The sequence below is a fragment of the Salmo salar genome, chromosome 01, assembly GCF_965601325.2.
Source record: "Salmo salar chromosome 01, fSalSal1, whole genome shotgun sequence".
NCBI lineage: Eukaryota > Metazoa > Chordata > Actinopteri > Salmoniformes > Salmonidae > Salmo > Salmo salar.
The window spans coordinates 97026773-97089886 of NC_138291.1; the positions used below are offsets into that span (position 1 = coordinate 97026773).

At 43.8% G+C, this 63114-nt stretch overlaps 3 protein-coding genes and 2 pseudogenes across 5 annotated transcripts in view; 2 read left to right on the top strand and 3 right to left on the bottom strand.

The window, feature by feature from the left end:
* The window catches only part of LOC106610715 (ras-related protein Rab-4A), a 7925-nt gene extending 4629 nt beyond the window's left edge, over positions 1–3296 (top strand). For both annotated transcript variants that reach the window (XM_014210224.3, XM_045724625.2), the window contains 2 exons: positions 60–204; positions 1431–3296. In XM_014210224.3, coding sequence (XP_014065699.1) covers positions 60–175 — 116 coding nt within the window. In that variant the 3' untranslated portion in view covers positions 176–204; positions 1431–3296. The remainder of the gene's footprint in view (positions 1–59; positions 205–1430) is intronic.
* A 2770-nt stretch (positions 3297–6066) lies between these two features.
* On the bottom strand, positions 6067–13559 carry ccsapb (centriole, cilia and spindle-associated protein b). Of its 2 annotated transcripts, XM_014210246.3 has the most exons (4): positions 12849–13559; positions 11826–12182; positions 11199–11473; positions 6067–10969 (listed from the first exon to the last, which is right to left on the bottom strand). In XM_014210246.3, the coding sequence occupies exons 1-4, from the start codon at positions 12919–12921 to the stop codon at positions 10799–10801; spliced, it is 876 nt and encodes a 291-aa protein (XP_014065721.1). In that variant the 5' UTR covers positions 12922–13559; the 3' UTR covers positions 6067–10798. The 2 variants fall into 2 exon arrangements, with proteins under 2 accessions (XP_014065721.1, XP_014065730.1); XM_014210255.3 differs by lacking the exon at positions 12849–13559 and having other exon boundaries at positions 11826–12809.
* Positions 13560–13820: 261 nt separating this feature from the next.
* Positions 13821–17086, bottom strand: LOC106610721 (actin, alpha skeletal muscle 2). Its single transcript, XM_014210238.3, has 7 exons — positions 16940–17086; positions 15735–15871; positions 15253–15577; positions 14963–15124; positions 14621–14812; positions 14341–14522; positions 13821–14181 (listed from the first exon to the last, which is right to left on the bottom strand). Exons 2-7 carry the CDS (start codon positions 15861–15863, stop codon positions 14038–14040), a joined length of 1134 nt encoding a protein of 377 aa, XP_014065713.1. The 5' UTR covers positions 15864–15871; positions 16940–17086; the 3' UTR covers positions 13821–14037.
* A 150-nt stretch (positions 17087–17236) lies between these two features.
* Positions 17237–59042, top strand: LOC106610625 (unhealthy ribosome biogenesis protein 2 homolog; annotated as a pseudogene).
* Positions 22079–25085, bottom strand: LOC106610619 (ATP-binding cassette sub-family B member 10, mitochondrial-like; annotated as a pseudogene).
* Positions 59043–63114: the final 4072 nt, after the last annotated feature.

Here is a 63114-nt window from a genome sequence, read left to right on the forward strand (position 1 = left end):
ATTTATTTCAACCTTCCTCTCTCTCCCTCTTTGAATCTCTCTCTGTCTCTCTCTTCCAGGAGAGTTGGACCCGGAGCGGATGGGATCAGGGATCCAGTACGGAGACGCGGCGCTGCGACAGCTGCGCTCCCCTCGCAGGGGACAGGCCGAGAGCGCCCAGGAATGTGGCTGTTAGTGAACAAGCTCAGTGTGCCCAGATCCAAGGTGAGAGACTGCTGCCTATTGCAAAGGATTCTGGTCTGGGACTTGCCCTGGCATTATTACACTAGTAACTCAATTAATAGCTCAGTTTAGTGACATCCAAACTGCCGCCTCTCAAAATAGCAGGCACAGATAAAGTTGTAATCGTAGATGTTGCTTTTCACATGTTATATAAGAGGCCATTCAAAAGTCTTCTCTATTTCACAGTTTAGGCTGTTTCAATGCATGGAGCATTTTGAGATGCAAATCCATGAGCTTTAAAGATTGGTCCATAATTCACCAAATGCTGAAACACTGCTAGTTTGATCGCCATTATTGTTGTCAGTTTCGTCTGTTAATTCAAGCTCATCACATGCCCCCTCGGAGACGTGTTCGAGCCCTTAACTACTTCATGTACCCCTTCATGTACCCCTCTCTGTATCTGTCCGTACATTAAAATGGGAATCAGAACTCAAATAAAATAAAACATCATCAGAATGCTGATACATGTTCTTTTCAAATGGTTTCCCTGAATGCTTTGCAATGTTTTATTTTCTGTTGCTCCAAGGTGATCTCTAAAACTACTCCAGGGCTAAGTGTAAGTCTGTGTCCCAAATGTAACTCCTTAAGTCTAGAGTCTCTTTATGGTACTGTGTCGCCCCCCGTGGTAATGGGGGGTTGGATTGAGGCCAGGGGGCTGTTTTTAGGTATCTCACAGAGGGAGGAGCCATCTATCTATTTCGGTCCTCCAGCTCCCAAGTGGCTAATGTGTCAGTGATACCGAACCATAGCCACCCAAATCGACTCTACCTCTTTTGGTAGAGGGGAGGGTAAAGGTCATGAGAATGACGAGCCTCCCTACTAAGAAGCTGTCTGGATGCGGCTTCACACAACTGGGGTTGATACAGTGTTCCCTCTGGGCAGATATATATTTAACCCGAGATTCTCCTGACTCCTGTTGGGTCAAGGCTCTCTGAAGTGCCTTATTTGGGTGTTGTAGTGTTTCACAAAAAATGCCAGGCATAAATAGAGGGGTACAATGTCTGCAGACAGGAATCATCAATTAGCTTGTTAATTACAGAGCGTAGAGTTGAGTAACTGCCAAATATTGCCAGCCCACAGTTGTAATGAATTGTAACTCTGTTGATTGCACATTGACACAGAGGTGTCTTGGCTAAAGGGGCTAATTTACAAGATCCCTGTGTGCCTGGGTGTGTATTGGATTCAAAGCTCTCTGTCCTTGTTTCCAGGCAGGTTGGTGAAGACTCAGATGACAGATGTAGGGAACATGATACAGGGCTCATCATGGCGGAGCGACTCTTCCCTGACCTTCTAACTTCCCAACTTCCGGATGTTCCATCAGTGATCCATAGAGAGTCCCGGATTTTTGGCCCCAATCTGGAATGCTGAGCTTGTTCCTGGACCCCTCAGACACAGGCAGAGATGCCCATGTTCCAATCTCCTCTAAGAGTGGACCAAGCCCTTCAATCATCTAGGCCGTATTCATACTGCGTCTCTCAGTTGGAGTGCTGATATTATTTATTTTTCCTCTTAGATCATAATGAATAAGACAACATGGACAAGGGGACCTGATCCTCGATCAGCACACTTAATCAGAGACGCTAAATGATTACGGCCCTGGCATTTTACTTACACCCCTGTACTGCTGCCCTATCCCTACCAACAGCATCTTGCATTATGTACAGTACTATCTGTATAAAGAATAGATAATTTAAGTACCTCAAAGCATGTTTTATGGACTGAATATCACAGTATTTCATTATTAGCTGAAGAATAATCTATCAATTATGACATCACATTTTCCTTTCATGTTACGGTGAGAATTATCAATCAGCACTGTCTCACGCCTGCTGGTTTCATCGACCTGTTGTTTGTCATGTTACGGTGAGAATTATCAATCAGCACTGTCTCACGCCTGCTGGTTTCATCGACCTGTTGTTTGTCATGTTACGGTGAGAATTATCAATCAGCATTGTCTCACGCCTGCTGGTTTCATCGACCTGTTGTTTGTCATGTTACGGTGAGAATTATCAATCAGCACTGTCTCACGCCTGCTGGTTTCATCGACCTGTTGTTTGTCATGTTACGGTGAGAATTATCAATCAGCACTGTCTCACGCCTGCTGGTTTCATCGACCTGTTGTTTGTCATGTTACGGTGAGAATTATCAATCAGCACTGTCTCACGCCTGCTGGTTTCATCGACCTGTTGTTTGTCATGTTACGGTGAGAATTATCAATCAGCACTGGCTCACGCCTGCTGGTTTCATCGACCTGTTGTTTGTCATGTTACGGTGAGAATTATCAATCAGCACTGTCTCACGCCTGCTGGTTTCATCGACCTGTTGTTTGTCATGTTACGGTGAGAATTATCAATCAGCACTGTCTCACGCCTGCTGGTTTCATCGACCTGTTGTTTGTCATGTTACGGTGAGAATTATCAATCAGCACTGTCTCACGCCTGCTGGTTTCATCGACCTGTTGTTTGTCATGTTACGGTGAGAATTATCAATCAGCACTGGCTCACGCCTGCTGGTTTCATCGACCTGTTGTTTGTCATGTTACAGTGAGAATTATCAATCAGCACTGTCTCACGCCTGCTGGTTTCATCGACCTGTTGTTTGTCATGTTACGGTGAGAATTATCAATCAGCACTGTCTCACGCCTGCTGGTTTCATCGACCTGTTGTTTGTCATGTTACGGTGAGAATTATCAATCAGCACTGTCTCACGCCTGCTGGTTTCATCGACCTGTTGTTTGTCATGTTACGGTGAGAATTATCAATCAGCACTGTCTCACGCCTGCTGGTTTCATCGACCTGTTGTTTGTCATGTTACGGTGAGAATTATCAATCAGCACTGTCTCACGCCTGCTGGTTTCATCGACCTGTTGTTTGTCATGTTACGGTGAGAATTATCAATCAGCACTGTCTGACGCCTGCTGGTTTCATTGACCCGTTTGTCATGTTCTTTGTGTTGATATTATTAGTTGTTTTCCCTAATTGTTATGACTCATGCTTTTTAAAATGTATTCTCAATAATATAGCTACTCTTTTTTTTTTAAATAAAGTATAACAAAATTGTATAAATTGTGACAAGGTGACTCCTCTTACTTTATTAAGTGTGTCTGTAATATCCATTTTTGAATACTTGGTAACACTACAAATGAAGTTGCTGTTCTACTTGTAATTACTATAGTAAGTCTACCTGTGCAACACTAATTACTATAGTAAAATTCTACCTGTGTAATAACACAAATTACTATAGTAAAATTCTACCTGTGTAATAACACTTCCTATAGTAATATTCTACCTGTGTAATAACACTTCCTATAGTAATATTCTACCTGTTTAATAACACTAATTACTATAGTAACATTCTACCTGTGTAATAACACTTCCTATAGTAATATTCTACCTGTGTAATAACACTAATTACTATAGAAATATTCTACCTGTGTAATAACACTAATTACTATAGAAATATTATACCTGTGTAATAACACTAATTACTATAGTAATATTCTACCTGTGTAATAACACTAATTACTATAGTAATATTCTACCTGTGTAATAACACTAATTACTATAGAAATATTATACCTGTGTAATAACACTAATTACAGTAGTAACATTCTACCTGTGTAATAACACTTCCTATAGTAATATTCTACCTGTGTATTAACACGAATTACTATAGTAATATTCTACCTGTGTAATAACACTAATTACTACAGTAATATTCTACCCGTGTAATAACACTAATTACAATAGTAACATTCTACCTGTGTAATAACACTTCCTATAGTAATATTCTACCTGTGTAATAACACGAATTACTATAGTAATATTCTACCTGTGTAATAACACTAATTACTATAGTAATATACTACCTGTGTAATAACACTAATTACTACAGAAATATTCTACCCGTGTAATAACACTAATTACTATAGTAATATTCTACCTGTGTAATAACACTAATTACTATAGTAATATACTACCTGTGTAATAACACTAATTACTACAGAAATATTCTACCCATGTAATAACACTAATTACTATAGTAATATTCTACCTGTGTAATAACACTAGTTACTAAAGTAATATTCTACCTGTATAATAACACTTCCTATATATAGTAATATTCTACCTGGGTAATAACACTAATTACTGTAGTAATATTCTACCTGTGTAATAACACTAATTACTATAGTAATATTATACCTGTGTAATAACACTAATTACTAAAGTAATATTCTTCCTGTATAATAACACTTATAGTAATATTCTACATGTGTAATAACACTTACTATACACATTCTACCTGTGTTATAACACTTACTATACACATTCGACCTGTGTAATAACACTTACTATAGTAATTAATTACAGGTAGAATGTTATAGTAAGTCTACCTGTGTAGATCATCAAGGACAATAACCACCCGAGCCACTGCCTGTTCACCCCGCTATCATCCAGAAGGCGAGGTCAGTACAGGTGCATCAAAGCGGGGACCGAGAGACTGAAAAACAGCTTCTATCTCAAGGCCAGTAGACTGTTAAACAGCCATCACTAACATTGAGTGACTGCTGTCTCAAATCTCTAGCCACTTTAATAATAAAAAATTGGAAACAATACCACTTTATATAATGTTTACATACCCTAAATTACTCATCTCATATGTATATAGTGTACTCTATACCATCTACTGCATCTTGCCTATGCCATTCGGCCATAACTCATCCATATATTTATATGTACATATTCTTATTCATTCCTTTACACTTGTGTGTAAAAGGTAGTTGTTGTGAAATTGTTAGATTACTTGTTAGATATTACTGCATGGTCGGAACTAGAAGCACAAGCATTTCACTACACTCGCATTAACATCTTTATTTTTATTTATTTAACTAGGCAAGTCAGTTAAGAACAAATTCTTATTTTCAATGACGGCCTAGGAACAGTGGGTTAACTGCCTTTTTCAGGCGCCGCCGCAGCTCAGGGATTCGATCTTGCAGCCTTCCGGTTACTAGTCCAACGCTCTAACCACTAGGCTATCTGCCGCCCCAACATCTGCTAACCATGTGTATGTGACAAATAAAATTTGATTTGATTTAATAAAACTATAGTAACAGTCTAATTAGTAATAGCTGTGTAATCGTATAGTTATGGACTTTGTGCAGGTTTTGTTATTACATAGGTGGATAAGCTGGCTCACAGACAGGGAGCTAATGCACAGTGATCTACTTACCTTTTGACACCTTGCACCAAATATTGACGCCAGTCATTTCATTCAATGATCATTTTCCCAATGCATATCGGGACTTTTCAGTTCCCTGTGTGAAATGGCAGGCTCCAGAATGTCATTGTGTCTCTGCTTAGATTGACCGTTTAATGGAGCAAGATCGCTATATGTTAATATGGTTCCAGAGGCATGTAACACTTCTCCAGGCTCGACGTGACTGCAGAAATGACAACCTGCAATGCCACTATTGTATTGAGATGAATGACATGAAAATCAACTGATTCCCCCCTCCCCCTCAGGGTAGAACCGATCTACTAGTTTTTGAAGATTATGACATTCATCATGAGAGAAGGCACTGCCAGTGACAGTACAGGAAATGCCCATCACTACTACATGATGGTATGTCCTCTCCCCACCTTCCCTCTTGTCCCCTTAATGTAACACATGAGCATAGTAATGGATGGCATTGTCCATATTTTTGTTAATTGACATTCCAACAGATATAATTTGAGGCATATTTGTGGTTGTGCTGATAAATTGATGAGTATCCAGGTGAAATATGCCTTTCAATCTCATTACTGTAATAAATATTTTCTGGTGGATGTTTTCCAAGTCAAACAATTCAGTAAAAAAAGTGGTTTATTCATTATTTTAGGCATAGCACACAATATCAAAATGCAATCTGATCTCAGTATCGGTACCATTAAATGTGTAAAAGCGTAAACATTTAAGTTTGATCATACAAAATAACACTAAAAAAAGAAAATAGTGGTGCCATTTTTAATCTGCTGGAGCTGGACATTAGCTCCCTCCTTACAGGTTGTCTGTGATCTAGACTCACTAGTCCTACTGGCTTTATTCCAAGTAATGTAGCCTCACATAAACATATTCACTTTAGCACCGACAAGTCATTATACGGACAGGAAGATGTCCCAAAGCTTTGAGTAAATCAAGACCTCAATGTAATGGCTGCAGTAAATTGTTATTGTTCTATACTTCACAACATCGACATTGACATTTTGTGTACTGCAGCTTACTCACACAGATATCAGTGAATCAATTGTTATCTGGTGCTGGTAGATTATTACATTTCATGCATCCTGTGGTTATGATCACTGTAATCGAAAGCATTGGCCCTGTTGTAGCTATTTGAAACATAATATTAGTTATTTACAACTTATTGCATCTATTTATTGCTCATTATTTCATCCAAATTAGTTCTAAACGTTGTCTTATGGTCTTTTACATGGAAATAAAACCTGTGGTGTTAAAACATAATACTGACAAATAAAATGAATATATGATAACAGAAGACCATAACATAATACTGAACCACCCAAAAAATAGATTAGACCATGAGAACATCCACATAAACTAAATTTTGACCTTCATTATCTACAGTATGTACAGAACGTTGTCACTGAGGTCAATGTGCAATTGAGGTCACTTTTGGGAGGATTTTATCAATGACATCTATGCGGTGTCCAGATTTTCATACCTTCACACGCTTCCTGTACCATACTGGGGTATACGGTATTACTTGCAGTGCACACAAGGAGCGCTATTTCTTTCCAAACTTAAAAAATAACACAAAAAGCTCATTTAGGCAGCAGTAATCTTGATACAGGAGGGAATTGATGGTTTCAGTTGTAACCAATAAGCTTGATCTTGCAGGTCAGCAAACCAAATGCATAGCTGGAGTCCTGAGCTGGAAATAATTTATTTGGCACGTTAGATAGTTAACTTTTAGTTATAAGAAGTGGCCTAGCACGTGCCCTCTGCTAGATGGTGTTGAAAGTCCTACTGTCTGTATTTCAAAATACCCCGGTATACCGCCTAAGCCTAATGTCTCCTGAGAGTAACCCTTGGCTGGGGGCTGGGGCCTGGCGGTGCAATAAGCTGAGAACAGGACTATCTAGTGTCATTCTGTGTATAAATAACTTTGGACGGTGATATTGGGATTTCACAAACGGAGGACTATTTACTGCACATTGTTACTGCAAGATAAATAATTCCATCATTCAGAGGATTTTGTGCATGACCGTTGTGAAACTTGAATTAAGTTAATGCATGATTTGGATGCAATACTTTGTAGGGACTAAGGAATATACAGTACCAGTCAAAAGTTTGGACACATCTACTCATTCATGGGTTCTTCTTTATTTGTACTATTTTCTACATTGTAGAATAATAGGGAAGACATCAAAACTATGAAATAACACATATGGAATTATGTAGTAACCCAATTATTTTTTTACAAATCATAATATATTTTATATTTCAGATTCTTCAAAGTAGCCACCATTTGCCAAGAGTGTGCAAAGCTGTCATCAAGCCATTCTTTCAACCAGCTTCACCTGGAATGTTTTCCAACTGTCTTGAATGAGTTCCCACATATGCTGAGCACTTGTTGGCTGCTTTTCCATCACTCTGCGGTCCAACTCATCCCAAACCATCTCAATTGGGTTGAGGTCGGGTCATTGTGGAGGCCAGGTCATCTGATGCAGCACTCCATCACTCTCCTTCTTGGTGAGAGTGACAGAGTGATACACAGCCTGGAGGTGTGTTGGGTCATTGTCCTGTTGAAAATGATAGTCCCACTAAGCCCAAACCACATGGGATGGTGTATTGCTGCAGAATGCTGTGGTAGCCATGCTGGTTAAGTGTGCCTTGAATTCTAAATAAATCACTGGCAGTGTCACCAGCAAAGCACCATCACACCTCCTCCTCCATTCTTCACGGTAGGAACCAAACATGCAGAGATCATCCAGTCACCTACACTGTGTCTCACAAAGACACAGCGGTTGGAACCAAAAATCTAAAATTTGGACTCATCAGACCAAAGGACAGATTTCCACCAGTCTAATGTCCATTGCTCGTGTTTCTTGGCAGAAACAAGTCTCTTCTTCTTATTGGTGTCCTTTAATAGTGGTTTCTTTGCAGCAATTTGACCATGAAGGCCTGATTCACGCATTCTCCTCTGAACACATGATGTTGATGTCTTACTTGAACTCTGGGAAGCATTTATTTGGGCTGCAATTTCTGAGGCTGGTAACTCTAATGAACATATCCTCTGCAACAGAGGTAATTCTGGGTCTTCCTTTCCTGTGGCGGTCCTCGTGAGAGCCAGTTTCATCAGAGCGCTTGATGGTTTTTGCGATTTTACGTGAAGAAACTTTCAAAGTTCTTGAAATGTTCCAGATTGACTGACCTTCATGTCTTAAAGTAATGATGGACTGTCGTTTCTCTTTGCTTATTTTAGCTGTTCTTGACATAATATGGACTTGGTCTTTTACCAAATAGGGCTATCTTCTGTATAGCAACCCTACCTAGTCACAACACAACTGATTGGCTCAAACGCATTAAGAAGGAAAGAAATTACACAAATGAACTTTTAAGAACGTACACCTGTTAATTTAAATGCCTTCCAAGTAACTACCTCATGAAGCTGGTTGAGAGAATGCCAAGTGTGCAAAGCTGTCAAGGCAACGGGTGACTACTTTGAAGAATCTCAAAAATAAAATATATTTTGATTTGTTTTACACTTTTTTGGTTACTACATGATTCCATGTGTGTTATTTCAGTTTTGAAGTCTTCACTATTATTCTACAATGTAGAAAATAGTAACTGGTGTTTTACTGGTGTACAGTCAAGTTTTGAGAATGACACAAATATTAATTTTCACAAAGTTTGCTGCTTCAGTGACTTTAGATATTTTTGTCAGATGTTACTATGGAATACTGAAGTATAATTACATGCATTTCATAAGTGTAAAAGGCTTTTATTGACAATTACATGAAGTTGATGCAGAGTCAATATTTGCAATGTTGACCCTTGTTTTTCAAGACCTCTGCAATCCGCCCTGGCATGCTGTCAATTAATTTCTGGGCCACATCCTGACTGATACCAGCCCATTCTTGCATAATCAATGCTTTGAGTTTGTCAGAATTTGTGGGTTTTTGTTTGTCCACCCGCCTCTTGAGGATTGACCCCAAATTCTCAATGGGATTAAGGTCTGAGGAGTTTCCTGGCCATGGACCCAAAATATTGATGCTTTGTTCCCCGAGCCACTTAGTTATCACTTTTGCCTTATGGCAAGGTGCTCCATCATGCTGGAAAAGGCATTGTTCGTCACCAAACTGTTCCTGGAAAGTTGAGAGAAGTTGCTCTCGGAGGATGTGTTGGTACCATTCTTTATTCATGGCTGAGTTCTTAGACAAAATTGTGAGTGAGCCCACTCCCTTGGCTGAGAAGCAACCCCACACATGAATGGTCTCAGGATGCTTTACTGTTGGCATGACACAGGACTGATGGTAGCGCTCACCTTGTCTTCTCCGGACAAGCTTTTTTCCGGATGCCCCAAACAATTGGAAAGGGGATTCATCAGAGAAAATGACTTTACCCCAGTCCTCAGCAGTCCAATCCCTGTACCTTTTGCAGAATATCAGTCTGTCCCTGATGTTTTTCCTGGAGAGAAGTGGCTTCTTTGCTGCCCTTCTTGACACCAGGCCATCCTCCAAAAGTCTTTGCCTCACTGTGTGTGCAGATGCCCTCACACCTGCCTGCTGCCATTCCTGAGCAAGGTCTGTACTGGTGGTGCCCCGATCACGCAGCTGAATCAACTTTAGGAGATGGTCCTGGCACTTGCTGGACTTTCTTGGGCGCCTTGAAGCCTTCTTCACAACAATTGAACCACTCTCCTTGAAGTTCTTGATGATCCGATAAATAGTTGATTTAGGTACAATCTTACTGGCAGCAATATCGTTGCCTGTGAAGCCCTTTTTGTGCAAAGCAATAATGACTGCACGTGTTTCCTTGCAGGTAACCATCGTTGACAGAGGAAGAAGAATGATTCCAAGCACCACCCTCCTTTTGAAGCTTCCAGTCTGTTATTCGAACTCAATCAGCATGACAGAGTGATCTCCAGCCTTGTCCTTGTCAACACTCATACCTGTGTTAACGAGAGAATCACTGACATGATGTCAGCTGGTCCTTTTGTGGCAGGGCTGAAATGCAGTGGAAATGTTTTTGGGGGATTCAGTTCATTTGCATGGCAAAGAGGGACTTTGCAATTAATTGCAATTCATCTGATCACTCTTCATAACATTCTGGAGTATATGCAAATTGCCATCATACAAACTGAGGCAGCAGACTGTGAAAATTAATATTTGGGTCATTCTCAAAACTTTTGGCCACGACTGTACTGTATGAACATTAAAACGTTTTAAAAGCTGTGAGAAAAGCATGGTGAATGCAAACTTTGGAAACAAAATAATTCTTGATGTTTTCTATTTGATAACAAATACCATATTCCCCATCCTATGTTTATCACAAGTATTGCACTCTATATCCATCAGCACCTGGCAGAAAAGCAGCGCATGTACTCTGTCATCCAGGGGTCAAAGTCAGGTTTGGTCATGGTCACTTTCTCCAGCTCTGCAGACCGCACTCTCCACTTGTCCACTTTCTGCACCTGCTTCTCAACCTCCCGTCTGGTTTTGGCCCGTAATGCAGACTGGTGGATCTGAGGACCACAACAAGAGTTAATGCAGACTGGTGGATCTGAGGACCACAAGAGTTAGTGAAATGAAGTAAAGGAATACTATGGGCCAGTTACCGGAGATTCTCAATTGAACATTCTTTTTAGTTCAGGACTAGGCTTAATCTGGGTCTGAGAAACCGCCCCATTGACCTACTACACTTAAACACTTGACAGACCTTTTGGAATTTGCATTGGCTGAGTGAGTAATCACCTCCTTGGTTGATGCAGCTGGACCCACATTGTGAGTCTTCTTCCTAGCCATCTCAGCTGGCTTATCACCCCCTCCATACAGGGCAAATGGGTGTCTGTTTTTCTTGTCAGTCTCTTTGGGCTTCCGTAGCTGGCTCCATGCCCTGAGGGGCTTTCTGGACTGTTTGGCTTTAGTTTGGGCCTCTGGCTTCTTCCCTGACTCAGAGGCAATTAATCCTTGTCCCAGCTTGACTTCCTCTGTCTCTCTACAACCTCTGTCCACAGCACCCTGTACATCTAGGAAGAGAAGAGATAAGATTTACTTATGAGTTCAATAATTTTTTTTGTATACCTTAGTTTTTAATATGTGCAAGTGTTGTAGGAAGAAACAGTTAACAGACAGAGGCTGTGATAAATATTTTGTATCTTTCCATGTTAACTTATCAGTATGAGAGTCCTATTGTTTCATTATTTATTTGTTTTATTTTAACATTATTTGACCAGGCAGGGACCATGTACAACAACAACACGCGTCTTTGGTAGCTGTTAGCTGCTAGATTTAGCTAACAGCTAATTCCCATCTGCATAAACATCTGAAATATATACGTGAAATAATAAAACTGTAAACATTGACCTTAAAAATGTTTACCAATGGGTGGCGAGGTCTCTGGATAAGCAACTTCTTGCAATTCTTCTGAAATGGGGATCTTCTGTTCCAATGGTTCTTTAGGTGGAATCTTTCTCTCACGTTCTCGTTGTGATTCTTCTTTTAGGACCAATGGCTCAACTTTATTCTTTTGAGGAGTGGACCTGCTGGATTCCGAGTCACTGTCACTGTTCCAAAACCACGGATTATGAGTTTGTTCCAAAAGCCTTCTCGTCAGTCTGTACTTTATCATCTCCTCATAACACTTGGCGTAGGTTTCCCATTCCGGGTCCTTGAATCTCTTCATATACTCCGTTCGGATCCTCTTTGTAACCATTCTTAATTTCCGTTTGTTAGACCCTTATCAAAAAGAAAATGTGTTTGAATTAATTCCTCGCTTGTTACATTGTAAAACTGTTACATAGTAGCGAGCAATACCAGACTATACCTAGCCTACTCATCCAGCGCCAGACATTTAAACCAAAACATAGGGACTACGAATCCTAGAGAAAAGACGCCAATGGCTGAACAGCTGTGGGGGTGTGACGCTGTGTTGACGCGCCCGCCCTCTCAAAAAACGTCTTCATACAGAGGACGTTCTTCAAACGACTCTTCTAGATTTTATGCCATAATATTTTCAGTGTAGAGAAATGTGTGTTTTTTATCATTAATTCTTATTTGAAGCTATAGTCAATCAGCCATAAAGCTTGTTGTAATGTAATCGTTATTGCATTGCACTCACTATTTAATGTATTATTAAACTGGTATGACATGATTATTATTGTAAGATTAAGCTGATAATAGCATATCCATCTCCATATTCTATTGTCAGAATACACTAAGTAGGAAAATCAAACGACTTTATAATGTAGGTAATGTAGTTTACACTGCAACGAATGCAAAATGTGCAAGATAACTAGATTATGCACGCTTTAGCCTATGCGATTTGATTCTGCACAGAACTATTGAATGTCTGAAAATGTATTGCAAATCGTAGGTTTGAACATTCTAATGTATTATACTTACAGCATATAGATTTACTGGCTCGGATTTCACGGAAGCAAAACACAACAGATGGTGTTTCGTGTGCTGTAATCATAGGCTGGCTACGTCTAAGCCCCGCCCGTAGTTGAGATCCATTTACAATGCCATTTCCTCCCAACAGGTGGCCGAATATATGACAATTGGGTGAGAATGCACAGACCAAATGTAACTTGGTATAACATGAGTCTGATCAGATACTTTTAAATAGGTGGTAAATGTTGCCTACAATACAGGAATGTTGTCGCTAAAATTAATGTCTGCAGAACTTCCGGAGAGTTGGTGCGCAGGGTTTTGCTCCAGCCCTACTATAACATGGTCCTGATGAGCAACTGATTAGTAACCTGCAATCAGTGTGCTAGATAGCTAGAGCAATGTTTGGTCAAAATCGTGGGTAGGCCTACCTGTCTTTTCAAAAGGATGGATGGGGCGGGCGCTTTGAAGAGTTTGAAATGTGTGAGAGATTTGCTCTAAAACTGTGTTCAATTATTTGCCCATGTATTCTAAATGAAGAATATGTCCTTGGAATATGAGATTAGTGTCAAATCTGTGTTGCTGCGAAGTTGAAAGTACAAGGCCCGGAAGGAGCAAGCATAGCACATTCAAGCGAAGGAATTGCCGAGAGTCACCTTTCACTCTCTCCAAGCCAAATCAAGAGTCAAATCTCTTAGACTCCACGCAAGTCAGTTTAGACTCCACTCAAGTCAGTTTGCATGCAGTTTTATTGCGTGCGTAAACGTCCGAATGTGTGAAATTTGATAACAATTAATGTCGTTGACCTTGGTATTTCCAATAGCCTATTATCTCACAGTGCCATTGCATTCAGAATGAAAATCCTAAATTTGTCATGCATTCTACCTGTGCATGTGCACGAGTAGGCAAGCCTATTGGTTCATTGCATGATGATCATGTTATGTATTTTCTAACATTGGCTGATGATTACAAAACAGAAATGTATGAAAATACCAAATAATGGACTTTAATAACTTAGTATTTATGTACATTCACGTTCACATGTTGAATAATAACATGGCATGTTTCGTTCTTGTTGATGTTGGTTGACATTTGCAGATTTTTCCCCCCGGGTAACATAGTTACAAAATAAAAGTCCAGTAACAACATGTTGTTTCTCTTCGCGATCCAGAGAACGCACACACTGGAGATGATGATAGGTTTAGAAGCACTTGCGGTGGACAATGCTGGGGCCTGCCTCGTCGTATTCCTGCTTGGTGATCCACATGGCCTGGAAAGTGGACAGGGAGGCCAGGATGGAGCCACCGATCCAGACGGAGTATTTACGCTCAGGGGGGGCGATGATCTATAGAGAATTAAGTTGAGTATTAGTAAAAAAATAAAATGTTTTAAAAACATGACATATTAAGATTGTATTGTTAAGATCTAAATGTTTATTTTATTTTTCCCAAAAGTTATTTTAAATGTCAGAATATTGTAATTGGGTTGCCGATTATATAATTACCTTGATTTTCATGGTGCTGGGGGCCAGGGCAGTGATCTCCTTCTGCATACGGTCAGCAATACCAGGGTACATGGTGGTACCGCCGGAGAGCACGTTGTTGGCGTACAGGTCCTTACGGATGTCAATGTCGCACTTCATGATGCTGTTGTAGGCGGTCTCGTGAATACCGGCAGACTCCATACCTGTTCAGATCATATCGTATTAGAAACATAATCTCTTTAATTCGACCAACATAGCAGGCATATATATTAGCCCTACTCGTTATACGATGATTACGTACCAATGAAGGAAGGCTGGAAGAGGGTCTCTGGGCAACGGAAACGCTCGTTACCGATGGTGATGACCTGACCGTCGGGAAGCTCGTAGCTCTTCTCCAGGGAGGAGGAGGAAGCGGCAGTGGCCATCTCGTTCTCGAAGTCCAGAGCCACATAGCACAGCTTCTCCTTGATGTCACGCACGATCTCACGCTCGGCTGTAATGAAGAAGTATTTTTGCTCAGAAAATGGAACAAATTATTGCAATTATGCACAGCCAAATGCGCACGTCTTGTGCGTCTTTTCTCATTTGACAGATTACGCATGGCATTCTCATGGTGAGTAAAACAAGGCAAACGAAATCTCACCAGTTGTGACGAAGGAGTAGCCACGCTCAGTGAGGATCTTCATGAGGTAGTCAGTCAGATCGCGACCAGCCAGATCCAGACGCATGATGGCGTGGGGAAGAGCATAACCCTCATAGATGGGCACGTTGTGGGTCACACCATCACCGGAGTCCAGCACAATACCTTGAACATAAACCAAAACGTCAATATTCATCTGAATGAACTCATATTAAAGAGACATGGTTGGCTACACGTAGCCGATATGTTGTTTTAGGTGAATTATTTAGATGCGTAAACTCTGCATTCCTTACCAGTGGTACGACCGGAGGCGTACAGGGACAGCACAGCCTGGATGGCAACATACATGGCGGGGACGTTGAAGGTCTCAAACATGATCTGGGTCATCTTTTCACGGTTAGCCTTGGGGTTCAGGGGGGCCTCAGTGAGCAGGGTGGGGTGCTCCTCGGGGGCTACACGCAGCTCGTTGTAGAAGGTGTGGTGCCAGATCTTCTCCATATCGTCCCAGTTAGTAATGATACCGTGCTCGATGGGGTACTTCAGAGTCAGGATACCTCTCTTGCTCTGAGCTTCATCTCCTACGTAGGAGTCCTTCTGACCCATACCGACCATGACACCCTGGAGGAAAGAGGAGACTCGTTGGTTTATATGGGGACGTAGCCTAATCCCAGTCAAAACATTAAGTGTGAACTCATAGATGGACAATACAGGATTTACTGGGGGGAAAATGCGTAATATGGGCCTGTTGCAAACGTCATTGGAGAGCAGATCTTACCTGGTGACGAGGGCGACCAACGATGGAGGGGAAGACAGCCCTGGGTGCGTCATCACCGGCGAAGCCAGCCTTCACAAGGCCGGAGCCGTTGTCGCACACAAGAGCAGTAGTCTCGTCGTCGTCACACATCTTGGGTTCTTAATAATACAAGTAAAAAAGTTTGTTAATTTTTCTGCATGGCTCACGCGCAACACATCACAGAACAAGATAACGCACGATGCACACCGAAACTGTATGTCCAACTTATTATGTATTGTACAAGCCACAAATGATAGCTAACACACAGAACTTATTAAGATAATCATATGTCGATATTATTGTAATGAAACAGGCAGGGAGCAGGTCTCGATCCCTCGACCTTCTAAGCCCAGCGCGATATCGACTGTGCCACAAGAGCATGCTCAAGCGGGAGAGGCGATATCCGCGCTTATAAAGCCAGGGTCGTTACACTACTCCCACCTTTCAAAGAGCGCGTTCTCTCGCTAGCTTGCGACTCTAAATCTTACAGGAACGCGCTCACCGGTCAAGCACCTGCACTGTCGTGGATACAAGGTCCGATCATTTCTGACACCAATGTAATGAAACAAGTAGGAAGCAGGTCTCGAACCCTCGAACTTCTAAGCCTTTAGTCCAGCGCGCTATCGACTGTGCCACAAGAGCATGCTCAAGCGGGAGAGGCGATATCCGCGCTTATAAACCCAGGGTTGTTACACTATGTTGAATTGAGTTTGGCACAAGTCATTTGAGTTGTGTCAACATTAGATGATGTCGCCCGCTGAATAGCCTACTGGACATGTTCTCCTTATTGTATACCCATGTTATAGGCCAACAATAAGTTGTTCTATGAGTGAAATTATTTCTCCAATTATTGTTTCTCAACTCCATGAAACTCCTCTAATTTATTTCACAACACAAAATCAAGGTAGCCAAGTCTATTAAGCTTCTACAAACAAGGGTTTACCAAGTAATCTGATAGAAAGGAAAATGTGTATTTTATCGCCGTTCTACCCTTCCCCATGTTGTAGCCTATACAATTCCATTAGTCATTTCTTCAGGTGAAGAGCCTGTGACATCACTATCAGTATCTTGTGTAATATTAATTGGTCCCGAAGATGTACAATTAAAAAAATAGAGTATTTCCATTGAAATCAATCCATAAATAGTAGATCCAGTCTTTGAGGTTTGGGTTGATTCCAGGTTCTTACCTTGTCTGTCTCAAATGAAGCTCAGAACACGGAAAACTGCTGCTGCTGGGTCGAGCTACAGTGGCGCTTCCATCCTTATATACTCACCGCGTTCGGCCTATTTCCCTTACCCACCACTGAGAATGTCTACGTGTTCCATTGGACATTTACCCAGCCGTCATCCATATTAGGTTCTTCGGGGTGACAGGGGGAGACTTCGAAGGCAGGTTACAGGGCTCCCCGGTTTCAAAGTGAGCAGCAGGGCTCTCCATGTATGGGACTGCTGTCCTGATTCCAAGCCACGGTGCCAGAGCCGTATATGGAGAGCCTGTGATTTGTAAGACACCCTCATGGCATAGCAAACTATAACTGCAAACAGGATCCCGGTTGGAAAGCCCTTCCCTTATCAAGGACCGCAACCTTATAGCCATATAGGAATGACAACACCAAGGAAGGAAGGTAGTTTACGTTCTTGTTCTGTCAAAGTACCGCAGGCTGATTACAAAAATGTGAATGTTCCTTTGAGAATGGAATTCCTTTCATATAATTTTATTGCAATTGCACAGCCGTTTTAACAATGGGTTGATCTGTAATTTTGGTAGTTTGATCTTTGGGATTTTACTCGGTTTAGAGCTCTAGACCACAGTGGGTTATCCAAACAATAACAGATGCCCCATTGACTCAGGCCTGTAGTAGCATACGTTTAATGAAACTATTTCCATGATGCTATTTGCTAGTTGCATGCATACAAAGTTATCCTTTTTTGAAATGTTGATTTTGTTAGAAGACCAAATAAAGATATTATTATTCCATCAGTGTGCAGCTGTAGCCTGACCTATTTATGGCTAGTGCCAGACGGATTCTCTGAAACATCATAACAGCTATACTATGCTAACTAAGCATGTTATGGTAAGCATCATAGTAGGTTATTTATTGGCTACTTAACATTAGGGTTGTAAAAAATTTCCAGTAGGTCTAATACATTTATTATACAATATATATATATATATATATATATTATATATATTATATATATATATATATATATATATATATATATATTTGAAGAAATAGTCCAGGTCATCTGCTCACAGCAACACCCCAGTCAAATAATTAGTTGACAGAGACCACAGGAGGCCAGGGTTAATTCATGACGACCCTGTCTAATCCGTTAGCAGTGTAGCCAGACCACATGACACAATAAGCTATCCAAGAATCTCATATCCAACCTTAGAATGCTGTGTTTAATGAAAATGAATAGCTGCTGAGCATTATTTTCTATTGAAATTCTGTGAAAATCAGTCCTTCCATTCACTTGATCTTATGTATTGTGTTGTACAAAATAAATAAAGTGTTTTTTTAGTAGCTCTACATCTGAGGCTGGTTTGGTTTTAAAGGGTCTGCGATCCCAGCTGCTGCCACTCAGCTGTCTGCCCCAGCAGGTGATGCCCCAGTTTAGCCACTCAGAAGACCACTCCAGCCTGGGCTAGAGAACCTTACACTCTTAGAAAAAAAGTTCTAAATAAAATCAAAAAGGGTTCTATTGCTTGTTAGTATATTATGTATTATGGCACCCCTAAAGGTTTTAATACAGAAGCCCAATTAACCCATTTTCTTGAATTGCATAGAACCTTTAGGGGTGCCATATATGAAGCAGTGATAGAAACTTTTCTATAACCTTTTTTATAAGAGTGTAATAGGGCAAGGATAGACTAGGGCTGGGATTCAATCCAATCGCCTCATGAGCTTAGTTCAACTGCCGTACCCCATCAAAACCCCAAATATAAGATTTGTGTACCCCACAGCTAGTAAACAATGTAAATGTCAACAAAAAGCCTCAAAGATGATTAAACTATAGTGTTGATGTCATGGATAGCCAGTCTTTGCATCCATAGCTCTGTCTATGAATTTGTGAGTGGTTACATTTCTCCAGGCCCATCCCTCAGATTGTTACCAAAACAGAGACGGGGGTGTCTGCTTTATTGTTTCAATTAAGGATTCTAGCTTTAATGAGGTTCAGAGGTCTCTTCTAGTCACATTAATTTGGCGCCTCTGTTTTCATGATAGATAGGCTGCACGTCATGGGCTCTAAACTGACCTACATTACATGGCCAAAAGTATGTGGACATCCCTTCAAATTAGTGGATTTGGTTATTACAGCCACACCCGTTGCTGACAGGTGTATACAATTGAGCATACAGCCATACAATCCTCATAGACAAACATTGGCAGTAGAAAGGCCTGTACTGAAGAGCTCAGTGTCTTTCAATGTGGCACTGTCATAGGATGCCACCTTTCCAACAAGTCAGTATCACATTTCTGCCCTGCTAGAGCTGCCCCAGTCAACTGTAAGTGCTTTTATTGTGAAGTAGAAATGTCTAGGAGCAACAACGGCTAAGCCGCAAAGTGATAGGCCACACAAGCTCACAGAACGAGACCGCAGAGTGCTGAAGCGCGTAGGGCATACACATCGTCTGTCCTCGGTTGCAACACTCACTACCGACTTCCAAGCTGCCTGTGGAAGCAACATCAGCACAAGAACTGTTCGTCGGGAGCTTCATGAAATGGGTTTCCATGACCAAGTAGCAACACACAAGCCTAAGATCACCATGCGCAATGCCAAGCATCGGCTGGAGTGGTGTAAAGCTCACCTCCATTGGACTCTGGAGCAGTGGAACGCATTCTCTGGAGTGATAAATCACGCTTCACCATCTGGCAGTCCGAGAGACAAATCTGGGTTTGGCGGATGCCAGGAGAACGCTACCTGCCCCACAGCATTGTGCCAACTGTAAAGTTTGGTGGAGATGGAATAATGGTCTGGGGCTGTTTTTCATGGTTCCAGCGAAGGGAAAACTTAACGATATAGCATCCAATAACATTCTAGACGATTCTATGCTTCCAACTTTGTGACAACAGTTTGGGGAAGGCCCTTTCCTGTTTCAGCACGACAATGCCCCCATGCACAAAGTAAGGTCCATACAGAAATAGTTTGTCGAGATCATTGTGGAAGAACTTGACTGGCCTGCACAGAGCCCTGACCTCAACCCCATTGAACACCTTTGGGATGAATTGGAGCCAGGCGTAATCGGCCAACTTCAGTGCCCGACCTCACTAATGCTCATGTGGATGAATGGAAGCAAGTCCCCGCAGCAATGTTCCAACATCTAGTGGAAAGCCTTCCCAGAATAGTGGAGGCTGTTATAGCAGCAAAGGGGGACCAATTCCATATTAATGCTCATAATTTTGGAATGAGATGTTCGACCAGCAGGTGTCCACATACCTTTTATCATGTAGTGTATTTGATCATTGAAAGGGGTCACAAAGGTATATGAGTAGAATGGATTAGGCAAAAATCCAAGGAATTGTTTTGGATAGCCCAGATGTCTGAACTGAATTTTTTTTTATTATGCTGAACAAAAATATAAACGCAACATGCAACAATTTCAAAGATCTTACTGAGTAACAGTTCATATAAGGAAATCAGTAATTTTAAATAATTTAATTAGGCCCTAGTCTATGGATTTTGCATGACTGGGCAGGGGCGCAGCCATGGGTGGGGCCTGGGAGGGCATAGGCCCACCCACTATGGAGCCAGGCCCAGCCAATCAGAATGCGCTTTTCCCCACAAAAGAGCTTTAATGCAGACAGAAATACTCCTCTGATGTGGAGGTCTGCGGTTGTCAGCAGGCTAATTGCATGCTCCTGCATCACTTGAGACATCTGTAGCATTGTCTTGTGTGACAAAACTGCATATGGCCTTTTATTGTCCCCAGCACAAGGTGCACCTGTGTAATGATCACACTGTTTAATCAGCTTCTTGATATGCCACACCTGTCAGGTGGATGGATTATCTTGGCAAAGGAGAAATGCTCACCAATTAGGATGTAAACAAATTTGTGCCAAAAAATTGAGAAAAATACAATTTGTGTGCATATGGAACATTTCTGGGAATTTTTCATTTGAGCTCATGAATCATGGGACCAATACGTTACATATTGCGTTTATATTTTTGTTCAGTGTAGTTCAGGTAAAATTCTAACTTTTTTAAACACACTTTACACACACGGATTGGAGAGAAAAAAATCAATAGGGTAATAGCACCCTCTTTTGGTATGAGGAAATATTTTTAGAGAATATGTGACGACTGAGTATGATATAAACCTGTCATGTAATGTCAGTACTGCATTTGCTGTATTAGTAGGGCTATTAGTGGGGGTTACTTTGAAAAAGTATTCAGAGAATACCAATTAGATTTTATTTTTCACAGATGCCTAATAATTTAGAGCACAAAATCATCAAAATATAATATTTGATAACATTATTACAACATACTGATTTTACCCAAGAGCCTTCTGTAGAGAAAATTTATATAGGACTTATGCCCCAAAACATCTGAATACAATAGTGATATAGGCGTAGGGTCATCTGTAGATATGAGTAAAAGTGATGTAGGGACGGGCAACTCCAGTCCTCGGGGGGCCGGAGTGGTGTCACACTTTTTTACCCCATCCTTAGCAAAACACAGCTGATTAAATTAATTACATTCTAAACTGAATATCATGATTAGTTGATTATTGGAGTCAGGTGTGTTAGCTAGGGCAATACATAGATTTGAATAAAATGTTACCTACTGAATGTTAGATTGTTCAGACATGTTGCCCAAACTGGTAGCAAAGACCCAAAAGCACCTTTGAATAGCAGAATATTTTCATGGATATGCACATCATTTTCAGAACTGATCAGTGGCGGTTCATTCATTGCTTTATCATCTGGAATGTAAGATGTTATTTGATTATCATCTACATTTATGACAATTTAGCTTGTATTTCAGTTCTCTGTATGTTTACCGTGTCTTGGAAATAGGCCCGTCTAATTGACAATATTTACGTGACTTACTTCAGAGTTTTAATGTCCTTCATATTTTCAGGAAACACTAACCTCTTGAGGATCCTCAATGAGTTGGGTGTCCTCAAGAAGAGAAGCCATCTCAAAATGAATCCCAGCAGTTATATGAGATATCTGCAGTACTCAAATTTAACACGTCCAAAATCATCCATGTCCCATTTGATATGTACGTGCAGCTTCATCTGATTCACATACTGACGTACTGAGGAGTGTAGCAGAGCACGTCACCACTCAGCTACTGTAAAGGCACTTTCTCTACATTTTAAGAGCTCCCCTGTCCTCTGCTCTTTTCAATGCTTGCTTTTGCTCCTCTTGGAAGAAGGTTTGTTTCTCCATCAGCTTTCTGAAGAGGCCTTGGCGGTTGCCCAGGAGCTGTGCGTGCTGACCACACTCCACCACACACCGCTGGCCCAGCACCGCCACGGCGTCAGCGTTCTGGATGGTGGTGAGGCGGTGGGCGATGATCAGCACCATGCGCCCATCCATGAGCCGCTCCAGAGCCTCCTGGACCAGGAACTCATTCTCTGCATCGTGGGCACTGAAGAATAGGGGGGGAAATGCTTAACTGTCCAAAATGAAGAGGAAGAGGCTGAAATAAAACATGTGATGTGATTATGCATATCTCTTACCTTGTAGCCTCATCAAGTAGAAGTATCTTGGGGTTCTGAAGGAAGGGAGGAAAGTAAACATTATTACTTTAGCTCATATAACTAAAAACATCCATTGTTGACACATGCAATCGGGTGTAATTAAATTACCTTGAGCAGAGCCCTTGCGATAGCAATTCTCTTTTTTTGACCACCTGTTGGTTCAAGTAAAATAAGTAATTCCATTCCAGCTGTTAAAACCTCTTACATCTAGATGTTCCGCTAGCGGAACGCCTCGCCAATATCCAATGATAGGGCGTGGCGCGAATTACAATCTCCTCAAAAATCCCAAAACTTCAATTTTTCAAACATATGACTCTTTTACACCATTTTAAAGACAAGACTCTCCTTTATCTAACCACATTGTCCGATTTCAAAAAGGCTTTACAACGAAAGCAAAACATTAGATTATGTCAGGAGAGTACCCAGCCAGAAATAATCAGACACCCGTTTTTCAAGCTAGAATATAATGTCACAAAAACCAAAACCACAGCTAAATGCAGCACTAACCTTTGATGATCTTCATCAGATGAAACTCCTAGGACATTATTTTATACAATACAAGCATGTTTTGTTCAATCAAGTTCATATTTATATCAAAAACCAGCTTTTTACATTAGCATGTGACGTTCAGAACTAGCATACCCACCGAAAACTTCCGGTGAATTTACTAAATTACTCACGATAAACGTTCACAAAAAACACAACAATTATTGTAAGAATTATAGATACAGAACTCCTTTATGCAATCGCGGTGTCCGATTTTAAAATAGCTTTTCGGTGAAAGCACATTTTGCAATATTCTGAGTAGATAGCCCGGCCATCACAGGCTAGCTATTTTGACACCCACCAAGTTTGGCACTCACCAAACTCAGATTTACTATAAGAAAAATTGGATTACCTTTGCTGTTCTTTGTCAGAATGCACTCCCAGGACTTCTACTTTACACCCAATGTTGTTTTGGTTCCAAATAATCCATAGTTATATCCAAATAGCGGCGTTTTGTTCTTGCGTTCAAGACACTATCCGCAGGGTGACGCGCCGGCGCATATCGTGACAAAAAAATTCAAAATATTCCATTACCGTACTTCGAAGCATGTCAAACGCTGTTTAAAATCAATTTTTATGCGATTTTTCTCGTAAAATAGCAATAATATTCACGTTGTTTTCGTTCAAAGACTGAAAGAAGAAAATGGTGTCTTCACGTGCACGCGCGGGCCCGTGTCATTGTTCTCAGATCGACCACTATCCAAATGCGCTACTGTTTTCCGCCCAGGGACTGCAGAGTCATCATTCCGCGTTCTGGCGCCTTCTGAGAGCCTATGGGAGCCTTAGAAAATGTCACGTTACAGATCCTCTGTTTTTGATAAAGAGGCTATAGAAGGCCAAGAAATGGTCAGAGAGGGCACTTCCTGTATAGAATCTTCTCAGGTTTTGGCCTGCCATATGAGTTCTGTTATACTCACAGACACCATTCAAACAGTTTTAGAAACTTTAGGGTGTTTTCTATCCAAATCAAACAATTATATGCATATTCTAGTTTCTGGGCAGGAGTAATAACCAGATTAAATCGGGTACGTTTTTTTATCCGGCCGTGAAAATACTGCCCCCTATCCTAAATAGGTTAAAGAAGCTACGATGAAGAACTTCATAACAAAACCCATATCTGTCTGTAGTCAGATCATTCAGGCTTGAGAATGTCCAGTGAAGTCCAACACCATCATCAGGAAATCTATGTATTTGTCTCACCTGACAGTAGAACACCTTTCTCTCCCACCACTGTGTCAAAGCCTTCGGGGGAAACCTCGGACAAACTCGTAGGCGTTGGCGATCTGTGCAGCCCGGTGGATTTCCTGAACTGTGACCGTGTCAGAGTTGGGCGCTCCATAGACAATGTTCTCAGCGATGGAACAGGAGAAGAGGACAGGCTCCTGCAGACCCACAGAGTACAGGGACAGACCACACCTCACAACACCAGCTGAGCCACAACAATGGGAACATGTGGTCAACTAATAATGTCATCATGTGACCAATTACCTGACTAACAGTTCCAATGTGACTCCTCAGCCAATAAGGATTCAAATCTCTCACATCATGCCCGTCAATAGTGATCACACCTACAGAGCAAAACAGGGATCTCAAAATCAGAAGACTTGATGAAATGGAAGACACATGCACACAGTGACATCAAATCAAATTGCGAAATGCGAGCAGCTTCATGCTCTTACAGTATGATTTGCCCGATCCGCTGGGGCCTACCACGGCCATGACAGAGCCGGAAGGCACGGAGAGACTAAGGTCCTGGAAGATAGGGGCATCTTTGCGGGTCGGGTAGGCAAAGGAGACATTCTGGAACTCCAGATTACCCTTCAGTTGCTCCGGCCTCAGCACAATACCCTCTATAGAGAAATGAGGAGGAAAAAGGACATGCCAGTTTAGATGCAGAGGAGTGTGAAGTGCTATGGTGTTTTGCACAATGCTGTCTCAGTGTGGTCTAGAATTACAGGGCAATGATGCTGACCATTAAGGGGGAAATCAGGCTTCCTGTCCAGTAGCTCCCACAGCCGTGGCCCTGCTCCACAACCCTTCATCAGCTCAAAGTAGAACAAGCTCATCCCTATTCAACAAAACAGACAATTAAACAGATGTTTAGATGAGCTAAGCGATTGAGAATCATTTTTTTTATTTAAGTGTGATTTGTTCATTTAGTAATGAGCTGGGGTTGAGCTATTTCCGGGTTTTCAAACGTAAATGAACCATGTGTATATGTGTTTCCAATTCAACAAAATAACTTAATTCATTAAAGTCAAAATAGTGGTTATGAAATGGTGTGTGCTTTATTTGCATTATTTAAAACATTTTGGTGAATGGATGAAGGTCGTTCATAACTAAAAACTCTGCTAATGCGATTTCCTCTTCCGAGGGGTATTCCAGAAAAATGGTTTAACAAATTCAGTATTTGGGTGATTCTGCAACTTCGGGCACTTTGGCCCGGCAAGCTTTCAGAAATTAAAATGTTTTGAAACACCATTTTACCAGTATTATAATCATCTTTGATTTGTCTGGAAATAATATCCGATAATGGCTGCGATCGTACTATTCAGGAATTGATATATTTTCGTCATTTTTCTCAGACAGCCATAGACAAATGTAATTTCCATCACATCATTAAACATCCATTTTAGTTGAAAATGAAATATCATACAATTATTTTATAACACATTTCTTATACATTTGTACATGAACTTGCACTGAATATTATTTTAAGTGCTTTTTAAGGTTTTCCTAAAATTAATAATTCACCATAATGCCTGAATGTATAAACTTTCCTTTGTGACTGCTGAAAATATGTATTTATCATTAAAAAAAAGATATTTCCACCCAACCTTTTAGTGAGATTATGATAACAACCATATGATTTCCCTATCTAAAAAAAATCAATCAATGTAAATTATACATAATATACTAATTTACCCAAAAAATATGGGTGTGGTGGAAATGACAAGGTGTGGTGGAAAAGACATCTATGTAAAAATAACTTATGAAAACAATATTTTATTGCAAACATTTTGAACAACAACCATTGTAAAACATGTAATTAATTTAAGAAAAAGTAAGATTCCAAAAGTGGGCAGAGCTCAAGGACGTAGGCCAGTGTTTTTCAAAGATGAGCCCAGATTGCAGAGCTCAGTGAGCAAAGTGAAACGGTATCATTTGTGGTATATCAAACACTGGTGTGGAGGGTCACCTGCATGTGAGAATCACCAAAGTGAACTGCCTGGATTTCACTGGTGTATTTACACAGGTAGTTCTCTCAGTGGCACAACTTTGGTTTTAGAAGGGGGGGGGGGAATAATTATTAGTCGGATAAACATTCCAAACAGCCTACCCGACCGCTTGGAGGTGTCTGCATGGTCCTAAAGCACACCGTTGCCTCATTTTGTATCACATTCAAATGATAAAACTGGAGGGGACAAAAATGCAATTTCAGAATGTGAGGGGGACATGTCCCCCCCGTCCTCATCCCCAGTGAAAGTTGCGCCCCTGAGTTCTTTGCAAAGTCAGTATGCACAATGATCTCCTCTTTCCACAGGTTCTCTTAATTCTCTCAGTTTGGAGTATTGGTGTCGAATGTTGTACATATCTTCCCCAACTTCTGTTTCAATCCTTTGAAGAAGTCCTCCAGTAGAATATGCAGTGTGCTACACACCTTTTGTTATTCTGTCAAATGTACAGTGAACTTCTCCATGTTTCCCTCTTTGTTTTTCCTTCTCTCTCTCAGCTTTGTTTTTCCACTCAAACCACCATGTCTGCTCACCAGCATCAAAGTCAGATGTTTTAAGCTCTTTGGCTTGGCAAAGGGAGCACTCTCTATACATACATTCTTACTTCAGGTTCTCACAGCACAAAGACTCAATAAGGTTCTCATTGTTGCTGCAGCTGATCACTTTGTGATACTGTAGTTTGTCCGCCATGAACTGGACATTGGCGTGGGTTTGGCATGTGGCATGTGTCCCTATCCTGGACTGTTGACTTGACAACCCAAAAATACGTCTTTTAAAGAATTAATGGTAGGACATTTTAATATCTGAATATTCCCTCTTAAAATCCTGATAAAGGTTCTGAATTGTGCCATTCAAGAAGCACTTCTGCTTTATTTTCTTGTTCCTCGTTAGTGTGTCCTTTTTCCCTGTTGTTGCTCTACTGTTGACATCACGTTCATAGAATCTAGTGATTTTCTCTTCTGTGGCTGTGCTAATTATGTAACACTGCTTTTTTCCTGGAGGATTGAAGACTGGTTGGCCTGTTTTCATTTGCCCTCAATGCTTTTGCTGAAAAAATAAATTCTTTGTTTATGGCTTTGACCAGGCCATACTTTCTCAGGATGTTGCCTCTGAGCATTTTTGAAGCCACTTGTTTGTCCTTGGCACTGCACATTTTTTGATACTTTTGCTTTAACTCTGCAATGATGGCATTTTGAAACAATAAAATCCTTCTCAAGTTCTTCGGAGTTCCCTTCATTTTCTGTTTTATCTATGTCTTTGGGGAATCTTGTCTCTCCATTTTCTTCATCAGTTGATCAAACCTTTTTTTGTATTTCTCAGTTTACCGTTAAGCTTTTATCAAGTTTGCCATTTGTCATGCAAAGATCTCTATGTTTTTGAGCGACCTCTTCCAACCTTTTTCCTTCCAGCAAGTATTAGACTTCTCATTCCTGTTGCAGACGATGAGGAAGGGGTATCAGGGCGTGCATCAGGGCAGGTAAATTATGGGCAGGTATGATGGCCTCGTGTTCTGGCTGCAGGTCGTCTGGTGACTGAGGTGGTGTGTTGCCTGATAGGTAGGTCTCCATCTGGTGACTGAGGTGTTGTGTTGTCTGATAGGTAGGTCTCCATCTGGTGACTGAGGAGGTGTGTTGCCTGATAGGTAGGTCTCCATCTGGTGACTGAGGTGTTGTGTTGTCTGATAAGTAGGTCTCCATCTGGTGACTGAGGAGGTGTGTTGTCTGATAGGTAGGTCTCCATCTGGTGACTGAGGAGGTGTGTTGCCTGATAGGTAGGTCTCCATCTGGTGACTGAGGTGTTGTGTTGTCTGATAGGTAGGTCTCCATCTGGTGACTGAGGAGGCGTGTTGCCTGATAGGTAGGTCTCCATCTGGTGACTGAGGAGGTGTGTTGTCTGATAGGTAGGTCTCCATCTGGTGACTGAGGTGTTGTGTTGTCTGATAGGTAGGTCTCCATCTGGTGACTGAGGTGTTGTGTTGTCTGATAGGTAGGTCTCCATCTGGTGACTGAGGAGGCGTGTTGCCTGATAAGTAGGTCTCCATCTGGTGACTGAGGAGGTGTGTTGTCTGATAGGTAGGTCTCCATCTGGTGACTGAGGTGTTGTGTTGTCTGATAAGTAGGTCTCCATTGCAATTGTTCTCTTTAAAGTCTGTCTTCTATTCTGTTGGTTGCATTTCTATAACCATCTCTTGCTTCTTTGTTCTCGTTTTGTAAGCTCGAAGATAGATATCACTTCTCCCTTCTTTTTTTTCTTCCAGTATCTCTTCCTGTCTTTTTGCAGATGTTCCTGGTATCGTATAGGATCATTTTTTATTTTGTTTCTATGTCTGTGACCTCTTTGCTGTTTTATGTGGCATCTTCTAAAAACAAAGAAAAATACTCAAGTTTTCCAATTGCGCACACCTTGGAGCATTTTCTAGATTAAAGTAATTTAAAACATGACTAAATAAGCCTAAAGTTTAAAAAAGTAAAAAGTAATAACACAATGGATTTTTGTTATTTCCACCATGTTCTGTCATTTCCATCACAGTTAAGTTTGTGATGGAAATGAATGTGATGGAAATGATGCTTCTGCTGTTTTTGGAGAAAAATGACAGACTGCTTAGCATGCTTTGGGCAACCACAGGAACTTCAATGTCCTCAGGGTCAATTTTGTGGATTTTATAAAAAAAATATATTTTTATTCTTTATATGTTAAGTTCAAACTACAATCACCCCATATGTTTTTCAACACCTCACTATCAAGTATTTTAGCTTCTTTTCAGATGCATTTTATACCTAAATTTTACTGTTTTGCCCTCGTCCCTGACCCAGACTTTTGAGCTACTATGTTTTTCTATGAGAAAACATGAATAATTACACATGATGTAATGTTATCTTCTAGAGAAAGACTCAATCAAATAAAATCTATATCAATAGATATTATTTCCACAAAATATACCTGTCCTTTGGTAGTGGTGTCATTTCCACCACTGAGGGCAAATTCCTTCTTTCTTCTTTCTTTCTTCCTTCTTTGACCTGACAGGTCATTTTGACAGATGTCAGCATTGCAGCAACAATCGTATACCTTAGTTATAGTTATATAGTAGCTCATCAGGTAGTAGCCTATGTTTTCTCTCAGGTTGATACAGAGAGACTCATCCATGCTTTTATTACAAACAGGCTTGACTACTGCAATGCTCTCCTGTCTGGTCTACCTAAAAACTACTGCCTGTGAGATTTAAAATTCATTTTAAGATTCTTCTATTGGTTTTTAAATCAATCCACGATTGTGCACCCCTATACATGTCAGACATTCTTTTAAGTTATGTACCCAGTAGGTCCCTCAGGTCCTCTGGCACTGGACTTTTAACTATCCCAAGGTCTAGAACCATTACAAAAAAAGATTGCAGTATTTGCATGAGGTAGACACTGCTTCCGAAATAACAGTTTTATTTGCTGCAGTAAGTTTGCAATGTAAGAGTGCAGCAAAACTGCTGTTCAACTGCAGTACACTACATTTATTATTAAAACACACCTTAAAGCACACCTTTTTAGCTTTTCTTTTCCTTAAGGGGCTTTTTAGTCATTCCATTTGTGTTATTCTTTAGTTTTTATCCTCGTGTTTGTTGTGTAGTAAATGTTTCAGTTTTTAATTTTCATTGTCATTATTTTCTTTTTCCTGTGAAGCTCATTGTGTTGCATTCCATGTCTGAAATGTGCTGTAGAAATAAGGCTTGATTTGATTTGATTTGGTATTGGCTACGTTTTATTTACAAAAAAAATCTGATTACAAGTTTATTTGACCAGTACACTCCAGGCATGGTACATTTATATTTCACAATCATGAAGATACTTCCTATTTCAAGTCCATTCACCAGCTCCATTATTCACCAGCTCCATTATTCACCAGCTCCATCATTCACCAGCTCCATTATTCACCAGCTCCATTATTCACCAGCTCCATCATTCACCAGCTCCATTATTCACCAGCTCCATTATTCACCAGCTCCATCATTCACCAGCTCCATTATTCACCAGCTCCATCATTCACCAGCTCCATTATTCACCAGCTCCATCATTCACCAGCTCCATTATTGTCATAATGTAACTTTAAGGAAACGACTCCCTCTGCTGGCCAAATAAGATAACATTCCTTTAGTCTCAGAACTGTATTGACTCAGGTCAATCTCTCCCTTTCCACAGGCCTTGTTTCATGTACAGTATGGCTTCCATTTACTCTGGTATTCACATTATGCTGAAAAACCCCAAGACACCCCGGGTAGAAAAACTGAACCATGCCCATTTTACACTGATGATACAAGTGTTTTATTAAATGTCATGATTTCTAACATTTTTTTCTCTCCAGGTTATAATTGAAAGGATTCAGGAGTTGCCTCAGAGACCTCCTCAGCGTCTGTCTCCACTGTGCTGAGCTTCTGTAAGGGCATCCTGTCCTCCCCAGTCCTCTCTGTCACATTCAGGGACCTACTGACCATCAGGGCCTGGATGGCCGAGGATGACCCACGTGTTGGCTAGCACCTGAGTAGGGACATCCGTGGTAAGGTGGACACCATCCGGCAGTCTGCCCTCTTCCTGCCAGACCACCTCCAGGTGTATAAGGAGGAGCCAGGGATGAAGAAAAGGCTGGCAGGGAAGGGCCTACTCTGCCCAATCCACTCAATACTTACAAAGCTCTGTGACACTGCTCTCCATTATGCGGTCAGGTTGAGTTCCCTCCCGCTGTTCTTCAGGTTCTCACTGGACGCCTACTGTAAAGGAGAGGATAATAAAGAACACAGTTAATCACCGCGGTGGATTTCATTAACGTGGTGACTCTCAAAGACATGTTTGACGGTGAAAACTGCAGCTTAGCTCTGCTGGCTTTGGAGAACCTCTTGAATTTATGCTTGACGGCAGACATTTACAATGTGTCGGCTGACAGGATAAAGCACAAGGAGGTTCAGTTGTTTTTCTATAGGAAGGTGGTTAGGATGTTGTTTGACAATGCCCAATCCCATTATATCAGCATGGTACCGCTGTCTAAAAGCCCTGCTCAGTCTCAACCACCTGATCACAGAGCCGGACGTGGACGAGCTGCTGTCAGCAGGATGGATCGACTCCGACTGCACAGAGCCACGGATTAGGAAGGCACACGAGGCCTTCATCTCCTCTGTTCTCCTGACCTACGCCAAGCTGAGGAGCTCCTGGCTGTCATCTGCCACCCAGCAGTGGATGAGTTCCGACAGCCTGTTCTTCCAGAGTCAGTGCAAAGGACGCTTAGCAGTGGATTTCTTTTTCTTTTCTTTTTTTTCCCACCTTTATTTAACCAGGCTAGTTGAGAACAAGTTCTCATTTACAACTGCGACCTGGCCAAGATAAAGCAAAGCAGTGCGACACAAATAACAACACTGTCACGTCCTGACCAATATTTAGGTATTATTTCTATTATATTTGGTCAGGACGTGGCAGAGGTATATTTGTTTTGTATTATGGGGTTTTGTGTGTGGTGTAGTGGGGTGTATTAGTTTGGTATAGGTTCTAGGTTTGTTTTTCTATGTGTAGTTTTGGGTGCTGGACTCTCAATTGGAGGCAGGTGTTTCTAGTTGCCTCTGATTGGGAGTCCCATAAGTAGGTGTGTGTTTGTTTGGTTTTCGTGGGTAGTTGTTTTTGCACTGCGTGTTGTGTGCCTGCAAAACTGTTCCTGTCGTGTATATTGTTTTCCAGTGGATGCGTTACTCCTTTTTTGAATTAAAACATGAGCATCCATATTCCCGCTGCAGTTTGGTCTATTCAACACGGCTCTTTTTGTGACAGAACTACCCACCACCAAAGGACCAAGCAGCGGAGAAGAGGACAGAGGCAAGTGAGGGAGGAATGTTGGAGGCAGCCCCAATAATTTTTTAGGGGGGGGCACAAGGGCTATTTGGCGGGGCGAGATTACAGCCCCAGGCCAGCTCCCCGTACCCTTGTAGGGCAGACTGGACAGGTCCCGTGCTTTGGGGTTGGGGCTGTGGTGAGGCCTGGGATTTTCAGGCCGGTAGGCAAGGTACCAGCGCCCCGCATGTGCCAGGGCGAAGTAGGCATCGAGCCGGAAGGGGTGATGCCAACCCTGCGCTCAAGACCGCCAGTGCGCCCTTTCGGTCCGGTGTTTCCCGCTAGATGCACTAGCATGGAGGTGCGTGTCTCCAGGCCGGCACGTCCAGTACCAGCCCCACGCATCAGGAGTCTAGTGCGTCAGCCCAGCACCGCCAGTCAACAGTCGTCGGAGCTGCCCGCCAGTCAACAGTCGTCGGAGCTGCCCGCCAGTCAACAGTCGTCGGAGCTGCCCGCCAGTCAACAGTCGTCGGAGCTGCCCGCCAGTCAACAGTTGTCGGAGCTGCCCGCCAGTCAACAGTCGTCGGAGCTGCCCGCCAGTCAACAGTCGTGGGAGCTGCCCGCCAGTCAACAGTCGTCAGAGCTGCCCGCCAGTCAACAGTCGCCGGAGTGGCCAGACTGCGCTGAACTGCCGGAGTGGCCAGACTGCGCTGAACTGCCGGAGTGGCCAGACTGCGCTGAACTGCCGGAGTGGCCAGACTGCGCTGAACTGCCGGAGTGGCCAGACTGCGCTGAACTGTCGGAGTGGCCAGACTGTTCCCCGGCCCAGCCCGAGGGGCCCTCCTGTCCCCCGGCCCAGCCCGAGGGGCCCTCCTGTCCCCCGGCCCAGCCGAGGGGCCCTCCTGTCCCCCGGCCCAGCCCGAGGGGCCCTCCTGTCCCCCGGCCCAGCCCGAGGGGCCCTCCTGTTCTCCGGCCCAGCCCGAGGGGTCCGTCTGCCTGGCGCAGCTATCGGCTCCACCGAAGTGGGCGACGCCGAGGGTGGAGCAGGGTCCACGTCCTGCACCGGAGCCACCTCCAGGATAGGTGGGTTGGGGAGGGAGGGTGTAGCACAGTGCCGTCGTTGACGGCAGCCACCCTCCCTTCCCTCCCTTATTGTTTAGGGGGTATTGCTTTTTGGTTTTGTTGGGGTAATGGGGATTTTTTTGTGTTTTCTTTTAAGGTGCATTCCGGGGTCTGCACCTTTAGGGGGGGTAATGTCACGTCCTGACCAATATTTAGGTATTATTTCTATTATATTTGGTCAGGACGTGGCAGAGGTATATTTGTTTTGTATTATGGGGTTTTGTGTGTGGTGTAGTGGGGTGTATTAGTTTGGTATAGGTTCTAGGTTTGTTTTTCTATGTGTAGTTTTGGGTGCTGGACTCTCAATTGGAGGCAGGTGTTTCTAGTTGCCTCTGATTGGGAGTCCCATAAGTAGGTGTGTGTTTGTTTGGTTTTCGTGGGTAGTTGTTTTTGCACTGCGTGTTGTGTGCCTGCAAAACTGTTCCTGTCGTGTATATTGTTTTCCAGTGGATGCGTTACTCCTTTTTTGAATTAAAACATGAGCATCCATATTCCCGCTGCAGTTTGGTCTATTCAACACGGCTCTTTTTGTGACAAACAGAGTTACACATGGAATAAACAAACATACAGTCAATAACACAATAGAGAAAAAGTCTATGTACAGTGTGTGCAAATTAGGAAAGATAAGAGAGGTAAGGCAATAAATAGGCCTTTGTGGCGAAATAATTACAATTTAGCAAATAAACACTGGAGTGATACATGTGTAGAAGATGAATGTGCAAGTGGAGATACTGGGGTGCAAAGGAGCAAAAAAATAAATAACAATAGGGGGATGAGGTAGTTGGATGGGCTATTTACAGATGGGCTATGAACTGGAAGGAAAGGCGGCCAAAGGAGGAATTGGCTTTGGGGGTGACCAGTGAAATATACCTGCTAGAGCGCGTGCTACGGATGGGTGCTGCTATGGTGACCAGCGAGCTGAGATAAGGCGGGGCTTTACCTTGCAAAGACGTATAGATGATCTGGAGCCAGTGGGTTTGGTGACGAATATGAAGTGAGGACCAGCCAATGAGAGCATACAGGTCGCAGTGGTGGGAAGTATATGGGGCTTTGGTGACAAAACGGATGGCACTGTGATAGACTGCATCCAATTTGCTGAGCAGAGTGTTGTAGGCTATTTTGTAAATGACATCGCCGAAGTCAAGGATCGGCAGGATGGTCAGTTTTACGAGGGTATGTTTGGCGGCATGAGTGAAGGAGGCTTTGTTGCGAAATAGGAAGCCAATTCTAGATTTAATTTTGGATTGGAGATGCTTAATGTGAGTCTGGAAGGAGAGTTTACAGTCTAACCAGACACCTAGGTATTTGTAGTTGTCAACGTATTCTAAGTCAGAACCGTCCAGAGTAGTGATACTGGATGGGCGGGCAGGTGCGGGCAGCGATCGGTTGAATTTAAAAGCAGTTGGAGGCCACGGAAGGAGAGTTGTATGGCATTGAAACTCGTCTGGAGGTTAGTTAACAGTGTCCAAAGAAGGGCCAGAAGTATACAGAATGGTGTCGTCTGTGTAGAGGTGGATCAGAGAATCACCAGCAGCAAGTGCGACATCATTGATGTATACAGAAAAAACGAGTCGGCCTGAGAATTGAACCCTGTGGCACCCCATAGGTGCAGACAACAGGCCCTCCGATTTGACACACTGAACTCTGTCTGCGAAGTAGTTGGTGAACCAGGTGAGGCAGTCATTTGAGAAACCAAGGCTGTTGAGTCTAAGAATGTGGTGATTGACGGAGTCGAAAGCCTTGGCTAGTTCGATGAATACAGCTGCACAGTATTGTCTCATTGATGGCGGTTATGATATCGTTTGAGCGTGGCTGATTTGCACCCATGACCAGCTCGGAAACCAGATTGCATAGTGGAGAAGGTACGGTGGGATTCGAAATGGTCGGTGATCTGTTTATTAACTTGTCTTTCGAAGACCTTAGAAAGGCAGGGTAGGATAGATATAGGTCTGTAGCAGTTTGGGTCTAGAGTGTCTCCACTTTGAAGAGGGGGATGACCGTGGCAGCTTTCCAATCTTTGGGGATCTCAGACGATACGAAAGAGAGTTTGAATAGGCTAGTAATAGGGGTTGCAACAATTTCGGCTGATCATTATAGAAAGAGAGGGTCCAGATTGTCTAGCCTTGCTGATTTGTAGGGGTCCAGATTTTGCAGCTCTTTCAGAACATCAGCTATCTGGATTTGGGTGAAGGAGAAATGGGGGAGGCTTGGGCAAGATGCTGTGGGGGATGCAGGGCTGTTGACCAGGGTAGGGGTGGCCAGGTGGAAATCATGGCCAGCCGTAGAAAAATGCTTATTAAAATTCTCAATTGTTGTGGATTTATCGGTGGTGACAGTGTTTCCTAGCCTCAGTGCAGTGGGCAGCTGGGAGGAAGTGCTCTTATTCTCCATGAACTTTACAGTGTCCCAGAACATTTTGGAGTTTGTGCTGCAGGATGCAAATTTCTGTTTGAAAAAGCTAGCCTTTGCTTTCCCAACTGCCTGTGAATATTGGTTCCAAACTTTCCTGAAAAGTTGCATATCGCGGGGGCTATTCGATGCTAATGCCGTATGCCACAGGATGTTTTTGTGCTGGTCAAGGGCAGTCAGGTCTGGAGTGAACCACGGGCTATATCTGTTCCTGGTTAAAAAAAAATTGAATGAGGCATGCTTATTTAAGATTGTGAGGAATGCACTTTTAAAGAATAACCAGGCATCTTCTATTGATGGAATGAGATCAATATCCTTCCAGGATACCCAGGCCAGGTCGATTAGAAAGGCCTGATCGCTGAAGTGTTTTAAGGAGCGTTTGACAGTGATGAGGGGTGGTCGTTTGATCGCATACCCATTACAGACGCAAGCAATGAGGCAGTGATCGCTGAGATCCTGGTTGAAGACAGCAGAAGTGTATTTGGAGGGCAGGTTGGTTAGGATGATATCTATGAGGGTGCCTGAGCACTGACAGCCTGTTCTCCATAGGACGCTCAGCAGTGGATGAGCCCCCCGACAGCCTGTTCTCCATAGGACGCTCAGCAGTGGATGAGCTCCGACAGCCTGTTCTCCATAGGACGCTCAGCAGTGGATGAGCTCCGACAGCCTGTTCTCCATAGGACGCTCAGCAGTGGATGAGCTCCGATAGCCTGTTCTCCATAGGACGCTTACAGTGGATGAGCTCCGACAGCCTGTTCTCCATAGGACGCTCAGCAGTGGATGAGCTCCGACAGCCTGTTCTCCATAGGACGCTTACAGTGGATGAGCTCCGACAGCCTGTTTTCCATAGGATGCTCAGCAGTGGGTGAGCTCCGACAGCCTGTTTTCCATAGGACGCTCAGCAGTGGATGAGCTCCGACAGCCTGTTCTCCATAGGACCCACCTCTTGCAAAAACTGCTCACTCTCCAACAAATTAAGAAAGTTATCCTAAGCATGAGCTATAGGACAGACTAGAGCTTCAGATGTCCTCCGCAGAGCAGTCCAGCACATTGTGGGGAGAGAAGATCCTCAACTTGGCCAGCAGAGTGACCAGCTATGGGACTGCCAGGTCAGTAGTATGGATGCCAGCATCTACCCAGTTACCACAAACCTACCAATGATCTCGCTATACTTCTCAGAGGACGAAGTGCTTCATGTAGCTGAAGTTCTCCTCAGCTCCCTACTTCAGAAGACACCAGACTACGCCACTGAGAAGCTGTCTGTCTCTCTCATTTCCAAACATCTGCTTGAGAGCCTCATTCTAGTCGAGTTACCCATGACTTACTCTGCTATGGTCAGATGTGTCACTCAAAGGATTGTGGGGATTCTCAGCAGCACCCCAGACATGACCCCAGGCCATCCAGCACTCATGAAGTTAAGTGAAGTCAGTTGTTCAACAGCTGAAGATAAAGTAAGTGCAGTAACTCAGTCAGACGGTGATGTCACTGAAGCCCCCTCTGCTTTGAAGAGACTGGAGGCCATAGCCCAACACATACTGAGCTCTAGTACAACTGGAGCCTCTATAACCCTATCTCAAAGTCAAGCCGATAACCTTTTAAGCTTACTTCAAGTCACCGATGCTCTTAACCCAGATCGAATGTCATCTGAAGACTTTTCAGGGCTCTTTTTGTTCTTATTCCTCATGGTCACAGACACACAGCTACATAAGGACGTGAAGCCTGCAGTGACAATACATCTGCCGAATCAGCTCTTCAGTCTCATGGGGTCACTTCTGGCAGGGAATAATTCCCATCATGTTTTAAAGATTGTGCATGGGAGTAGCCTCTTGGAGGCAGCTTTGGCAGCTCTCCTTTCACACTGCAATAAGGGCCTCTCAAACTGTGGACAGCTCTGCTTGGCTGACTTTCCTAAAAACCATCCATGATTTCATCCAGTCCCTGATCCTATTGATAATCCACAGAATGAGCAGTGTCTGTCTCAACCAAGAGAAATGCCCCACCTACTTGGTCAATAGCAAGGTGGCTGTTATGGCTTTGTCTACTGTCCCAGGAAACACTGTTCTCCGTACAGCTCCTGCTTGCGTCTTTGAACACGCTGTGCAAGGCCATGACCTCCAGCCTCAGCAAAACCAAGCAGCTAGATGAGACCCTGAGCCACTTGCTGGGGAAGAGCACTGCTGTTATGGGCCCTGCCATCCAGGCCAGCCTGCTAGTCTGCTAGGCCAGACCTTCTCTGTGGATGCGATGACCGGGATGGTGAGGAGCGAGCTGGCCTGCGCTTGCCTACAGGATGAGCCTAGCGAGGGCATCACCCAGGAGAGTCTAAGTCACGTGGGTCTCTATAGGAACTTCAGCCAGCAGATCCTACGAGAGCTGTGCCCATCCTAGCACCCCATGGACTTCCTGGTCTCATCGCTCCACTTCTTTTCACTCTCTCATTCCACAACAATGTACGTTTCTTTTTCATTTTTAGATTGACATTGACATTTTAGTCATTTAGCAGACACTCTTATACAGAGCCACTTACAGTTAGTGCATTCATCTTAAGATAGCTAGGTGGGACAACCACATATCACAATCATAGTAAGCACTCTTTTCCTCAACAACGTAGCTATCAGCAAAGTCAGAGCTAGTAAAAGAAAAAGAGATCAGACTTGGTAGTGTGTTCTGAGATGGTAGTGTGTTCTGAGATGGTAGCGTGTTCTGAGATGGTAGTGTGTTCTGAGATGGTAGCGTGTTCTGAGATGGTAGGGTGTTCTGAGATGGTAGCGTGTTCTGAGAAGGTAGAGTGTTCTGAGATGGTAGAGTGTTATGAGATGGTAGCGTGTTCTGAGATGGTAGCGTGTTCTGAGATGGTAGAGTGTTCTGAGATGGTAGCGTGTTCTGAGATGGTAGAGTGTTCTGAGATGGTAGGGTGTTCTGAGATGGTAGCGTGTTCTGAGATGGTAGCGTGTTCTGAGATGGTAGGGTGTTCTGAGATGGTAGCGTGTTCTGAGATGGTAGCGTGTTCTGAGATGGTAGCGTGTTCTGAAATGGTAGAGTGTTCTGAGATGGTAGCGTGTTCTGAGGTGGTAGTGTGTTCTGAGATGGTAGAGTGTTCTGAGATGGTAGAGTGTTCTGAGATGGTAGAGTGTTCTGAGATGGTAGGGTGTTCTGAGATGGTAGAGTGTTCTGAGATGATAGCGTGTTCTGAGATGGTAGCGTGTTCTGAGATGGTAGAGTGTTCTGAGATGGTAGCGTGTTCTGAGATGGTAGCGTGTTCTGAGATGGTAGCGTGTTCTGAGATGGTAGAGTGTTCTGAGATGGTGGAGTGTTCTGAGATGGTAGAGGGTTCTGAGATGGTAGAGTGTTCTGAGATGGTAGTGTGTTCTGAGGTGGTAGTGTGTTCTGAGATGGTAGAGTGTTCTGAGATGGTAGAGTGTTCTGAGATGGTAGCGTGTTCTGAGATGGTAGGGTGTTCTGAGATGGTAGAGTGTTCTGAGATGATAGTGTGTTCTGAGATGGTAGCGTGTTCTGAGATGGTAGCGTGTGTCACGTCCTGACCAGCAGAGGGAGCAATTGTATTAGTTTTGGTCAGGACGTGGCAGAGATTTTGTGTTACGTGTAAGTTGATTGTTGGACTCCCAATTGAAGGCAGGTGTGTTGAGTTGCCTTGATTGGGAGTCCTATATAGTAGTGTGTGTTTTTCCTTGGGGTTGTGGGTAGTTGTTTTTGCACTGCGTTTGTTAGCCTGCAAAACTGTTTATGTCGTGAGTATTGTTTATTGTTTTCCCTGTGGATGCTTTGCGTGTTTTTATTAAAGAAATATGAGTATCCACATTCCCGCTGCGCCTTGGTCCATTCCTGACAACAGACCTTACAGAACTACCCACCACCAAAGGACCAAGCAGTGGAGGAGGAAGGAGCATCGGGTTGATGAATGGACTTGGCAGAGTGAACGACGATTCTGGGAGGACAAACTAAGGGAGCTAAGGGAACCCGAGAGGCAGCCCCAATAATTTTTTTGGGGGGGGCACAAGGGCTGTTTGGCGGGGCGAGATTGGAGCCCCAGGCCAGCTCCCCGTACCCTTGTAGGGCAGAGACAGACTGGACAGGTCCCGTGCTTTGGGGTTGGGGCTGTGGTGAGGCCTGGGATTTTCAGGCCGGTAGGCACAGTACCAGCGCCCCGCATGTGCCAGGGCGAAGTGAGCATCGAGCCTGAAGGGGTGATGCCAACCCTGCGCTCAAGACCGCCAGTGCGCTTCTACGGTCCGGTGTTTCCCGCTATACGCACTAGCATTGAGGTGCGTGTCTCCAGGCTGGCACGTCCAGTACCAGCCCCACGCATCAGGCGTCTAGTGCGTCAGCCCAGCCTCGCCAGTCAGGAGCTGCCAGAGCTGCCCGCCAGTCAAGAGTCACCAGAGCTGCCCACCAGTCAAGAGTTGCCAGAGCTGCCCGCCAGTCAAGAGTCGCCAGAGCTGCCCGCCAGTCAAGAGTCGCCAGAGCTGCCCGCCAGTCAAGAGTCGCCAGAGCTGCCCGCCAGTCAAGAGTCGCCAGAGCTGCCCGCCAGTCAAGAGTCGCCAGAGCTGCCCGCCAGTCAGGAGTCGCCAGAGCTGCCCGCCAGTCAGGAGTCGCCAGAGTGGCCCATCTGCCCGGAGATGCCCGAGTGGCCCGACTGCCCGGATCAGCCAGAGTGGCCCGACTGCCCGGATCAGCCAGAGTGGCCCGACTGCCCGGATCAGCCAGAGTGGCCCGACTGCCCGGATCAGCCAGAGTGGCCCGACTGCCCGGATCAGCCAGAGTGGCCCGCCTGCCCGGATCAGCCCGAGTGGCCCGACTGCCCGGATCAGCCCGAGTGGCCCGACTGCCCGGATCAGCCCGAGTGGCCCGACTGCCCGGATCAGCCCGAGTGGCCCGACTGCCCGGATCAGCCCCAGTGGCCCGACTGCCCGGCTCAGCCCGAGTGGCCCGACTGTCCGGAGCTGCCAGAGTGGCCCGACTGTCCGGAGCTGCCAGAGTGGCCCGCCTGTCCGGGTCTGCCAGAGTGGCCCGCCTGCCCGGATCTGCCAGAGTGGCCCGCCTGCCCGGATCTGCCCGAGTGGCCCGACTGCCCGGATCAGCCCGAGTGGCCCGACTGTCCGGAGCTGCCAGAGTGGCCCGACTGTCCGGATCAGCCAGAGTGGCCCAACTGCCCGGATCAGCCAGAGTGGCCCGACTGCCCGGATCAGCCAGAGTGGCCCGACTGCCCGGATCAGCCAGAGTGGCCCGCCTGCCCGGATCAGCCCGAGTGGCCCGACTGCCCGGATCAGCCCGAGTGGCCCGACTGCCCGGATCAGCCCGAGTGGCCCGACTGCCCGGATCAGCCCGAGTGGCCCGACTGCCCGGATCAGCCCGAGTGGCCCGACTGCCCGGCTCAGCCCGAGTGGCCCGACTGTCCGGAGCTGCCAGAGTGGCCCGACTGTCCGGAGCTGCCAGAGTGGCCCGCCTGTCCGGGTCTGCCAGAGTGGCCCGCCTGCCCGGATCTGCCAGAGTGGCCCGCCTGCCCGGATCTGCCCGAGTGGCCCGACTGCCCGGATCAGCCCGAGTGGCCCGACTGTCCGGAGCTGCCAGAGTGGCCCGACTGTCCGGAGCTGCCAGAGTGGCCCGCCTGTCCAGATCTGCCAGAGTGGCCCGCCTGTCCGGGTTTGCCAGAGTGGCCCGCCTGCCCGGATCTGCCAGAGTGGCCCGACTGCCCGGATCAGCCCGAGTGGCCCGACTGTCCAGAGCTGCCAGAGTGGCCCGACTGTCCGGAGCTGCCAGAGTGGCCCGCCTGTCCGGATCTGCCAGAGTGGCCCGCCTGTCCGGGTCTGCCAGAGTGGCCCGCCTGCCCGGATCTGCCAGAGTGGCCCGCCTGCCCAGATCGGCCAGGGTGCCCCGCCTGTCCTCCGGTCCAGCCCGAGTGGCCCGCCTGTCCTCCGGTCCAGCCCGAGTGGCCCGCCTGTCCTCCGGCCCAGCCCGAGTGGCCCGCCTGTCCTCCGGCCCAGCCCGAGTGGCCCGCCTGTCCTCCGGCCCAGCCCGAGTGGTCCGTCTGCCAGGGTCAGCCCGAGTGGCCCGTCTGTCCGGCGCAGCTATCGGCGCCACCGAAGTGGGCGACGCCGAAGGTGGAGCGAGGTTCACGTCCCGCACCTGAGCCACCTCCAGGATAGGTGGGTTGGGGAGGGAGGGTGTAGCACAGTGCCGTTGTTGACGGCAGCCACCCTCCCTTCCCTCCCTTATTGTTTAGGGGGTATTGTTTTTTGGTTTTGTTGGGGTATTGGGGATTTTTTGTGTTTTCTTTTTTAAGGTGCATTCTGGGGTCTGCACCTTTAGGGGGGGGGGGGGGGGGGTACTGTCACGTCTTGACCAGCAGAGGGAGCAATTGTATTCGTTTTGGTCAGGACGTGGCAGAGATTTTGTGTTACGTGTAAGTTGATTGTTGGACTCCCAATTGAAGGCAGGTGTGTTGAGTTGCCTTTGATTGGGAGTCCTATATAGTAGTGTGTGTTTTTCCTTGGGGTTGTGGGTAGTTGTTTTTGCACTGTGTTTGTTAGCCTGCAAAACTGTTCGTGTTGTGAGTATTGTTTATTGTTTTCCCTGTGGATGCTTTGCGTGTTTTTATTAAAGAAATATGAGTATCCACATTCCCGCTGCGCCTTGGTCCATTCCTGACGACAGACCTTACAGCGTGTTCTGAGATGGTAGCGTGTTCTGAGATGGTAGAGTGTTCTGAGATGGTAGCGTGTTCTGAGATGCTCACCTGTACATTGTGGGATTTCCTGCTGCTGATAATAGCTGTAATAACCCTCCAGTAAATGTCCAAGTTAACTTCCTGTACCATCACTGACAAACATGGGTGACTAAAACAGACATCATTCAGAATTTCACAGAATTTCTCTTGAAAACAAATTAATAATAAAATACAACGAATAACGAAGTTTCTTGCCAGCTGCCTGATTCCAGAAACCTGCTTAAAACCTGTTGGGGATAGGGGGCAGTATTTGCACGGCCGGATAAAAAAGTACCCGATTTAATCTGGTTACTACTCCTGCCCAGTAACTAGAATATGCATATAATTTGGATAGAAAACACCCTAAAGTTTCTAAAACTGTTTGAATGGTGTCTGTGAGTATAACAGAACTCATATGGCAGTCAAAACCCTGAGACAAATCTGAGACAAATCCTGACAGGAAACTGAAATCTGATGTGTGGATATCACTTCAAACATTTGCCATTGAAACACACAGGGGCTTGTGAATCATTTAGCACTTCCTATGGCTTCCACTAGATGTCCCCAGTCTTTACAAAGTGGTTTGAGTCTCCTACTATCAATATTGACTGAAAGAGAGGCCGTGGAACTTGGTCACAGGGGATGGGCCATTACCATTGTGACGTCGGCGCCCATGGGTACTCTCCCTTTTCGAAACGTTTTGAAAAACAATGCAACCGTCCCAATGGAATATTATTGAAGCCCTGGTTGAAAAAGCCCCTAAAGATTTATGTTATACAACGTTTGACATGTTTGAACGAACTTAAATATATATTTTTTTGCTCATTCCTGACGACAAGTCAGACGCACACGGTACATTTTCACTAGCCTTCGGAGCGCGCTAACACTATTTGGACATAAATGATTAACTTTTTTGAACAAAACTACATTTGTTATGGACCTGGGATTCCTAAAAGTGCCTTCTGATAAAGATATTCAAAGGTAAGGGATTATTTACAATAGTATTTTTGATGGTTGATCGTTCCAAGATGTCTCCAACATTTATAGCCTAGACTTTTTTTCTGGGCATACCACGTCGTTTATTGCAAAGTGTGATTTCCCAGTAAAGTTATTTTTAAATCTGGCAAAGCGATGGCATTCAAGACATGTTAATCTATAAGTCTTTGAATGACAATATTACATTTTAACAATGTTTTCGAATAGTAATTTTGTAAATTGTAGCGCTAATTCACCGGAAGCATTTGAGGGAAAAGATTTTCTGAACGTCATGCGCCGATGTAAAATGCTGTTTTTATATATAAATATGAACTTTATCGAACAAAAAATGCATGTGTTGTGTAACATGATGTCCTAGGAGTGTCATCTGATGAAGGTTGTCAAAGGTTAGTGCTGCATTTAGCTGTGTTTTGGGTATTTGTGATGCATGCTAGTTGCTTTGAAAATGGCTGTGTGATTATTTCTGGCTGGGTCCTCTGCTGACATAATCTAATGTTTTGCTTTTGCTGTAAAGCCTTTTTGAAATCGGACAATGTGGTTCGATTCAGGAGAGGTGTATCTATAAAACGGTGTAAAATAGTCATATGTTTGAGAAATTGAAGTTATAACATTTATGAGGTTTTGCATTTAGCGCAACGCGATTCCACTGGCTGTTGATTAGGGTGGCACTGGCCCAGACAGGTTAAAAGTGTTCTGACTCATTGCATCTCAGATGATGTCTGCCTTGGTAGTAAGTATTCACTGTGACTTTTGATGTGCTGTGCTTTATTGAGGACTGTTCATCCAAATAAATGAATGCCGCTGAAAAATATTATTTGAGGTAGAATCATGCAAAATCTAGTTATGGTTAAGGTAGAATGTGTCCTCACTTACAAACCTGCTTCCATGCTTCAAGAGGGACAAAACAAAGCATTGGATTGGCTTTGGCATTGACTTAACATGGAATTGAAGGGTAAATGTGTTTCCTATTTAGCGTAGAAACCTCCTTAGGGCATTGCAGAAAGAAACAGTCTGGCAGTCCGTTACAAAGCATGTCACGCTTCTCCTGCTCTGCACTGTCTCCCGTGTCTTGGATGTGATTTGGGGGAAGAATTGGTTTAGCTGTGGAAAGCCAATGTTGGGCTGCAGCAGTAAGTGTCTCCCTCCCTGTCTCAGTCTCAATCTGCAGCAGGGAGAGTGACTCCCTGTCCCATTTAATCAAACTGAATCTGATTTCATTTATCAATATGGCTCCCTCTCACCTCACTGCAACTCTGCAGGAATAACTAACGTTAGGTGTTACCATACACAACTACAATCCCTCACTGGGTGTCCACAAGACTTACAAACAGGAATGTTGTCTCACTCCAATTGGTGTTCCAGTATTTCTGTTTTTCTCTGTTCTCTCTCTGGGTTACACTTAGTACATTGAGAACCCACACAGGATGTAGTATTTCTCTCTCTTTCTGTCCTTTGTCTCTGGTTCAACTCCCACTGTCCTCTCTTCTCTCAGTTTCTAGTGAAGGAGTCTGGCAAGCAGACAACCCTGACCGCTGCTCTGACCATGCCAGCGCTGGACACTCTGCTCCGTCATGGGGAGGGGATGCTCTCCAACCCCCACGACGTGACCCTGGTGCTGGGGGCCCTGCAGTTTGTCCCCCTTGAACATCTGATCATGGAGGTTGCCACACTACCTTTGAGTCCATCCACGAGGCTCTGTTTGCAGTCATCCAGTGTCACCCGCAGGTTAGTGGCCTAGGTTCGATACATGTCACTTCATGCATCTTTTTATGTTTTTACCCAATCCTTGGGCATAAGAATGGTTCTTTCTGGGAATGCTTTTAGTTGATGTCATTGTGATTATGAAACTTTGATTAATTTATTTTATCTCTCAATATTCCCTTTGTCCATGGAGTTCTTTGATGTATTTTGGAGCGCGTCTTGTGCTCAATAACACTACAGCAGAGCACATTTTGCCTGGGGTTTGATAACACTACAGCAGAGCACATTTTGCCTGGGGTTTGATAACACTACAACAGAGGACATTTTGCCTGGGGTTTGATAACACTACAGCAGAGGACATTTTGCCTGGGGTTTGATAACACTACAACAGAGGACATTTTGCCTGTGGTTTGATAACACTACAGCACAGCTGGTTTGCCTGGGGTTTGATAACACTACAGCAGAGCTGGTTTGCCTGGGGTTTGATAACACTACAGCAGAGGACATTTTGCCTGGGGTTTGATAACACCACAGCAGATGACATTTTGCCTGGGGTTTGATAACACTACAGCAGAGGACATTTTGCCTGGGATTTGATAACACTACAACAGATAACATTTTGCCTGGGGTTTGATAACACTATGGCAGAGCACATTTTGCCTGGGGTTTGATAACACTACAGCAGAGGACATTTTGCCTGAGGTTTGATAACACTACAGCAGAGCTGGTTTGCCTGGGGTTTGATAACACTACAACAGATAACATTTTGCCTGGGGTTTGATAACACTATGGCAGAGCACATTTTGCCTGGGGTTTGATAACACTACAGCAGAGGACATTTTGCCTGAGGTTTGATAACACTACAGCAGAGCTGGTTTGCCTGGGGTTTGATAACACTACAGCAGAGCTGGTTTGCCTGGGGTTTGATAACACTACAGCAGATGACATTTTGCCTGGGGTTTGATAACACTATGGCAGAGCACATTTTGCCTGGGGTTTGATAACACTACAACAGATAACATTTTGCCTGGGGTTTGATAACACTATGGCAGAGCACATTTTGCCTGGGGTTTGATACCAGTACAGCAGAGGACATTTTGCCTGGGGTTTGATACCAGTACAGCAGAGGACATTTTGCCTGGGATTTGATAACACTACAACAGATAACATTTTGCCTGGGGTTTGATAACACTATGGCAGAGCACATTTTGCCTGGGGTTTGATACCAGTACAGCAGAGGACATTTTGCCTGGGATTTGAAAACAATACAGCAGAGCACATTTTGCCTGAGGTTTGATAACACTACAACAGAGCTGGTTTGCCTGGTGTTTGATAACACTACAGCAGAGCACATTTTGCCTGGGGTTTGATAACACAACAGCAGAGCTGGTTTGCCTGGGGTTTGAAAACACTACAGCAGAGCACATTTTGCCTGGGGTTTGATAACACAACAGCAGAGCTGGTTTGCCAGGGGTTTGAAAACACTACAGCAGAGCACATTTTGCCTGGGGTTTGATAACACAACAGCAGAGCTGGTTTGCCTGGGGTTTGATAACACTACAGCAGTGCACATTTTACCTGGGGTTTGATAACACTACAGCAGAGCACATTTTGGGGTTTGCATCACTTCTCTGAAGTACAACACAAGGAGCCTTGTTTTGTGCTCTTCTAATCTCTGGTCGGGGATTAGTTTCATATTCACAAGTAGGTTCTTCTGATTTTCCTTTTACCCAGACACCCTCAGGGTGTGAGGATCAATCATTGTCAGTGCTGTGGATTCCTTCTTCTCCCTCCTTCCCCTGAACCACAACTCAAGCCATGCTTCTCGGTAATCGAAAGCCCTAGGACTTGAATATGTCCATGTATAAGAGTGTCTGATTTGTGTTTAATTTGCTGTTCACGATAGAAAAAACAGTACTTCCTTTAATGTGTCATAAACAATGGAATGCAAGGCTTAGACGGGTAGATGGAAACAGTGGTTGCTTGTAAAGGTGCTAGCACAGACATTGTGCACTGCAGCAAAGGGAATATTAGAGTTGCTCTCTTGGCAAGTGAAACGGTTGGCATGCCTAGTGTTTTATCCTGCAGCCAGGAAATCTATTTTAATGTAATTTGGTGCAAACATCAGTGTCCACTGATCCACGGTGCGGACTGACCCTTAGAAATATTTAGTCTTGTTCATAATAATAGTTCTCGCTGAAGCAAAATTTGAATCATACCTTTTCACTACCAAATCACATTAACTTTATTCAATTTACAATACTTTGACAATAGCAAGCAACTCTATGCTATATGGTTTTTCATTCTCAATCCCCTGTAATGATGCGTCTCCTGAAGGCTTCCCTTCTCCCTGTAATGATGCGTCTCCTGAAGGCTTCCCTTCTCCCTGTAATGATGCGTCTCCTGAAGGCTTCCCTTCTCCCTGTAATGATGCGTCTCCTGAAGGCTTCCCTTCTCCCTGTAATGATGCGTCTCCTGAAGGCTTCCCTTCTCCCTGTAATGATGCGTCTCCTGAAGGCTTCCCTTCTCCCTGTAATGATGCGTCTCCTGAAGGCTTCCCTTCTCCCTGTAATGATGCGTCTCCTGAAGGCTTCCCTTCTCCCTGTAATGATGCGTCTCCTGAAGGCTTCCCTTCTCCCTGTAATGATGCGTCTCCTGAAGGCTTCCCTTCTCCCTGTAATGATGCGTCTCCTGAAGGCTTCCCTTCTCCCTGTAATGATGCGTCTCCTGAAGGCTTTTGACACTGTGTAGGTGCTGCCTTGGGAGGCCTTATACTTGCATGGACAAATAACATCTGTCTACACACCTGTCACACAGGTTTACCTAAATGTTCATACAGAATCTTCCTTGGCAGCTGCTGCTCCGATTTCCCTAGCTTGATTCAGCCTATCACACAAGCACCCAAGGGAGTGACTAGCTTACCCCATGACTATTATACTCAGTCAACCTTGGATCCAGGCCAGCACCTAAGTTAGCCCGTTTCCACTTGACATTGAACATATTTTGGGGGTGCTAAGCAAAGAAAACATCCCACTGCCTCCCACTGTAGGCAATAAAACAGAATAACTTCAGAATCAATTTCTGAAAAGGGCTGTTGGTCTGTGCCAGATGCGTGCTTAAGTGGAGGCAGATGTGCTCTGGAGAAGGGCACGTCTTTGGCGTGAACACTGGAGGATGTGTGGAAATGATTACCTCGCCAACTGATGACTCATAGGAACATGGTAGCTCCTGAGCCTGAGAATTGAGGGCATTTTTTTCTCTTTCTCTCATTGGGAGATAGCACATGGCACCTTCCTCTCCTCGGCCCATACCAAAACAATTACAGACCTCCAAGAACAGGGTCTAACAACCGTCTGACAAATATAGACCCATACAAATGCTTCAGTTTGATTATGTATTTGATTTTTTTCTTCGCAAATGTAAAATGCTTTAAAAGCATTTTATAGCTAAATGTAATACAATCTAAATGTCTTTCAAATGTAATTTTGTCGAAGTTGAACTTTTTGTAACGTGGCCCTTTTTTGGAATGTGCCCAGGTGAAAGCGGTGCAGTCTTACCTCAAGTGTTTGGACCGCCTGGAGGTCTCCTCATGCACGAGGGGAGACAGAAGGGTGAGGCTGAGCGAGGGGAGACAGAAGGGTGAGGCTGAGAGAGGTAAGGCCATCGGTTCATGTAATCATTTATTCACTCACTCAGCCACTACTTCATACGTTAATCCAAATATTCACCCATTAACTCATAATCTCAATTGATAGGAATGACATTGGCATTTACAGGAATTGTGTGCATCCTATATATTATTCAGCAGTTTCTATTTTCCTGCTGGTTCCCATTGAAGAACAGCGACCAACCATCTTCATGTGTACTAAATGTCTTCATGTGCACTAAATGTCTTAATGTGTACTAAATGTCTTCATGTGCACTAAATATCTTAATGTGGACTAAGTGTCTTCATGTGGACTAAATGTCTTCATGTGGACTAAGTGTCTTAATGTGTACTAAGTGTCTTAATGTGTACTAAGTGTCTTAATGTGTACTAAGTGTCTTTATGTGTACTAAGTGTCTTTATGTGTACTAAGTGTCTTTATGTGTACTAAGTGTCTTCATGTGTACTAAATGTCTTCATGTGTACTAAATGTCTTCATGTGTACTAAGTGTCTTCATGTGACTAAATGTCTTCATGTGACTAAATGTCTTCATGTGACTAAATATCTTAATGTGGACTAAATGTCTTAATGTGGACTAAATGTCTTCATGTGGACTAAATGTCTTAATGTGGACTAAGTGTCTTAATGTGTACTAAGTGTCTTTATGTGTACTAAGTGTCTTTATGTGTACTAAGTGTCTTCATGTGACTAAGTGTCTTCATGTGACTAAGTGTCTTCATGTGACTAAGTGTCTTCATGTGACTAAATGTCTTCATGTGGACTAAAGTCTTTATGTGGACTAAATGTCTTCATCTGGACTAAATGTCTTCATGTGGACTAAATGTCTTCATGTGGACTAAATGTCTTCATGTGAACTAAGTGTCTTCATGTGCACTAAATATCTTCATGTGGACTAAATGTCTTCATGTGGACTAAATGTCTTCATGTGGACTAAGTGTCTTTATGTGGACTAAGTGTCTTTATGTGGACTAAGTGTCTTCATGTGACTAAGTGTCTTCATGTGACTAAGTGTCTTCATGTGACTAAGTGTCTTCATGTGGACTAAGTGTCTTCATGTGGACTAAGTGTCTTCATGTGGACTAAGTGTCCTCATGTGGACTAAGTGTCTTCATGTGGACTAAATGCCTTCATGTGGACTAAATGCCTTCATGTGGACTAAATGCCTTCATGTGTACTAAATGCCTTCATGTGCACTAAGTGTCTTCATGTGCACTAAATGTCTTCATGTGGACTAAATGTCTTCATGTGGACTAAATGTCTTCATGTGGACTAAATGTCTTCATGTGGACTGAATGTCTTAATGTGGACTAAATGCCTTCATGTGTACTATATGTGTTTTTCAGCCTAAAGGGCACCCTTAATCATCACACCGCTTGACAAATATACTGTATGACACAGACAGCCTGTTGTTTTAGAAGTTGACATGATATTTAGCCTGGGTTCTTCCCAAGGGACTCCTCTGTATAAATGTGCTGTCAGTGTCAAACAACTCCAGCATGCTTAGGGGATGTGATTTTGGGAAAGAGGTCATCATAATGGGAGATTTTAACATCAATTATGAAGACAAGTCTTGTAGGAAAATCCTCAAACAGATCACTAATACCTTTGACCTTATACAGCTAGATTTTAAAGGGCCAACCAGGGTGGCTTGTTGTTCTAAAACACAGATTGATCTGGTGTTCAGTAATAAACCAGAGAGAGTGACTAAATCATTCAATATGGTTACTGGGCTATCTGATCATAATCTGACACTTGAAGCCAGAAAGCTTTCTAAGAGCAGGTTTAACCTCTCTACTGTTAGAAAGCCGGATCAACTAAGAATACCTAAGAGTGAATTAAATTATTTTGAAAATGCAATTAAGGGAATTAACTAGAATGATCTCTAGTCCTATACAGATGTGGAAGCTGATTATCAGGTTTTTATATCCACAATCCAGACTACAATAAATGGCTTCCTAAAGAAAATCAAATCCAAACCTGGCAAAAATAATACTCTTCCTTGGCTACATGGAGAAATCTGGAAACTGACAATTAAAGATCATGCTCTAAAAACAGCCCTGATGTCCAAATTAGAGCATGACAGACATAGGTTTACCATGTTAAGAAATAAGGTGATGAAAGAAATCAGACAGGCCAAGGCAAACTTTTTGATCAACATAATTGGTGAAGCAAGGGGAATTCTAAATTGATCTGAGAGAATCTAAAAAAGTCAACAGGGAAAACCATAGTAACACTGCACCCCCCCACTGGGTTCCTGGGTTCAGCGCTAGTGAAGGACACTCACCGAGTCTTCATCATAAGGGAGGTTTCTGAGTCAGAGGGGAACAAGGTGATTATCTCACTAAAGAACTCTAAAGCCAAAGATGTTTTTGGGCTGGACTCTACCTTTCTTAAAAACTACAAAGAGTCACTCATTGGCCCCATTACTAAGGTCACCAACACATCTATTGGTCAGGGGGTGTTTCCAAGGGTCTGGAAGTCGGCCATAATAACGGCCATCATTAAATCAGGCAACCCTGCTGACGTAAGAACTACAGGCCCATTAGTGTATTACCTGTGGTGTCCAAGGTTGCTGAAAAGTGTGTAGCAGAGCAACTGATTGCCCACCTCAACAACGGCCCCTACACATTACTCTCCATGCAGTTTTGCTTCAGAGCAAAACACTCCACAGAAACGGCCAACTGCTTTCTTCTGGAAAATGTGAAGTCCAAGATGGACAAAGGGGGCGTTGTTGGGGCTGTGTTTCTAGACCTAAGGAAAGCTTTTGATACTGTTAACCATGAGGTTCTCATCACAAAACTGTCCAAGTTCAACTTTTCCCCCGATGCCTTGAGATGGATGAAATCATACCTAGAAGGCAGAACTCAGTGTGTCAGAGTGATGATGTGGGCGTGCCCCAAGGGTCAATACTGGGGCCCCTCCTGTTCAGCCTGTACATTAATGATCTGCCTTCTGTCTGTACTGGGTCTGAAGTTAAAATGTATACAGATGATACAATGATATATGTGCATGCAAAGAGCAAACAACAAGCTGCACAAGAACTCACTACTGTAATGGTCCAGGTGACAAAGTGGCTCAGTGACTCATGTTTGCATCTCAATGTGAAAAAAACTGTCTGCATGTTCTTCACAAAGAGGGTAACTGATGCTACTGAGCCAGATATCTATGTGTCAGGGGAGAAGCTCCAGGTGGTATCTGATATTCAGTACCTTGGCATCATACTTGATTCCAACCTCTCTTTTAAAAAAAGGTAACTAAAAGTTAAACCTAGCTCATTTCTGATTCATGCGAAATTGTTTGACTACAGAAGTAACAAAACTGTACTTCAATGCTATGATACTCCCCCACTTAACATATTGCTTGACTAGTTGGGCCCAAGCTTGCTGTACAACATTAAAAGCCATTCAGTCTGTCTGCATGCTACGTGATTCTTGAGTTTCTCTGTCTGCATGCTACGTGTTGCTTGTTCTATGTTACTCTGTCTGCATGCTATGTGATGCTTGAGTTTCTCTGTCTGCATGCTACGTGTTGCTTGTTCTATGTTACTCTGTCTGCATGCTATGTGAGGCTTGAGTTTCTCTGTCTGCATGCTACGTGTTGCTTGTTCTATGTTACTCTGTCTGCATGCTATGTGTTGCTTGTTCTGTTTCTCTGCATGCTACGTGTCGCTTGTTCTGTTTCTCTGTCTGCATGCTACGTGTCGCTTGTTCTATATCCTCTGTCTGCATGCTACGTGTTGCATGTTCTATATTTCTCTGTCTGCATGCTACATGACGCTTGAGTTCCTCTGTCTGCATGCTACGTGTTGCTTGTTCTATGTTTTTCTGTCTGCACGCTACGTGTTGCATGTTCTATATTTCTCTGTCTGCATGCTACGTGTTGCTTGTTCTATGTCACTATGTCTGCATGCTATGTGTTGCTTGTTCTATGTTACTCTGTCTGCATGCTATGTGTTGCTTGTTCTATGTTACTCTGTCTGCATGCTCCATGTTGCTTGTTCTATGTTTCTCTGTCTGCATGCTACGTGTTGCATGTTCTATACTGCTCAAAAAAATAAAGGGAACACTTAAACAACACAATGTAACTCCAAGTCAATCACACTTCTGTGAAATAAAACTGTCCAGTTAGGAAGCAACACTGATTGACAATAAATTTCACATGCTGTTGTGCAAATGGAATAGACAACAGGTGGAAATTATAGGCAATTAGCAAGACACCCCCAATAAAGGAGTGGTTCTGCAGGTGGTAACCACAGACCACTTCTCAGTTCCTATGCTTCCTGGCTGATGTTTTGGTCACTTTTGAATGCTGGCGGTGCTTTCACTCTAGTGGTAACATGAGACGGAGTCTACAACCCACACAAGTGGCTCAGGTAGTGCAGCTCATCCAGGATGGCACATCAATGCGAGCTGTGGCAAGAAGGTTTGCTGTGTCTGTCAGCGTAGTGTCCAGAGCATGGAGGCGCTACCAGGAGACAGGCCAGTACATCAGGAGACGTGGAGGAGGCCGTAGGAGGGCAACAACCCAGCAGCAGGACCGCTACCTCCGCCTTTGTGCAAGGAGGAGCAGGAGGAGCACTGCCAGAGCCCTGCAAAATGACCTCCAGCAGGCCACAAATGTGCATGTGTCTGCTCAAACGGTCAGAAACAGACTCCATGAGGGTGGTATGAGGGCCCGACGTCCACAGGTGGGGGTTGTGCTTACAGCCCAACACCGTGCAGGACGTTTGGCATTTGCCAGAGAACACCAAGATTGTCAAATTCGCCACTGGCGCCCTGTGCTCTTCACAGATGAAAGCAGGTTCACACTGAGCACATGTGACAGTCTGGAGACGCCGTGGAGAACGTTCTGCTGCCTGCAACATCCTCCAGCATGACCGGTTTGGCGGTGGGTCAGTCATGATGTGGGGTGGCATTTCTTTGGGGGGCCGCACAGCCCTCCATGTGCTCGCCAGAGGTAGCCTGACTGCCATTAGGTACCGAGATGAGATCCTCAGACCCCTTGTGAGACCATATGCTGGTGCGGTTGGCCCTGGGTTCCTCCTAATGCAAGACAATGCTAGACCTCATGTGGCTGGAGTGTGTCAGCAGTTCCTGCAAGAGGAAGGCATTGATGCTATGGACTGGCCCGCCCGTTCCCCAGACCTGAATCCAATTGAGCACATCTGGGACATCATGTCTCGCTTCATCCACCAACGCCACGTTGCACCACAGACTGTCCAGGAGTTGGCGGATGCTTTAGTCCAGGTCTGGGAGGAGATCCCTCAGGAGACCATCCACCACCTCATCAGGAGCATGCCCAGGCGTTGTAGGGAGGTCATACAGGCATGTGGAGGCCACACACACTACTGAGCCTCATTTTGACTTGTTTTAAGGACATTACATCAAAGTTGGATCAGCCTGTAGTGTGGTTTTCCACTTTCATTTTGAGTGTGACTCCAAATCCAGACCTCCATGGGTTGATAAATTGGATTTCCATTGATTATTTTTGTGTGATTTTGTTGTCAGCACATTCAACTATGTAAAGATAAAAGTATTTAATAAGATTATTTCATTCATTCAGATCTAGGATGTGTTATTTTAGTGTTCCCTTTATTTTTTTGAGCAGTGTATATTTCTCTGTCTGCATGCTACGTGACGCTTGTCCTATGTTTCTCTGTCTGCATGCTACGTGACGCTTGTCCTATGTTTCTTTGTCTGCATGCTACGTGTTTCTTGTCCTATGTTGCTCTGTCTGCATGCTACGTGACGCTTGTTCTATGTTTCTCTGTCTGCATGCTACGTGACGCTTGTTCTATGTTTCTTTGTCTGCATGCTACGTGACGCTTGTCCTATGTTTCTCTGTCTGCATGCTACGTGACGCTTGTTCTATGTTTCTTTGTCTGCATGCTACGTGACGCTTGTTCTATGTTTCTTTGTCTGCATGCTACGTGACGCTTGTTCTATGTTTCTTTGTCTGCATGCTACGTGACGCTTGTTCTATGTTTCTCTGTCTGCATGCTACGTGACGCTTGTTCTATGTTTCTTTGTCTGCATGCTACGTGACGCTTGTTCTATGTTTCTTTGTCTGCATGCTACGTGTTTCTTGTCCTATGTTGCTCTGTCTGCATGCTACGTGACGCTTGTCCTATGTTTCTCTGTCTGCATGCTACGTGACGCTTGTTCTATGTTTCTTTGTCTGCATGCTACGTGTTTCTTGTCCTATGTTGCTCTGAGTGTGCTCACTGCTCATTGTTTGTCTGTATTGTTATTGTAATTGTTTTTAATAACCTGCCCAGGAACTGGGGTTGAAAATTAGCCGCCTGGCTAAAACCAACACTTACTGAAATGTTGATTAATGTGCACTGACCCTGGAAAAATACAAATAAACTCAAGCTCATGCTGTCACCAGGATAAGCAGTCCTGTTAGTAGGGCAGGAGTATTGAAGGAAAAAGGAGAATATTATAGGTGTGTCTTATCATGTTTTTTATGCTATTTCACACATGAAACTGGGCCTATTTCACACATGAAACTGGGCCTATTTTAATCAGCAGAGCTCATCCAGTGGAAAGAGAGAACAGAAGAAGAATGGTTTCGCCTTCAGTAATGTTATATTTCTGTAGCTGGTTGTATGCCCTGCTGGTCCCCTAGGACTGGATCAAAAGCAATGTGAGGGAAATCTAACATTCCCACTGAGGATGACAGAACTGTCGTAGGAGACATGAAAAGCACAGTGCACAGCGGGAGTCCCGGACAAGCTCGTGGATGGACACCTTTTAAAGTGTTGTACTGCTGCATGCATCCCTGATGAGTTGAATCAGTGTTGAGGAGCTGTATTCAGCTTTGTGATCAACATATTCAGGGATACATTATGTTTTCCTGTTTCTAAAAGGAGCAACATAATCTCAACATCAAAGCCTTCCTGACGTTGTTGACGAAAAGGAAATAATGACATATTCAATTATGCAACAGTAATTGTCTTCAGATGGGGTTTATTTTTAGAAATCATATATAACACGTTGCTAGTGGTCGTCTTCCTCAGCCGAAGGAGGCCAACTCTGTACACATCTAGGCAGACCTCCCCTGTTCCAGGCACAGGAAGAAGGGTCAACAAGAGGAGATGGAGAGGAGCAGCTTGTTGATTTGAACTAGCATATAAGGCTCAGTGCATCATGTGTCGGGTCCTGGCTGGCCCTGTGAAATATAGTAACCCTCACAGGTGGCAAATTGCATGGAGACTGGGTTGTTTAACAACACCTCTCACCCTGACAACGGTGGCCATATTTCTCCCCTGTTTGTTTTCAGCATGTGAGCTGTGCTTTACTGTACATCTAATCAGTCAAGAGAGGAAAGCAGGGATGGAGAAATTGTTCTAGCCGGGCCTTTGTGTTCTCTAATGGGCTATACTGTTTGTTTTATGCAGACTGTAAACATTAGTTTATACACAATTAGAATGATTAAATAGCTTTTGTTGCGCCATATTCTGCTCTTAGCTATCATGATTAATGTCTCAGCTTATACAAAACCCTGTTGTTATTGTTCTGCTCTGTCACAATGCATTGAAAATATAGTCATTCTCAACCGCATGCTGGAGATTTGATTCAAATGCTGTGCTGTCATCAGTTATATCCAGCCCACATCTGTGTCAGGAGCACAGTGCACTCTGAACACCCACTGTGCTGTCATCAGTTATATCCAGCCCACGTCTGTGTCAGGAGCACAGTGCACTCTGAACACCCACTGTGCTGTCATCAGTTATATCCAGCCCACGTCTGTGTCAGGAGCACAGTGCACTCTGAACACCCACTGTGCTGTCATCAGTTATATCCAGCCCACGTCTGTGTCAGGAGCACAGTGCACTCTGAACACCCACTGTGCTGTCATCAGTTATATCCAGCCCACGTCTGTGTCAGGAGCACAGTGCACTCTGAACACCCACTGTGATGCATCACTCAAAAGTCACCATTTTGTAGAAGTTGTCCCACTTCTAAAGTTCTGTCTGAAATAAAAGTTTAACCCTCAGTGTTTGGCGTGGTCTAGTTTTTTAAAAGCTCTCCTCTTCTATTCCCCAGCCCCTGAGACCGATGCAGCGGTGCTTTTGAAGTGTGCTTGCCTGGTGGAACGCATGTACTCCCACACCGCTACCACAGCCGAGGGCTTCACTATCCTCTCCTCCTTCATGGTAGCACAGTACGTCAGCGAGTTACAGAAGGTAAGATCTCTGGTTTTCTCTCATCATCAAGGACGATGGTGATTAGTAAAGCTGGGCAATATGAACAAAAATGCATTCAATTGACTGAATTATCACGGTAACGATCAATTGAACGATAAGTTTGTAACATTAACTACATTATCAGTTTTTTTTACATTACCCTTAAATCCACAACTACTAATTTGAATGCTGTATCTATCAATTGTCCCATTTAACAATCATCCATATTACCAAACTTACTTCCTTTCAAACTTCAGATTTCTCTTGTAGGACCCTATAGGTTATTTATCATAGTGAACGACATCAGCAGAATGTCCACGATAAGTTGTCGGTTTGGTCAGTGTCGATGTCGATAAGTTGTCGGTTTGGTCATTGTCGATAAGTTGTCGGTTTGGTCAGTGTCGATAAGTTGTCGGTTTGGTCAGTGTCGATGTCGATAAGTTGTCGGTTTGGTCAGTGTCGATAAGTTGTCGGTTTGGTCAGTGTCGATAAGTTGTCGGTTTGGTCAGTGTCGATAAGTTGTCGGTTTGGTCAGTGTCGATAAGTTGTCGGTTTGGTCAGTGTAGATAAGTTGTCGGTTTGGTCAGTGTTGATGTCGATAAGTTGTCGGTTTGGTCAGTGTCGATAAGTTGTCGGTTTGGTCAGTGTAGATAAGTTGTCGGTTTGGTCAGTGTCGATAAGTTGTCGGTTTGGTCAGTGTCGATAAGTTGTCGGTTTGGTCAGTGTAGATAAGTTGTCGGTTTGGTCAGTGTCGATGTCGATAAGTTGTCGGTTTGGTCAGTGTCGATAAGTTGTCGGTTTGGTCAGTGTCGATAAATTGTCGGTTTGGTCAGTGTCGATGTCAATAAGTTGTCGGTTTGGTCAGTGTCGATAAGTTGTCGGTTTGGTCAGTGTCGATAAGTTGTCGGTTTGGTCAGTGTCGATAAGTTGTCGGTTTCGTCAGTGTCAATGTCAATAAGTTGTCGGTTTGGTCAGTGTCGATAAGTTGTCGGTTTGGTCAGTGTCGATAAGTTGTCGGTTTCGTCAGTGTCGATAAGTTGTCGGTCTGGTCAGTGTCGATAAGTTGTCGGTTTGGTCAGCTCTAACAATTAGGCTATTATTATACAGGTTGGAAACAACATGATGTTTCAGATCTTCTCTCATCATCCCAACAAGCCCTTACATCTGAAGGGAATACACTCTATCTGCAAATTGAATACAAGGATTTTTATTTGATCCATGGCTGTTTGTATTGTGGTGTTGTACTATACATGGGACCATTTAGAGCTACTAAGGCAAGTCCTCTGGACTTCTCAGATTTGAAGGAGAGAGAAGTCAACATTTCATTTCCTCCATAATCTTGTGTCCCGCCCTGCGCCAACTTGTCCTCGAAAGGACTGTACTTTCTGTAAAGTCTAGTAAACTGTTTTTTCCGTCGGTTTCGTTATGTGATGCCGTCTGAGCATGTCTGGCACTGTCTCAGTGTGTATTTTCCATGGAACAGGCAGAAAGGGAAGATGCATGAGGATTACTTTGGAATGTAAAAATCCATGGGAAACTCTTTGAGTAAGGATTAAACAAAGGATTGATTAAGGCAATAGTTGAACACTGCCATGGTTCTTTCCAGGTAGACTAAGTGCTTTTGTTGTCCAGTTTCCAGCTGGCAATACATTGTATTCCTACCAGGCTTTCAAAACTGCCTTGGCTGCGTACACAAACAAAGGTGTAAGGAAAAGGCAAAACACAGATCAGCCATCTCACTCATCACACCAACATTATGACGGTTACATTTTAATACCCCTTCCCCAGCCTCAAACGCTCAGTCAAATTGAAACCAGTTTTTTTGGGGCCTGCCTTTCAAAGATAATGTCTACTTTTTTAAAGATATTTGAAGATGTGCATGCTTTCCCCTGAGAGAATAACTTCACTGGGCTGTTTGTCCACTTCTATCTGAAACATCCTAGTTGGTACTGCCACACTGCCTCTCCCTCGCCTCTCCTCCACACCCTCAAGGTGACTCTGCAACCAGACATCAAGAGGCACCTGACAGAGGTAGTCTACGGGATCCTGGACCTCTGTGTTGAGCAGGAGGTGAGGTTTCTGAATACCATCCTCCAGATGGGTCTCAGAGAAGTGTTCAACGAGCTCTACGGTAGTTACACTCATTACCATAAAAGCCAGTGGCAAGGAGAGGAGAAATAAACTGCCTGGGACTCTCCTCTACCGTCTCCCTTTCCAGAAAGATTGTCTTTATTGCAGGCACATTTTTTTTCTTAACAAAACAACTGTAAATTCTTAACAATACATGTAAATTGTATTTTTTATGTCATATGGTGAAAAAGAACAAATCATTTGTAGGTCTGCTGAGGATGAGAGTAGATGATTGTAATACCAAAAGCAAATTGTGGAAGTGATTTCTAATGCTTCTAGGTGATTCTGGAAATTGTTTAAACCTGTATATATAGTGGAGGTGAATGTCATTAACATAGCATAGCACATAGTGAATGTCATTAACATCACATGCATTCCTTGTGAAACCTTGTGCCTGAAACTTTCCCTTGTGATTAGCTGTTGTTATTAACTACCAGACAAGGAAAGCTTAGGAGAAATCTGTATTATAATTGTGGTGAGCTTTCGCAGATGAATACAGAAATAGGATAATTTATTTTCACAAATAATGAGCAGAATGACATAGAGTGGGTTTTCAGTGGAATGTCATTATGGATATTCCACTGTTGTCTAACATGATCATTTTCCAAAAGGGCTCCTCAAGCCAATGTAAATCCTTCAGTAGGACTCAATATAATCATTTTTGCAAGGGTTTTCTTTTCTTCTGCTTTAAAATAAATATTTGGACCCTCAAGTGTAAACATGAGACGTTTCTTAAATGTTTGTTGACTGAATGTCTTCAGTCATAAAATGTTCAACCCCTTTGTTAAGGCAAGCCTAAATAAGTTCAGGAGTAAAAAGGTGCTTAACAAGTCACATAATAAGTTGCAATAATAGTGTTTTGACATGATTTTTTAATGACTACGTCATCTCTGTACCCCACACATACAATTATCTGTAAGGTCCCTCAGTCGAACAGTAAATTTCAAACACAGATTCAACCACAAACACAAGGGAGGTTTTCCAATGGCTCGCAAAGAAGGGCACTTATTGCTTGGCAAAAAAATATTTCAAAAAAATATTTCTAAACATTCATCCTGTTTGCAATAAGGCACTGAAGTAAAACTGCAAAAACAATTGGAAAAGAAATGAACTTTATATCCTGAATACAAAGCGGTATGTTGGGGGCAAATCCAACATAACACATCAGTGAGTACCACTCTTCATATTTTCAAGCATGGTGGTGGCTGCATCATGTTATGGGTATGCTTGTCATCGGCAAGGACTAGGCAGTTTTTAGTTTAAAAAGAAACAAATAGAGCTAAGCACAGGCAAAATCCTAAAGGAAAACCTGGTTCAGTCTGATTTCCAACAGTCACTGGGAGATGAATTCACCTTTCAGCAGGACAATAACCTAAAACACAAGGCCAAATATAGACTTAGGTTGCTTACCAAGACAACATTGAATGTTCCTGAGTGGCCTAGTTACAGTTTTGATATAAATCAGACTGAAAATCAAATCAAATCAAAGTTTATTTGTCACGTGCTCCGAATACAAAAGGTGTAGACCTTACAGTGAAATGCTTACTTACAGGCTCTAACCAATAGTGCAAAAAAGGTATTAGGTGAACAATAGGTAGGTAAAGAAATAAAACAACAGTAAAATGACAGGCTATATACAGTAGCGAGGCTATAAAAGTAGCGAGGCTACATACAGACACCGGTTAGTCAGGCTGATTGAGGTAGTATGTACATGTAGATATGGTTAAAGTGACTATGTATATATGATGAACAGAGAGTAGCAGTAGCGTAAAAGAGGGGTTGGCGGGTGTTGGGTGGGACACAATGCAGATAGCCCGGTTAGCCAATGTGCGGGAGCACTGGTTGGTCGGCCCAATTGAGATAGATGTACATGTATAGTTAAAGTGACTATGCATATATGATAAACAGAGAGTAGCAGCAGCGTAAAAAGAGGGGTTGGGGGGGCACACAATGCAAATAGTCCGGGTAGCCATTTGATTACCTGTTCAGGAGTCTTATGGCTTGGGGGTAAAAACTGTTGAGAAGCCTTTTTGTCCTAGACTTGGCACTCCGGTACCGCTTGCCATGCGGTAGTAGAGAGAACAGTATGGCTGGGGTGGCTGGGGTCTTTGCCAATTTTTAGGGCCTTCCTCTGACACCGCCTGGTGTAGAGGTCCTGGATGGCAGGCAGCTTAGCCCTAGTGATGTACTGGGCCGTACGCACTACCCTCTGTAGTGCCTTGCGGTCAGAGGCCGAGCAATTACCATACCAGGCAGTGATGCAACCAGTCAGGATGCTCTCGATGTTGCAGCTGTAGAACCTTTTGAGGATCTCAGGGCCCTTGGCAAATCTATGGCAAGACTTGAAAATGTCTCTCAAGCAATGATCAACAACCAACTTGACAGAGCTTGAAGAATTTCAAAAGAAATGTGTGCAAATATTGTACAATCCAGGTGTGCAAAGCTGTTATAGACTTACCCAGAAAGACTCACAGCTGTAATCGCTGCCAAAGGTGATTCTAACATGTATTGACTCAGGGGTGTGAATACTTAAGTAAATGAGATTTCTGTATTTCCCTTTCAGCACATTTGCAAACATTTCTAAAAACATGTTTTCACTTTGTCATGATGGGGTACTGGGTGTAGATGGGTGAGAATCACATCTGTTTAATCCATTTTAAATTCAGGCTGTAACAACAAAATGTGAAATAAGTCAAGGGGTGTGAATACTTTCTGAGGGCACTGTAAATCCCCTTGAGAGGTTGAGCACTCATGTTTCAATAAACACATATTTACCTTATAAAGTCATTACAGGAAAGTTCATATTTTTTGTCTTAGACTATGTTTATTCAAAAGTCAGATATCTGGCAGGACTGACAATTTACAATGCCTGAATCTACCAACTCGACTGGCAAAGTTTCCTATAATATTCGCAGAAGCTCTTTCATTTAATTAAACTGATCATTTAATTAGAGTGATGGGCTCTGCAGTCAGTGCCAGTAGGCAGATGATGGCTGATTTAAAGAGCTGACATAATACTTGCTGGCCAGTGATGTCCAGGTGAAGTGGAAAGACTTCTGCTTGAAATAATGAAGCAGGGCATTTCTGGCTCCCTCACACATTCCCTCCTGACTTTGCTGGCTGCTTTCGCATTCTCAGTTCTTCTACAGTCATAAGCCTGATGTTGCCTCACAACAGAAAGAAATTAGAACATGAACTGACTGCTGGTTCTCAACAGGGTTGCTGGGTGTCAGCAGGGTTTATTCGGTGTCAACAGGGTGCCAGTTATGGGCCCAATTGTGTGAGTGAATACCCCTTATTTATTAACAGGTAGGTTCTTATATTGTACAAGTGTGTATTAATAATAAAAAGTATGTTTTATTGTCACATACACCTGATAGGTGTAGTGAAATGTGTTTAACAGGGCTAGCCATAGTAGTATGGCGCCCCTACATGTGTGAATTGGCAAAGTTTTTTTGCATATCCCAAATCTCCCCTAGACACTATCGGAGAGTGGGGTCACGGCCAGTGTCTTCCATTATCAACGGTGACACTCTGATCTCACTGGTAAGCCATTATCAACGGTGACCGTCTGATCTGACCCTCTGATCTCACTGGTAAGCCATTTATACAGCCAGGCTCCATAGTGAAGCAGACGTTATACTGCCAGGCTCCATAGTGAAGCAGGCGTTATACAGCTAGGCTCCATAGTGAAGCAGGCCTTATAAAGCCAGGCTCCATAGTGAGGCAGGCCTTATACAGCCAGGCTCCATAGTGAAGCAGGCTTTATAAATCCAGGCTCCATAGTGAAGCAGGCCTTATAAAGCCAGGCTCCATAGTGAAGCAGGCCATATAAAGCCAGGCTCCATAGTGAAGCAGGCCTTATAAAGCCAGGCTCCATAGCGAAGCAGGCCTTATAAAGCCAGGCTCCATAGTGAAGCAGGCCGTATAAAGCCATGCACCTATAGTGAAGCAGGCCTTAAAAATCCAGGCACAATAGTGAAGCATGCCATATAAAGCCAGGTTCCATAGTGAAGCAGGCCTTATAAAACCAGGCTCCATAGTGAAGCATGCCATATAAAGCCAGGCTCCATAGTGAAGCAGGCCTTATAACGCCAGGCTACATAGTGAAGCAGGCCTTATA

Excerpts from the sequence above, each read along its gene's own strand:
- ccsapb (XM_014210246.3), bottom strand. The coding sequence starts at position 12,921 with ATGATTACAGCACACGAAACACCATCTGTTGTGTTTTGCTTCCGTGAA. Across the intron at positions 12,183-12,848 it reads AGCCAGTAAATCTATATGCT|GGTCTAACAAACGGAAATTA; the intron begins GTAAGTATAATA and ends CTTTTTGATAAG. Across the intron at positions 11,474-11,825 it reads AGAGACCTCGCCACCCATTG|ATGTACAGGGTGCTGTGGAC; the intron begins GTAAACATTTTT and ends TTCTCTTCCTAG.
- LOC106610721 (XM_014210238.3), bottom strand. The coding sequence starts at position 15,863 with ATGTGTGACGACGACGAGACTACTGCTCTTGTGTGCGACAACGGCTCC. Across the intron at positions 15,578-15,734 it reads TTGGTCGCCCTCGTCACCAG|GGTGTCATGGTCGGTATGGG; the intron begins GTAAGATCTGCT and ends TCTTTCCTCCAG. Across the intron at positions 14,813-14,962 it reads CTACTCCTTCGTCACAACTG|CCGAGCGTGAGATCGTGCGT; the intron begins GTGAGATTTCGT and ends TCTTCATTACAG.